This window comes from Cryptotermes secundus, unplaced genomic scaffold, assembly GCF_002891405.2.
Source record: "Cryptotermes secundus unplaced genomic scaffold, Csec_1.0 scaffold321, whole genome shotgun sequence".
NCBI classification, from domain to species: domain Eukaryota; kingdom Metazoa; phylum Arthropoda; class Insecta; order Blattodea; family Kalotermitidae; genus Cryptotermes; species Cryptotermes secundus.
In genome coordinates this window covers 1,657,821-1,729,909 of record NW_019721009.1, presented here as the reverse complement: position 1 = coordinate 1,729,909, position 72,089 = coordinate 1,657,821, and the positions used below count along the sequence as shown (strand labels likewise).

At 37.3% G+C, this 72,089-nt stretch overlaps 2 protein-coding genes and 2 long non-coding RNA genes across 9 annotated transcripts in view; 1 reads left to right on the top strand and 3 right to left on the bottom strand.

Annotated features, from left to right (window-relative positions):
* Positions 1–17,443: 17,443 nt before the first annotated feature.
* Positions 17,444–39,761, bottom strand: LOC111875066. 2 transcript variants are annotated; one of them, XR_002844665.2, is made up of 3 exons: positions 39,519–39,761; positions 22,079–22,276; positions 17,444–19,915 (listed from the first exon to the last, which is right to left on the bottom strand). It is a non-coding gene; the product is annotated as an uncharacterized LOC111875066 (long non-coding RNA). The 2 variants fall into 2 exon arrangements; XR_002844663.2 differs by lacking the exon at positions 39,519–39,761 and adding an exon at positions 28,000–29,054.
* On the bottom strand, positions 33,222–39,273 carry LOC117283156. The gene is made up of 3 exons (XR_004514172.1): positions 38,936–39,273; positions 38,353–38,399; positions 33,222–33,364 (listed from the first exon to the last, which is right to left on the bottom strand). It is a non-coding gene; the product is annotated as an uncharacterized LOC117283156 (long non-coding RNA).
* Positions 39,762–41,593: 1,832 nt separating the features above from the next.
* On the top strand, positions 41,594–66,678 carry LOC111874977 (katanin p60 ATPase-containing subunit A-like 2). Of its 5 annotated transcripts, none has more exons than XM_023870913.2 (9): positions 41,594–41,887; positions 42,607–42,677; positions 45,964–46,486; positions 46,581–46,749; positions 53,850–53,962; positions 56,893–57,089; positions 58,523–58,682; positions 62,416–62,518; positions 64,512–66,678. In XM_023870913.2, the coding sequence occupies exons 1-9, from the start codon at positions 41,804–41,806 to the stop codon at positions 64,646–64,648; spliced, it is 1,557 nt and encodes a 518-aa protein (XP_023726681.1). In that variant the 5' UTR covers positions 41,594–41,803; the 3' UTR covers positions 64,649–66,678. The 5 variants fall into 5 exon arrangements, with proteins under 5 accessions (XP_023726681.1, XP_033611601.1, XP_023726672.1 ...); XM_033755710.1 differs by having other exon boundaries at positions 58,523–58,669; positions 64,512–64,596; XM_023870904.2 differs by lacking the exon at positions 64,512–66,678 and having other exon boundaries at positions 62,416–64,185.
* Positions 66,679–70,134: 3,456 nt separating this feature from the next.
* LOC111875041 (survival motor neuron protein) overlaps positions 70,135–72,089 on the bottom strand; it is a 24,245-nt gene continuing 22,290 nt past the window's right edge. Inside the window, exon 7 of the mRNA XM_023871068.2 lies at positions 70,135–70,423. Coding sequence (XP_023726836.1) covers positions 70,341–70,423 — 83 coding nt within the window. The 3' untranslated portion in view covers positions 70,135–70,340. The remainder of the gene's footprint in view (positions 70,424–72,089) is intronic.

Genomic DNA, 72,089 nt, shown 5'->3' with positions numbered 1-72,089 from the left:
CTTATGCCTACTACAATGAATGAAATTAAAAATGTATAACATTTTGTCAAGCCAAAAGTCTTTGTCATTATGATATTTCATTCAAATTATTCAAATCTTATTTAGATTACGTGAGTATTCTGTTCAGTTATCTTTGCAATAACTGAATGGAAGTACGTCCTCATAATTGTGTTATGACATCTACAGCTTTCTATTTAACACAAAGGACTATAGAATGTCAAGATACTCTAACTGTACCATTATTATCCTAAAATTTTTGTATCGCTTTTTGCAGTACAAAATTTAACAAAGACAAGTATGCGCTGCCTCTGGGTGCTTTTCATCCAGTAGGCAGAATTAAAATTCTTCAGCTTTCCCATGGATCCAGCAGGAAAAGTTGGGATATCCTGCACTATTAAGTCTGCTACAATGTTGCCAATAAATATTTATGCAGTAGACATTCCTTGAAACGTGATTTCACGTACATCTCAACAGAGTGCAGTTCCGTGGGGCTTAGATTCTGTTTTACAGTCACTCCCATAATCTCCTGTCCCTCCGTCACATATCCCTTCCTTCAGTTATAACTCCCAAAAATGATATTCAGTGACCTACATTCCACTAGAACTTACAGTAAAACACTGGTGCACTCTGCTGTAACACCTATTCCTATTAATGCAGACAGTCCTTCCACTTCCTTTGAGATGTCTGCAGTCCAGCCATCACCAACAGCAGCCAACACCTTTGCAGTGAAAGAAACCTCTTTCCCCGTAAGTTCTGTAAATATAAATGCTTCTGATGGTGAACTCTAGCAGATTACGTGTCAGAGTTCTTCTTCCAAGCCTAGAGTAAGGCATTCTCTGCTGAAAGAAATTAATTTGTCTTCCCTTTCAGAATTGAACCCCAGAAAAAGGAAATTGTGTGAAGATGTTTGGAATAAAGAAAATGCGCTTTGTAAACTCAAAGAGAAATACAAGGGAAAGAAGATGAAAAAGCTCTGTGATGTGGGCAGTGATCTAGTCATGGAGAATTTTTCATCTTCTTTGAGTTTCAAGACTGCCAGGATTTTTAGGAACAGTTGGCAGAAGTCTAAGGGGAGTATGTAGAATTCTGAAGACACAGTGTTGGCTCTGTTTCTCCTCGAACATAGCCCCAAATCTTATATTCTTCTCCAGACACTGATTCCCCTCCCATCCAGATGATCCTTGCAGTCGATTCTGAATACTGTTCCATTTAAGACAGACATCAATGCTCATGTGTTTCATGCACTCCAGCACACTCTGCAGATAATTTCTGGCACAGACCACTATTGTTGTCTCATGTTTGGTGAAATGTCGATTAAAGAGAATACACATTTCAGTGAGAAGTTTGACTGCGTTGAAGGTTTTAAGGATTGTGGAAATCGGGGCAGGACGCATAACATTGCAAATGATGCTCTAGTTTTCATGATCTGTGGCATACATAAAAAGTGGATGCAACCAGTCACTTACAGCTTTAGTCATGGAAGCACTAAGGCAGAGGTGACTGCAGGACTTGAATGAAGTACTTGATGCCTGTCAGAATGCTGGAATGAACGCCATTGCCACTAACTGTGACATGGGTGCAATCAATATCAAGGCCTTGAAACTGCTGGGTGCTGCCAAAAGGAAACTATTCTTCAGATTTCTTAATGAGAAATTTGCACCTGGAACCTGTTCCTAAAGTTTGATGTGCAGTTTAAGTCTGAGCATATAAGCAACCAACTTCCTGTTCTTGCTAACTGGGAAAACATATTGAGACTGTATGAAGACCACTCTCACAAAATAATCATGTGGACTACGATGCATAAGAATAAGCTATAAATAGTAATCTCTGACAACTAATGAGTAATGTAATGAACATGTGCAATTGAAATGAATTCAAATGAAATGAAATGCATCAAAACAAAAACAAACTGAAGCCATGAGTATAACTACTGAAACTTGCTGACAATTCAAGCTATACATAAATTTTGGCACAGCATCTGTGTTGACAACTGAGGTATTTGGGCCATTTTGCTCAGGTCATGAACACAGCTGTTAAATGTCCCTTTGTTCATTCAGGGAAAACTGTAAGAAGAGTCTTCTCTAAATGAAATATTTAACAATCAGTTAAAAAATGAAATATGGGAAGATGTGCTTAAAAACAGATGTAAATAGAGCATACAGTTTCTTCTTAACTAAGTTTCTCAGGTATTTTGTAAATATCTTTCCCCCCCCCCCAAAAAAAAGAAAATATAAAAAAATAGAGGTAATAACTCAGGACAGAGGCTGCGGTTGTTATGTTTGTTAAAGAAGAAGTTGCCTTTTGTCAGTAAAACATTGAACTATATAAAGAAATATCAAATTACCTATAAGAAAGTGATATCGGAAGCACAGAAAAGAGAAAATAACAGGATTATTTGAAGGTCAATAAATCATACCAAGACATTAGGGCAAATAATAAAAAGGAATCAGAGAATTATCAAAAAACAATTAAAAATATTTCTTTAAAAATAGGCTCCATGATAATTACAAATCCATAGTACATATCTCATCAATTTATTGTTTTTTTTTCATAGAAAATGTGGATAGGACATTAAATCAAAATAAGAATTGTAAATTTGGTAATGATATTATTAATAATAAAATATTGAATTCAAATTCCATGTTTCCCACAATTACTGAAGATGAGGTGTTAATTGTAACCAGGAAACTGAAAGGTACATTTTAAGCAGGCTATGATGACATACCGGAAAAGCTAGTAAAAGAAAATATTCAGTTTATTCATAACCACTAACATTTGTATTTAACATTTCATTATTTTCTGGAATCTTCCAAAATTTGATGAAGACTGCAAAAGTTCAGCCTATTCACAAAGCAGGAGGAAAACAATAAATTCACAAATATAGACCAATTTCAATTTCGCCAGTCTTTTTTTTAATTCTTGAAATATTAATATATAAAACAGTAGTGACCTTCCTAAACAAACACAACATGATATCTGAGGCTCAAAGTGGCTTCAGAGAGAAGAAACACAACATAAACATTTATAGAAGATATCCAGAAAGTGTTAGATAATAAACTATTAGTTATGGGCATAGTTTTAGATTTAACTAAGGCCTTTGATGTAATAAATCATAAACTACTGCTTGCTGAATTTGAGCTGTATGATCTTAGAGAAAAAATACACACATGGATGAATTCATATCTTACTGGGAGAACTCACTTTGTATAAATACAGCAAGTAGATGAAAAGACCTGAAATATAAAGACATATACTTTGTTATGTAAAGAAATAAAAACATGGTGCACCTCAGGGTCTTGTTTTGGGGCCCCTTTCTTTCTTGCTGTTTATAAATGATTTGCCCCAAACTGTTCAAGAAGCTAAGGTGATGTTATTCGCGGATGACACAAATATATTACTCATTGAGAAAAATCTCACATCTTTAAAAGGGGAAAATTGTGAAAGTTATGATACAATTAGAATATTGGTTCTTGACAAATAATCTTTTAATAAATACAGAAAAGACCAAAGCAATACTATTTCAGGGAAGAGGATCTAATTTAATTCATAGACCCATTCTATATTTAAACAACAAAGAAATAACTTATTTATCACATTTAAAATTTTTTAGGTATTTATATCACAGAAAACTTCAGCTTGACCACTCATATATAACAATTTTGTCAAAAATTAAACAAAGCTCTTTATTTGATTAAATCCTTATGCAACTCAGTAAGTATACCTGTATTCAGAAATGTTTATTTTATGAAATTTGAATCTACATTAAGATATGGTATTATATTAGTTTCTTTGGGGGGGGGGTTAAATAACAGTAATGCAGTATTCAAAACACAGAAAAAAGATCTAAGACTTATTAAAGGAGTTAAAAATGGGGTCTCTTGTAGAAATTTGTTTGGTGATTTTAAGAGTTTAACTGTAATTTCATTATATATATTTGAGATCTTGTGCTTCATAAAAAAGAATAAGAACTATATGACTCACTATTCCAATATTCATAACACAAAAGGGAACAAGTATTTGTATGTCTGTTATGCAACATTGCTTATTGTAAAAAAAATGTAATTGACATGGGAATAAAAATACATACCTACTTACCCTTCAGATTAAAAAGAATAGAAAATATTATGGTTTTTAAAATTAAAAAATTATTTATAAAAAACTGTTTTATTCTCTACAAGAGTTCTTTTTAGTAAAAATGATGGATGGTATTTTGGTAGTTCAAGTTAGTTTCGATAAGATTTCACTAAATGTGTGACGCTTTTTTACATGGCTGACCTGTGTTTTTAGCGGTTTATATATATTTTTTGTTTTATACTGAATTCCTGGGAGTTGTCATCCATGGTTGGTAAGCCATATATAGCTAGGGAATACTGATAAAAAAATGGATTGTATTGTTTGTTTATTTTCAAATGACTCATCCAATTGTGCCTGTATAACAGTTATGGATGTTAAATAAATTATTAATTAACTACTGTAAGAAACCATATTTATTTCAAGAAAAAATTGAATAGAATTTTAAAATTATTTATTATTTATTTTCACAGCCTTATAGCATGCCTCAGCAATAAATATTGAAGGATAATCTTCATAATAAATGGCTCAGTGTAAATGTATAAAGAAACAGTGGTAACAAATACTTATAAATATATAAAATGTCTTATGACAATGTGCATAGGAAGTTATAACAACTTAGTGACTGTAACAAAGATGTGCTTCTGAAGTAAAACCCACTGATGTTTCTGTGTAACTTGTTTTCTATCATAGCAATAATAAAGTGTAAGATACAGTTCACATCCACACTGGTGTATAACAGCAATGCTCAGTCAGTCAGTCAGTCTGAAGTCTGTAACAGTGATTGATCCATATATAGGTATTGTGCTGAATATTGTGCACTGTCTAGATTATATCTGGTATACAAAATGTTTTGGAAACTGATGTAGGTCTTTCTAATGGGTTTGAATGAATGGGATCGTTTCTGCCCTTACATCTGATGATCCAAAGGGATCCAGTTTCCAAAACAGTGTGTATACACCCCAGTAAATGAACCAATTACACATCTGCTGTTCTATCAGATGGATTTGTACAGCACTGTCATGTGATAGTAGTTTCATCACAACAGTAAATTATGGAACACCATAAACTAGAGTCTTTCTTGGAAACCAATCAGTTCCTTAATCATGGATTTCCCCACATTTTGTGGTACCTGAACATTCATTGGTTCTTGACAAATAATCTTTTAATAGGTCTAACATGTTCACAAGAGTCTGCCATTGGTCCCAATCATGAGTCACATACATTCAGTCTCCAATGAAACAGCTACTAATTTTAAATCTGACCACAATAACAGTTTCTGACTTCTCTTCATGATATTAAAAATATTTTATGTCTTTACTTATTTAGTTGTTTAACTAAAGTTAACAATATGCACTTCTGACACACCATACCAAAGGAACTGAATCAAAGTCTATCCTAACCAACTTGGTGTGGCATGACAGATTTTACAATACTTTTCTCTGCCACGGTGCACACTGATAAATAATTTAGGCTGACAGGCAAACTTGTCTAAGGTCACACATCTGCAGTGCAATGTATGTTTTGACTTTCAAGATTTTTTCATTATGGCACTGGCAAACATGCTTTGGGAAAAGCACTGACTAACCAACATAAAGATCACAAGCTAACTCGTAATTCAATGTCTGTGTCACAAAGCCTCTCGTTAAAGGTAAGGAAAGAACGCAACTGAAATAATATCAAACTACTTCTGCTGATCAAAATAAAACAGTACATGTAAGTGAAACCACTTTTTAACCTGCCACTGTCATCCAGGACAAAGTTTTCCCTTACATCTGATGCAAATCCCATCCATTACAGTGCAAAACCTGTTGTACATGAGATTAGAGTCTACTGTGCCATATCCCATAAGATATTTCTGACAATTCAACCCCCTTAAATGCTCTTTGTCCAACTTTACAGCCAGCACAATGCAGTGCCTTCAAAATGAGAGAGAAATGATTGAGAGATGCAAAAATTCAGTCATTTGTGATTTTGAAATCTATGTACCACAGTCAAAGTAGAAAGAATCCTTACTTTAGTGGACATGTCCAGACAATGAAGATCTAATAGTTTCTGTTTGTCTTTAAATTATCACTTCCTCTGGCATTCAGTTATTTTTCTTGTTGCTTACTTAGGATCACTCTACCTTTATAATGACAAAAGAATGTGACAATAGAAGTCTCTCATGACATAAACCATTTATGTACCATTTTGTAATTAAAATGCAATATGATATAGTAATTCAAAGCATGATGCAGTGACCTGTACACAGAGCTTGCTCTATTACACTACAGTTGCTCTAAATAATGATTACTGATTTACCATGATACATGTACTTGTCTTTCCTAACCCAGTGTCAGTTAACATCATCTCCAAGTTGTGAGTGGCCACTCTGTCCAATTAGTCATACAACAAATTCAGGTTATTTCAAAGCTCATGCTTAGGCTACGCTAGTATGAGGGGCAGAGAGAGAGTAAGTTTGCAAGGTAAATAATCTTGCAAACAAATGAAGATGTATGTTGCAGGTATGTTGGAAGCATCTGTGATGAGAAACGTTGCACTATATCCCTTATAAACTTGCTTCTGACTGACCCTCACATTTTCTTTTTTAATCTACAGATGGCAGTCTTATGTGCTTCTGTGGTCTTCCTTTAAAAAAAATGCATTTTATCCATCAATATACAAAGCAGATACAAAAATAAGATAACATTACAAGAGCAGGGGCTTTCTACCACTGAAATGCAGCTCAAATGATGAGCTATGTGCCATTAAAGGAAATCTTCAAAGCATTAAGATGTTACAGGAATGATAAAGAAAAAGACCCTTCCTTGAAAATTACAGTTAAACTTAAAACATATGGAACTACGAACACATCTGTATATGAAATGTGCTGCTTTTAGACATAGTGTAAATAGCACAAGATTTTATTATTTCAATTTGGATGGAAGTCTGAACATGAACAGTAAACACATAAGAACCCTGTTCCATAGTTCGACATTTACATTGGTCCCATTATTGTATATTTAGGATATAATTTGCTTCTTCAAGATTACTGTTTTCTGATCTCCTTAACAAATTATAAAATTATTTAATGCATTAACCAACTACTTTCCATCATAAGACGATGAAAGCAATCTACAATAGATGAATCACAATCCACATATATAAAATGCTAAGGTCTGCTGTTTCACCATTAATTATGTTGTATGTTACAAGTCATTACAAGCATGAGCAGAAGATGGCAACAATAAATTGCAGTGGAAGGTATGAAGAGTCAGGATTACAATGTCCAATTTCACCAAAGAACTTCATTGTGTACTTGTACAGAGCAAAAAATGAAGCCTTTCTCTATCATTTAGCCAGTTTATTGCTGTTATTTACTATCACTATATATTTCTTTGAGTTTCTACTCTTTGACTCTCAAGTGCAAGTGCTAACAGTCTATGGAAATGAGATGGATCATAAGAGGCATGTTGCAGCTTTAAAAGGCTACTACACATGCAGCACCAGGCCATTTAAATGCGCACAAGAGATGAATATGTAATTTATTACTAATATTAAGCTTATGCATTTAATGGGTTCTAGAACATTTTATTCTGCAGCCTCAGGCACCGTCTTTCCATGTAACATGAATATATAGTTGAATATATATTTTTTTTAGAACCCATATTTCCTTACTCCTAATTATGATGCAAACTTATCCTGTGTTGGCTGTTGGCTTCCTTGTCATCCCCAGCATCACTTCTGTCAGCCTTGTAAATCATGTGATTCCAGTCCTCTATGATCACAGGTTGTAGAATTTTTATATTATTACAATCTGCTTTATACACTTGTTCACTCCTTTCCCATCCCCAAAGGCTACCTCTGCCAATCTCATACACCATCTGCTTTCAGACCTCTGTTAGTCATGACATGCAGGCCAAGAAGCGGCCGTTGCTTGATCGGTATAGTGCGCTTGTGGACTAAAATCACAGAGTTGTTTTATTTTTCTATAGTTGTTCACTTTGCTGATCCCATCTGCCATGTGTATTGGCCTTGTAAATGACCTGGTAGGATCCAATTATAATGTTCTTTCTGGACATAATTCTTCTTCCATTCAAATTAAGTACCCAAATCATGTCAATCATTTCTCATCAATCTTTCTATATTTTGCTTTTTCTACATAAATATTTGAGGGCACATGTAGCATAGTGGTTGAGGCACTATGCTACAAGTTGGAAGGTCGCGGGTTCAAATACCAATGAGGTCAATGGATTTTTTCAATTGACCTAATCCTTCCGGCTGCACTATGGCCCTGGGGTTCACTCAGCCTCTAACAGAAATGAGTACCAGGAATTAAATAAATTATTTTCCTGGGGAGTTAAGCGCGGCCGGCACATAAGGCTGACAACCTTACCGCCATCTTTGAGCCGATTGTCTAGATAATGTGGGACCCTCAATGTCTCACAACCCTATGGGCCTTCACGGCCTGGTACAGGGGTAGCTTTACTTTACTTTTTTTACATACATATTTTTCTCATTTAATCAATTCGTTTTCTGTTCATTCTTGATAAGTTTTCCTCTGTCTGAAATAAAACTATAATTTTGCCTGGGTGTGAAATCTAATCAAATCTAATCTCTGGCATTAAGACAAGAATATAAACTGAAAGTATTTGAGAACAGGATGCTGAGAATATTTGGAGTGAAGAGGGATGCAGTAATAGGGGGTTGAAGGAGACTACATAATGTGGAGCTTTATAACTTGTATTCTTTATCAAATATAATTAGAATGAACAAGTCAAGAGGGCTGAGATGGGCAGGGCATGTAGCACAAATGGGGGAGAAATGGAATACATATAGGATCTTTGTGGGAAAGCCAGTAGGAAAGAGACCACTAGGAAGACCTAGACATAGGTGGGAGGATATTAAGATCAACTAAGAGAAGCATGATGGCGTGATATGGAGAGAATTCATCAGCTGACAACAGGGAACAGTGGCAGGCTCTTATGAACCTGGTAATGAGACTTCAGGCTCCATAAAATGTTGAGAAATTTTCGAGTAACTGAGAGACTGGTGGATTCTCAAGAATGATTCAGCTCAATGGAGTCAGTCTGAAACAATCCATTACCATTTGGGTAACATTTTTTCCTCTTTCACAAACATAACATACAACTGCTTCTACCATAGCTCTTCAAATGTGTCATCCTCCCTTGCCGGAGACATGTTGATCGAAGAATGTAAATTTGTCCCTGTGCTTAACTTAATTAAGCACTAAGCCATGAAGACGTATGGGGGAATAAATGTATACATCCACATTTTTCTGACCTCAGCACTAGTTGGATGTGAGTGGTCAGCTTCACACCTCGGCTGCTTCACCCCCCAGGGAAAGAGTTCCCAGTAGCCATTGGATAGGAGGTTTGGTGGGCCCCAGAGCTGGTCTGGATAAGGTGCTGAAGAGAAAATTCTTGGTCCTACTGGGACTAGAATTCAGACCCCTCAGAAGTCCAGCCCATAGCCAGTGGCTATACCGACTACACTATCCCAGCTCTAACATGTCAATCCATTGTGATTTTAAACATTTTCTTGCTCTGAGTAATTCTAGCATGTGTGTGTTCATTTGATACAATTTACTAAATGTGTTTTCCCTGCTGATTTAGAGTTTCTATGGAATCTATAGGTCATTTGACATATTAAAGGATATCATTATGCCCAATATATTGGCAGACATCAGAAACATATTTTCATCACAATGAGTTAGGTAAAATCTACAGATATACCTACTCATGATACCACAGATTCAAAATATATGACTCTGGAATAAAAATTTTAGAAAATACTTGCAAAATCACATACATTATTGGAATTTCAAAATAAATACTAATACACGTAATGTAGGCAAGTTACTTAAACATTAACTGAAGTATGGATTTCTTGAAAATGGTCACTACATAGTGAATGAAATCTAACTTTCCTCCACTCATGTGACAATTACTTGCACAATTTATTGTCAGTATTTCACCAGCAAACTCATTACTGCTTCACTTTCTTCATAGCAATATGTCTCTTTCTGACCATATAAATACCATTATTTAGCGTTCTGTCTATAACATTACTGCAAAAAAAAACATATTTCTTGATTAATTTAAATCTGAAAGCTGTATCCCATAGAGACTGTAAAGCTCTTCTTTATAGCAAATATCAATTTAATATGAAACAGATGGTCATATTTTACTCCCCCCATCTGGTATGTATAAGCATCACACAAAGGAGTTACCCCACAAAATGTCAAAAAGGCTGCATCTGGCCTACCTTCCTCTTTTATACAGTCAAAACTGATTAAATTAAATATCAACTTTCCATGCTTAGGTTAAGGATGGACTGGTAATACAGGATAACCATATAAAATTACCTAGTATGATCAGTAGACAACAGTACACAAGTAAGTTACCAGGTCACAATGTTGTGATGAATGTTAAAACTTGGGAGCCAGTGTTGCAGGGTTATGATTCTAGCAAAGCTCTGTGTCTTTAAATCACAAAATCTCTGAACAAAGCCACATACAGTGTACAATTAGGTGCCCTACAAATCTCACATTAAAAGACTCAACAAATAGCTTAACACATAACAGAATTAATGATAACAGTGTAATATAAATAAGCTTTTGCTCTGTGAGATTAATATTAACACAACAGTCTTCTGGGCTGTGATGCCATTTCACAGATACCAACATTTCAGAGCAACCTCCTCTCAACCAGAGGACTGTAATAATAATCTTCTGCTCATTTACAATAAATTGTGTTTTACTACTACATACTTATTAGCTATCTTTGATGGACTTCCTTTAAAGGTAACAAAAATAGTTTCTGTATGTAAGACTGAAGTTCTCACAGCAGTGGTTATGACATTCCTCTGTAACGTTGGTCAACTATACAGCGTTATATCCAAGTAGACAGCGCTCAAATTTTTATGCATGTTTGAATTTTAAAATGCTTAGACTAAGACAAAAACCAAGCTTATTAAAACAGCTGGGATATGACCAGCTTCTAATAAACATACATTATCAATACATTGACATTGTCATATGAACTTCATGTATTTGTCCATGTCCAAAGATTTATTTTTCCTTTGGACACATCACCACGTGAATATGCACTATGGGCAAGTAACATCATAGAACCTTTAACTAGACTTAAGATGTGGCTATACTTCTTTACACAATTTAAAGCTACTAACAGTCATAACAGCCAATATGACTCTGTCAGTATAGTGATTATGTCATGTGAACCGACATTCATTTCATGGTGGGGACACAGATTTCAGTCTTCAGAACCATATCCACATGGGCTCTGGGGCCCACCCAACCCCCTGTCAAATGGATACCAGATGCTCTTTCCATAGGGGTAAGTAGTAGGGGCACGAAGATGACAACATTACTCTATTCACTGCCAAGGTTAAAAATATGTGGACCTACACATCCTCTCACCCATATATCTTCATGGCATGGTACCTAATTAAGCACAGTCACTGCTAAACAGGATATGTAAAAAAATAAAAAGAGAGAGACGTTTTTCTATCTTGAAGACTGAGGCAAAATATCCCTCCAAAACAATGGTAAACTTTTATTAGACTACATGGAATCACTCCCAGACAATAAGGTTCAAGATGTGAGGTTTTTGTTACTTTCCTCAGTGTGCACTAATGAAGCACTGAACACAATTATAAATCACTGAAGAATTTGTTTTGATGTGTATAAATTAAAAACTCATTCTGCACTTTTAAACAAACCACAAACAGGAGTTGCAAATTTGATTTCAGATGTGGTTTTCTCACTCCTTATATGAGGGTAAGTCAATAAGACAGTTACAAATGGATATAGAACTTAAGTAAGAGTACTCATTTGAAAAATGCTTTTATTTCTCAACATACTCTCCCTGTACATTGAGGCACTTGTCCCATCGTTTCACAAGCCCGTGAAAATCAGCAGCATAAAATTCTTTGGGCTGCTGTCAGAACCAGGTGTGTTCACATGGCATGGCCTACCTCGTAATGTATGACAGGTTAGGTTTTCACAAAGTCTGTGCACGATGGGTGGTGTGCATGCTGACCCCACAACACAAAATGCAAAGAATGGGTCTGGCATTACAGCATCTCAATCACTACCACAATGAAGGACACGATATGCTTGCTCGGGTTCACCATTACCAGCCCAAGACAAAGCATGCATCAATGCAGTAGAAACATCCTGCGTCGTCTTCAGGCTGGAATGCGGTGAGCAGTATGCCTTCGTGATGCCAGAAGACTGTGAGCATCACTTTCCTGGAGGATGGTGTCACCTTAAACTTTCTTTTTGGCAGGCGATGCAGGATGTTTCCACTGCACTGATGCACACTTTGTCTCGGGTTGGTAATGGTGAACTCAAGACTCATCACCTGTGACAATTCAAGCTAGCATACTGTGTCCTTCATCGAGGTAGCGACTGAGATGCTGCAATGCCAAACCCATTCTTTGCATTTTGTGTTGTGGGGTCAGCATGCACAGTGCCCATTGTGCAGAGACTTTGTGAGAACCTCACCTATCATGCAGTATGAGGTAGGCCATGCCGTATGAACATGCCTGGTTCTGACAGCAGCCCAAAGAATTTTATGCTGCTGGTTTTCAGGGGCTTGTGAAACAATGGGACAAGTGCCTCAATGTACAGGGAGATTATGTTGAGAAATAAAAGCATTTTTCATATCAGTACCCTTATTTAAGTTCTATATCCATTTGTAACTTACCTATTGACTTACCTACATATATATAGAACTTCCAAATGAGAGTAGGGCAACATTAACCACAAAATTAAATTCTGAGCTCTTCTTGGTATAGGAATGAACACTATTCTGTACATTTTAGAGACATCTACACCAGAACTGTCCATCTCTTTTATTTTTCTTACTGGCAACATATTATTTTATGTAATTAATTTATAAGTTATTGTCTGCTTTAATAACTCATCATGCGGGGGAAGAGGAACAGGAATGCAAATGTGATTTTAGTACAAAAGCCAGAAGGAAAGATACCACCATAAAGACCTATATTTAGATAAAAACTGTGCTTGAGAAAAAGGATGGGGTTGCATGGAATAGAAGAATATGGATCAGCATTGTGACCAGTGTGAAATCAGTACTAAACTTTTGGGTTTCATAAAAGTTTGGAAATTCTTGAGTGGTTGAGTAATTGGTGATGCTTCAATGACTCAGTTCCATGTAGTTATTTAGTTTAATAACCCACACATTTTGTCTAATGATTATAGACAGAAGAATCATGGACAGATGACATATGCTGTATCTGTACCTCTAGGTTTAAATAAGGTAATTTATCTGAAAGTAAAACAGCAACAGACAAAATTGAAAAAGTCTAACATTTTGGCTGCATGAGTATTGGTTCATATTACTAAAGCCAACACCATTTACCTTCAGTCAGATATTAGACTCATGGGCATGGGTGGACACTCACAGTTCAAATATTTGGAAACGATGGTCACAAAGCAAAACCTGATTCAGGAGGAAATTAAGAGCAGATTGTACTCAGGTAATGCTTGCTACCATTCGGTCCAGAACTTTTGTCTTGTTCTCTGCTGTCCAAAAACATAGAAATTAGAAAATACATGTACAAAACTATAATTTTGCTTGTGGTTCTGTATGGGTGTGAAACTTGGTCTATGACATTAAGGGAGGAACATAGACTGAGGGTGTTTGAGAACAGGGTGTTGAGGAGAATATTTGGGCTGAAGAGAGATGAAATGATGGGAGGATGGAGAAAACTGCATAATGAGGTGCTTCATAACATTACTCTTCTCCAAGCATAATGCGATTGATCAAGTCAAGGAGGATGAGGTGGGCAGGGCATGTAGCAGGAATGAGGGAGAAAAGGAATGCATATAGGATATTGGTGAGAAAGCCAGAGGGAAAGAGACCACTGGGAATACAAAGGTGTATGTGGGTGTACAATATTAAAATGGAACTCAGAAAGATAGAATAGGATGGGATGGGATGGATTGGATTTATCTGGCTCAGGATAGGGACCAGTGGAGGGCTCCTGTGAACAAGGTAATCAACCTTCACGTTCCATAAAATACTGGAAAATCCTTGAGTAGCTGCACAGTTGGCAATTTCTCAAGAAGGGCTCAGCTCCATGAGTGAGTGAGTGTAGGTAGACACCAGTGTTCCAGAGGAAAACACTGCCTCAGTTTTCAGGGTACAAATGTAAAGTGTTGTGTTACATAGGCAGGTTAGAAGGAACATGTTCCTCAGACCTAGACAGGGATGAAGCCCAGTCTGCACCAACAGATGAAGATACAGGAAAACAGCCCTTGTCAAGGCCACAATATTGTTTTTACCATGGGGGAGATGGAACTGTGAAAAACGACACCCCATTCCAGGGCCACAACATTATTTTTCATCACAGCAGGGGAAAGGAATTGTGAGTAAAGACGGCCCTTTTCAGGGACCTTGTGGACAGGAAGTGAGACATCAGAATTTTTTTCCCAGGTCACACGTGAAGGAGGATGTAAGTACACTATTCTCCTTTTTTTTTTCTTCATGGACAACCTGAAGATATAGTGTCTTCATTTCTACGCATATCCCTTAGAATAAATTACTGAGTTTGAATTTCTAATATGCTGTTAATAGAAAAATTATCAAGATACTACTCTGCTTCATTTATCCATTTTAAACATATTGTATTAAGTTTGTTCCATCTTACTACATGTGATCAATCACGTTCCATAATATGATGCATTCCAAATCATGTTAAATTACTCCTACATCACCTGATGCCTACGACTGACATAAAGTCTGTGATGTCAAATATTGCTATGAAGTACAGTTTGTGTACTGCAACATCAGGATGTGTATAATTTGCAGAATTCTGATCACACCACATTCATTGTCCTTATACAAGCAAGTATGATGACACCACGCAGTCCCTGGTATCTTTACATGTACCACAGATGACATAAAGTTCAAGGGGAACAAAGAACTATAGCAATCATATTTTGAGCCAATATGCTCCAGCATGAAGATTATATTTGGGCATATGCAATAATCAGGTTGAACTGAAAATTATTATTGAAAAAGGTTGTATGTAGCATAAGTATATATATATATATAATATTTTTTAGGATGTGCACAATACATGACACACTGCAATATGTTATTGTCATGAATCAGATGTATTACTTTGCAGTGTTAATTGATACATTATTCCAAGATATAAGTCTGAATACAAAGTTAAAATAAAATCATAACTATGTAATAATATCATAAGACTGGGAGACCAAATTTCATATACAGGTATCCTTTGATTTCCAAAGCTAATTTGTTTCATGAAAACTGAAAACTGTTCATAGGGTAAAATCCTATTTTGTACAATTGTCAACAATACAACTTTAAAAGGACATTAGGTATATGTTGTTCACTAAAAATGCATTTTAATACTATGACAGTTCAAATCAATAAAATGCCCGTAGGCCTTTACATAGTACATAAATTTATACATTAAAAGCGAATGTTCACACTCCTCAAATTGTCTTGGTTTTACATGTATTTTACTAATTTATATTCACAGCATGTTTCGGCCTCATTGGGGCATCATCAGGTGAATTCTATCCTCGAGTGAGACCACTGCACTGTATTTGTTTCCCATGCTTCTCTCCTGCACGTCGTTATTTACTTCATGCTGGCTGTTAAATTTCATTTTTATCCAGCTATTTTGCATGAAGTAAAATAACGACATGCATGAGAGAAGCATGAGAAACAAATACAGTGCAGTGGTCTCACTCGAGGACAGAATTCACCTGATGATGGCCCAATGAGGCCGAAACATGTCGTGAATATAAATTAGTAAAAATACATGTAAAACCAAGACAATTTGAGGAATGTGAACATTCACTTTTAATGTGTAAATTTATGTACTACGTAAAGGCCTACGGGCATTTTATTGATTTGAACTGTCATAGTATTAAAATGCATTAAAGTGAACAACATATTCCTAATGTCTTTTTAAAGTTGTATTGTTGACGGATATGTTAGTACAAAATAGGATGATGCCTCAATACAATGGGATGCTGAAATATAACACAGGGTAAAAATTCATAAGTACAAAATTAAATTTCCACATAATTTACATGTAAAAGTCGCCAAACTTACAAATGTAAGCTGCTTTTTGTATATCAAGTGTTCGTAAAATGAGAGATACATGTACTGATACCATGATTTACATTCACTGCTAAATGGTAACTGTGTCAACACTGGCATCCCCCAGTGTACATATATGATGTGTGAATTCCCAACAATTGAAATTTTGTCCCAGATATCAGTAAAGTTATAAATGGAGGTTGATAACCTGAAAATATGCTTAATTTCATATTAAATCACTAAAAAGAATTAGAGTAACTCAAAATCGCAAAAGTGAAGAAATACCTATAATCTTGTTTTCCTTTTTTTAATTTCTGTAATTTCGCAGACATAAGATCTCTTTTCACCTCCCATGAACAATACTTAGCCTCTGTATGGCATGTAGTGACCAGATCACTTTGGGGTGCTTGAACTATATCAAACATGTATATTTATGCTCATGAGCAGACGGTTCCATGGCAGAGTTCAGCACTTAAAGTGTAAACGTTCAAGAAGTCCTAGAAGAGGACAGCTAATCAACAGCCATAACTGTCTATTCCATAGGGATTCTGACATCACATATAACAAGTACTTTCAATATCAAAATCACTTAACTTTCATTTTCCACTATCATCATAGGCTGTACAAAATAGTATAATTGTTAAATCTAAATCCAATATACAAATTTAAAATTAAAATAGAAATACATTATGTAAAACTTACATATGAGTAATATATTTATGTGGTAGATATCAAAGAATATAGGGATATAAACGTCATAATATATGAGTGTAACAAGATGTCTTCAATAATTCATTGTGCAAATACAGTAACAGTCTTGAAAACCACCCCATTGAAAACTGGCTCTCTGTTTACATCTTTTGCATATTTGAACGAACAGTCAAATTTGAAAGTTAATGTACCCACACCTGCCATGTGCTCAGTCATGCTGACTGGCATGTTACCACTCTGAACCAGTCTACATTGATTGGCTGATACATATCCACACTAAAACTCATGCTTCTTTTGTTATTTTTAAGAACTCCAGAAAGAAGACAGAACCTCAAAGAAAATGTGCAGCATGTACAAAACACAGAAAATAAGAGAATATATTTATTGGCATAATGAATGTGAAGCAGGTTGTGTTTAAATTGGATGTTCCAAGACCTACCACACAAACCTCAACGTCTAGTCCAGTTGTTTCCATTGCTAATATACAGCACATTCATGTCATAAAGCAGGCTAATAAATCAATCTTTTCCAGTGATTCCAGTGAAAATTTAATTAGTATACCTCATAGTTCAGAAGTTATGAAAAAATAAAATATTTTAGAACAAGAATTAAATGGGCTTTTAAAAATTATTACCATGGGCCACTCACGACTACAGTATTTAAATGTTCATGCCTAAGGATTAATACAATTATTATGTGAACTATCCATATAAATGTTCATCAAGCAGATATTTGCACTAAAAGCTTCTCAGGCAATCATCCAGGTTGAGTTAAGAATGAACATTGAAAGGTCTTCCATGTCTCCAACACCAGGTTGACCCTGATCCATGAAAATGTAAAAACAAAGTTATCCATATCTTTAATTAAGCATCATTCCATGAAATTGTACTGACAAAATGGCAGTGCAACTTCATATGTTATTAGTCTCAGTATCATACGGTGGTGAATAGTCGGCTTGATGCACCAACCACTTTATTCCTGGAGAAGAAGACACTGCTCTCCACTGGACAGGATGCTCTGTGAGTCCCAAGGCCAGCCTTGAAATGGTGGCAATGAGAAAAGTCCTGCCTCTACCGGGAATCAAAGCCTGGTCATACACCCCCAACATAAAAAACATTCAACTTCAGAGTCTCACTGTAAAAAAATGTCTCTTGCTCCAAAGCTCTATAAAATATCTTGAAAGTAAACAAGGAAATAAATTTTAAAAAATTAATTTAAATTTTTGTTGAACATTTCTGACATACAGGACTATTTGTGTAAGTCCAGAATCAGTGCTGCTCAGCTAATTCAGTATATTGTAACACCATGCATGAGTTTGAATAAAAATAAACCCCTTCTGTACCAAATTTGTTGCTTCCAAAGTACCTGATTGTGACCAAATCAAATAATTAATTAGCTTAGGATCAAAATTACAGAAGGGATGAAAAAGAAATAACAGACACAGCAAACAGGAAGTGTAATGATGATTAGAACATCAAAATCAGACATCTACCATATCATGAGAGAGAAAGCCACCCATACCAGCCGTTACAAATGACTAAATTCAATAGAAATTCAGAATGAAATAGTGAAAGTGATACACATATCCCTCTATCAACATACGATGTCCTCTCAACATCAGTTACAAGGGGCATCCTCTCCACATATACGTTGCAATGAGTTTGCATGAGGCACCACTTAATAGTTTGCCAATGACCACAGGCTTTCACATCTGCATGTGCACATTGCTTGTATATAATAATAATAATAATAATAATAATAATAATAATAATAATAATATAATAACAATAACAACAACAACAGACAAAAGTAAAGTTGTCTATGTGCCCAAGGTATACCTCCCCTATTGCTAATCTTAGCACTAGATAGAAGTGATGGGTCAGCTTCATGCCCTGGCTGCTTTACCTCCAGCAAAACACCCCATGATACCCATTGGAAAGGAGGCTGGGTGGATCCCAGAGATGTTCTGGATGTGGTGGTGAAGACAAACCCTCTTGCTTCTGTCAAGAATCAAATCCCAACTGCCCACTTTTCCAGCCTGCAGCCTAGCAGCTATACCAACTGAAATATACCAGCTCCTAACAATAATAGAACAGAAGTAGAAGGTAGAAATATTACACTAAGACATGAAAAATGGACTTGTTATAAGTTTATAAAAAACTGATAACTCCAGAACAATTAGGAAAAGAATAAACGAAAGTTAGTATCTTAATACAGAGTAGAGAGTTACATGCAATGACATACATGATATGCAATCCAATAAACTACACAACCAGCACCTACATAATTAAATTTTAATTAATTTGCTTTATATGTAAATAGTATAACTCTGTTACATAAAACAGTGTTTATATGAAGACAGTAACTGATATATATCACAAGGGAATGGACATTTATTTTTAAACTCAACTGTACCAAAAATGGAACAGTCAATAGACATTGTAAATGTTATACAAATTAACCCACGTGATCGTGGTCTTGTGGTCAAATCATTGTGGCAGAGAAAATATGTGAAAATACATTGTTTGCTTATGTGATGGTATAAAATCTATATTGATAACATAAATTGGATGAAGAATATCAAATACAACTGTTACTTTAACTTAATCTGTGGTTACTCTTATATACCCCATAATTTCAAGATACAAGTATGTTAATATTACCAGCCAGGCTCACTCTTTCCATAATACCCATTCTACTTCAATTTATCAAAGAACAGCTTCAAGTTTAATACTGCAGAATTATTTCGTAGAAATTGATCAACAACATTCCGCACACAGGTGAGAGTCAATGTAATAATGCAAACATAACCATAGCAATTGATCCATAATGTGTATTATTGTCAAGAGAGTTGTTGCTTGGTGCTACTTGGTATTGCGTGACATTAAAGCAAGCAGGAAAAGAAACTGGCTTCCCACAAGAGATTCACTGCTGAAGACAGGTAGACACTGCAGCAAGACCTGCACTTCCTTCAGTGCATGATATGTAGGTGCAACCTATTGAATCAACACAAGGAGACATTATTGCAGATAATGGCCTGGCCTTTATAGTAATGCTTGGGAGTCAAAGTACACACACAAACACAGGATCTGATTCCACACTACATGTTTGCACTATATTTGAAAAAAACATTATAAATCAAATGTGTAATATAAAATCACATCGATTCTACAAAGTATAGGAAGTGGTTTAAATGATAGGCAGTCTCATGACATTTTTATGTAGGCTTTTCATAACTTTCCTGTATTTTTATTTTCATTTTATTTAATTACTCAAGATTATATAGTGTCAAATGATAGTTTTAGTCCATAATGAATTGGAAATGATGTGGAATTAGTGGTGACCTAATTAAAGCTGCTATTTCAGCACCTGCCTCAAGGAACTGAGAAAAATCATTAATACATTTATCAGGATAGCCAGTCCTTTGTCAAGGTAGCCAGCCTCTGAGCTCACATTTGAATGCATAATGAGTATATATGAGTGATAACTATTCATTTGCAACATTCAGTAGCATTCCTATAGTTTTCGAAGTTCAAGAGCAGGAGAACATCTCTCGGTGATTTATTTAATTTGATTGGGGGGGGGAGTCCAGTTGGGTCCATTCGGCACGGCGGCCACTGATTGGCCTATTATAGCCTGCTTCAGGTGACTATGATGATGGAGAATTTGGTGGAAAGAAGATTGGCAGGGGAAACCGAAGTACTCAGAGAAAACCCGCCTCAGTGCCACTTTGTCCACCACAAATCCCACTTGACCAGACCCCGGGATCGAACCCAGGCCACCATGGTGGGAACCTAGCGACTAACCGCTTGAGCTATGGCGTGGCTTATCTCTTGCTGATTAGAACAGGGGCAGCAAACAACTGCATGTGTGAATGAGGAAAACACCACGTGTGGTAACCACAATAAAATGTAATTAAGCCCCACCCCATGGAAATCCATGGGGTGTGATGGTATATCTCCAGAGACACTTAACCTTGGCACTACAAGGATGTGCACAGTAGCTTCATGCCCTAGCTGCTTTATCCTTGCAGAAAGAGCACCTGGAACCCATTGTCTGGCTGGATCCTAAAGTCACCCTGCGGATAAGAGAAAAACCTCTTGTCTCTGCCAGGATTTGAAACTAAACCTCTCAGTCATTATACTTATGGCTTATCCAGGCTGTATCATGTAGGACACTACAGACAGATATAGAGTTATCAAGGTAAAATCAAATATTAATTTGTAAAGTATCTGCACCATCTTCCGTGGGAGAAAGGTCGCGTGTCATGTATAAAGTCAAGAAGTATTAGACAGATGATGGTTGTTGCCTTATTTTTAATAATATTCATGCGACTAACACTACATTGCAAACTCTATGTATTATTACTGCACAATTATATATAACAACTTTACTGACTTAATTGATTGACAACCTTCAAGAAATGTGGTCATGAATACTTCTGTTTTTCACTACAAAAATACTTCCAAACACAGGGAATTCCAATCAATTTTGTGCTGCAGCACAGCTACTTCCATATAAAGAGTATGTTCCGACCTGGATTCATGAAACCTTTTCTAGTTTCAAACAAAGAATAGCATCCAAGATCAATTTAAAGCTCTGAAAACATCAGATGGAGGTATGTTCAGTAGTTCCATAATGCACTGCTTCTGGAGCTGCTTCAGGAGGAAGGAACATTGCATAGAATGAGCTGATAAATGCATTTAAAAAATTTAACTGCTGAAATAAAATACTGTGGTCCAGACAAGCTCTGGGGGTCAGCCAGCCTCCTATCCAATGGGTATGGGTGGGGTGGGGGGCTCTTTCACCAGGGGTAAAGTGGCCAGGGTGTTAAGCTGAGCACTCACTTCCATCTAGTGCTGAGGTTAAGGATGATGGAGCTATACCTTTACTCCTCCATATGTCTTAATGACATGGTGCTTAATTAACTGAGCACAGGGATAATTTCACCTGTTTATATTATTTGTGTCTAGTGCCAGATTTATGTATATGCTTACAAGCTTGCAATCTGAGAGGCCTCCAAAATAGGGAAAGTAAACTAAAAAAGTAACTTCTCTTTGTGACCACGTGTTAGTATTAGCTCACTGCCAGAAATTTCTAATTCCTCAGAAGGAAAAAAGCTATACTGCAAAATATCTATGTAAAAAGATTTGTCTTACCTTGCTTTCCTCATGTAAATATTACAGGACTTTCCAAAGAATCACAATTGTTATCAGCAGCAATGAAAGGACTGGAGTGGGAACAGCACCAAATGCAGTATTCATTGGTACATCTGCTAAAAAATCACCTGTGGGACTCGGTTCATCTAGGCACTCAAATTCACAGCACCTTTCTCCTGCTCGGAACCTCTTACAAAACTATAAAACATAATTACATATCTTGATAAGTAATCCAAACCAACCACACTCCAAAGTATGAAGCTATATGATACACACAATCTTGTAGGAACTAATTTTAATACACAATCTTAAAAATAAAAGGTCACATTTAATGAACATGGCTATTAATGTGATTTCAAAAATCATGACTACATCCTTTGCCCTACAAACACACATGGTGGACTGGGAATCGCTGGCAACAGACTTCATTTAGGTAAGAAGAAAGCACTGTTGATTTATTTGCATGCCTTTTATATACATAACCTTATGTAAAATAATCAAAGTGAAGTCTCTTATACAAAATTCAACAATTTTATTACAAACCTGGAATTCAACTTATAATGAAACTAAAATGTACTCAGTACAGGAGCTTAATTTCAAATTTGAGGGATATCATAACTTCAAGCATTGCATCTCAGATACTGCTGCCTACAAGGGAGCACTTCATACATGTAAAATGTGGAACATAGCAGATTTGATAAATATGTATATGGCTTAAATATCAATTTGTAATGCTTTGGTAACACTATTTGCAATTAAATTATTATGTTACTTTTGAAGTGTGTATACATTATGTACAAATTTTAATAAATTAAATTGCAATGTATGAATGTTATATTCTATAGACCTTACATTCTTTCACCAGTAAATATAATCATTATCGTCTTCTAGCATGTATCACTGTGTAGTTGGATAGATACGAGTAAATACCAACACTACAATGGAATCTATCTACCAAACTGCACAGCATCACATTACACAACACTGTAATCTTAACAGCACTCTGTACATTTGAAATTTCATTATGAATCTTTTGCACAAAGTGGATAAATGGAAGCATAATGTAGAGATTTTTTTTTCCTTGGCACTACAGCCCCAGTCAGCCTAGGCCTACCTCCATGAACTCCATTCACTTTGGTTTTTCTAGATCTTACACATAGGGTAGGACTCCTTGGGCGAGTGATCAGCTCGTCGCAAGGCCTCTACCTGTAGACAAACACAGAAAAACACACACAAACATCCATGCCCTGAGTGGGATTCGAACCCACGATCCCGGCTTCTGAGCGAGCGAAGACAGTGCATGCCTTAGACCGCTCGGCTACCGTGACCGGCGTAATGTAGAGATTATTTCCACCCATCTATCCATCTGCATGTGACATCTCTCTGATACAAACTGCTCAGTAGTTTGCAATTAAATTTTGTACTGGGGGCCTACACCAAAAATTGTTTAGCATATTCTATTTTTATGCATATTACTCAATCATAACTCTTACTTTACATGATACCTAAACTGAATGCTATCGGAATTAAAAAAAAATTAGTTTTTCACATAATATACAGATCTCATTGAAGTCTGTAAGTTTTGAACATTACTGCCTGTTGGAATGTAATGCCATGCAGTTTGTTAGACAGGTACCAATGTTTCAGAGGAACCTGCTGCTTCCTTCTTCAGTGAAGAAGGCCCTTTGCAACATTGGTAACAATCTACAGAACAAAACAGAGTCACATGCCAGGAGACAGTAATATTTACACTTGCTGCCATGAGAACCTCAAATATCACATTTGAAATATGATTATAAAACTGAATAACCAACCAACAAATACACATTTGACTTAATTTCCAACTTCAAGATGTACAGGAAGACACAGTGGCATAACTAGTGTTTCCCAAGAGTTGTAACTGTCACCTCAGTAATTAAGACTGATGGACACTCAAAAGCTATGGAGCAATTTGTACTGATGAATTCATAATCTGAGTAGGTTGCCTCACAAATTGAGCCAAATTGTACTTAGGCAGAGAAGAACGCAGTTACAGCAACTTAACAGACTGCATCACAATTAACATTCAGCCAGAAAGCCATGATGCTGTCCTTTAGATGTCAAGGCTATAAGGAAGGTGTGGGAAGTCCCTTACTTTTAGTGCAATCTGCCAACTCAAATGTGGACCACTAAGAAAGTTGGCTCCAGTGGTAATGCTTGAGATTTGTATTTGAGAGATGACAGGTTCAGATTTCAGTTGGGACACCTACTATCCTGGCAGGTGATCATACTTTTCTTTCCTTCCAGGCAAATGCTGGGATAGTATTTGCAATTAGGCTATGAATGCTTCCTACCACAATTCCTTCTGATCACCAACCATCCTAACATCTGATGGTATACAGTGGTTAAATAAAACATGAATAGACAAGAGAACCTGAATGGAATAGAAAATCGGTTTCTTTAGTGTGCCTCAGCAGATTAGTCACATGAATTCTTTAACCTGAAACTATGTCATTAACACCATATTAGTTTCCAGAACCACCCCACACCATGCATGACACTGCACATCATATTGAAAGACAATATCAATATATGATTAAAAGCTTATATGTTTCTTCTGAAGGATTAAATTTATTTTGTTTGCAATGAAAATCTCCCTAATATTATTCAGTGCTGATACTCAAAATTCCAGTTCCCCTCATAAAATTTTACTTCTAAAACATATGCTTCTTTAAGAAAAGATTCTCAAGATTTTTGGTGCTTATGCCCAACAATATTACACCAAGCAAGAGCAGTGAGATTCTTAATACTTTTAGTCAGGAGCATGGGTGCTACAGGAGAGGAGGAGGGAGCAAGGCAACCCCCTCCCAGGATTGTTGAAATCCCGTATTAAAACTAAACAAGAAATTCTGGGAAGAACTAACTGTCTACTTTCCTTTGATACAACATGGACCACAGAGAAAACGAAAAAACGGAGCAAGGGGAATATATAGATAGCAAAGTGTTCTCACAAGCCTCCTAGTATTTCTTCAAAATAAATAAAGTAGTATTAAAACGAATTAAATTTAGCAAATACTAATACCAAAATTAAAATTATTAAAAAAATAATTTTCTATCTAAAGTATTCTAGGTGAAGGCATAAAAATGATCTTTAATAGCTTAAATACAAGTTTGCAAACAAATTTTCTTGCTTCCTTCCTGGAGGAAATCATGACAGAGCCCATCATCAGGAGAGGCATGACCATATTTCAGCTATTCTACTGGCTCTCCTGACTTAAGTGAGATTTACATGTCTTGGAAATTCCAAATATTGCTACAGAATCACTAACAGAAGGGTAGGCTGTGAGAACTACAGGGACTGTAGATCACAAAGAAGGGGCAGAAAGGATGTTTAACAAGTATATTGAAGGGATAAAAGGGTGTAGATGTTTCCATTTGTATACACTAGTACAAAAATATTGGTAATTTTCTGTATGGCTAATACAGACTCGTTGTTTACATTCTCTAAAGAATGGACAATACTTTGTAAGATGTGGCACCAACTAATAATTAACATTAATATTACTACATCTACATCACGAGCCTCCAAAACAGTTTATTATATATATACAAAATATAGAATACTCCAATTTGTCCATGTGAACACAACAAAATCACAAAAACCAACAACTGACATGACGATATTATATTTAAGCATCCTGTTACACTCTACACAATATATGACACAAACTCCATCCTAAGAGCAACAATTTATTGTAGTTCTTTCGTCTTCCTTTCTTCTACGCTACGTGTTTCAGCTGTAAATTGCCATCATCAGGTGTATACTCTCACGTAGCTGCCACACTGCATGTAGTTTAAAGTTTAAAAAACACCCGTCTTCCCAATTGTTCACTTCTCTGTTGCTAACAGGTTTCGATATATCAGAATCCCCCCCGAACACAGGGAGCCTACACAGAATAATACCTGAACAGTGCTGAAAACAAGAAGTAGCCGCTGCAGCATTATAGACATAGGGCGGGTACCCTGAGAATTTCAAACTTTAAAGAAATTTTTAAATTTGAATTGAAGATTTTAAAAGTGCCAGTTTTTGAAAATCAAATTGACGTGTGTAGGTTAACAAAGATTTTGTACATATCTGACAGATATCAGCGGGGAGGATTCTGATATATCGAAACCCGTTAGCAACGGAGAAGTGAATTGGGAAGACTGGTGTATTTTAAATTTGTTAAATTTTAAACTACGTGCAGTGTGGCACCTGATGATGGTCATTTACGGCTGAAACATGTAATGTAGAATAAAGGAAGACGAAAAAACTACAATACATTTGTACTACGGAGTTTGTGTCATATATTGACTCGATGATGTAAAGCATCACTTGAAGAATTTTATTCTTCTTTTATACTATAACGTTTGTTTTATATAATCTAATTTATTTTATTTTTATGCTAAGTATTCTAATATAATTAATATTATTGTATCCAATTTTATTAGTACTGCAGTTCAGTGGTGTATATATGTTAGCCATGTAGTTGCCTGATGATGGCTTCCAAAGCAGAGCCAAACTGGGCACTGACCTTCATATAGTTGTGTTATGACAGTTTTAATAAAGAAATTGCAAAAATATAAGCTTGACCATCTCATGTTTTTTTTTGTGTGTTTGTTTCTTTCCCCATTTATTTGCACAGCATTCCCTTTGCAGTATAGGTATTTTATGCATGTGATTTGTGCAGCTCATAAGGATGTTGATGTAGTGTTATTTTCAATTTTGTTATGTATGAATCTCTGGCCACAGGTGCTTCCATGCTGCCAGAGTAGTTGTGTTGCTAACTGGTCTGTGTATGTGTATGTAAATATTTTGACAAAGAGTACAAGAATTTTAGCAAAATAGACAACACCTGATGATGGCCATATACAGCCAAAATGTATAGTGAGAAAAAAGGGTGACTAATGAATAAGTTGCATTTAAGATGGAAATATACGTGAAATAAATGATAAAACTTGGTTTCTTGCTTGTTTATACCAGTTACTTTAACTCATTTAGCATTTCCGAGAATAAATAAACTTGTAAAAAGTTTAGTACATCCAACTGAACAACAGCAGTGTATCCTTTAATCAACCAACCCTGAATCCAAAAAGTACCCTAAATTACAAATAAATTAACTATGTAATGCAGCCTATTATAAAATAATTACTGGCTTTATCAAGGTCCTATTTCAGTAACTTCATAAACCAATTTCCATTTCAACAGTATTGTGAAATGATTATGTGAAAATGTCACTGCCAATTAATAAGAAAAAGAATGACATCTCTCTACTGCGCATAAAAGTAGAATGTTTAAGAGTAAAGTGGTTGCAATACTCTTACTTCTTGAATTAATGTAATGAGACATGACCACTATTATTACAAAATTAATAAAATCTTCATGAGGAAGGACATTGTGAAGTACGTGAGTCTTCAGTCTTAATTTTCAGATATAAATCGTACAGGCTATTCAGAAATGGCATTACATGCAAATTATTTAAAATGTCTTGTTCCATAAACCATAACATCGAGTTTAGCTTTCACTTAAGCTACAATGAAATTGCATGCACACATGTAAGAGAAAAAAGCCAATAAAAGAACAATATGTTGGGTACAGTGTGAATCTGACTGGTAATATAAGCATGACAGGGGTGTGCTAGCAAAATGTTAAATACTGGGTTGCATGTCCAAATGTCAATTTCCAATTTCTTATTAACCTGCTTTTTAGGCTGGAAAAGGGGCTTATCATTTCTTTACTGTGTATGCGCAGTTGGATTGTAGCACCTGACCATGGTGAACATGTTTCTGGGCACTTTTCTTAAACTGTTTTCAATTTGCAAGTATTGGTTCAGCTAAATTGGTGCAAATCAGCTTCAGCACACCCCTGTGGAATGAGAATGATTGTGATTTGTGTCGCTCACATAGGGTGGATCACAGTAGATGGCCTTGCACCACATTGGCTCACTATGGTAACACACACACAATGAACAAACGCTGGGACCTGGGACGTAGAGGAGGCCATGGTTCACTATATTGCCTTGGAAGTCCATGCAGTCTTCTTCAACAGCATCTGTCAACAAATTACAACCACCACAACACACTACTCACCACAAGTCCCAGCCATGCAGTCCACATTCTTGAGACTCCAGTAAAATACAGAATGGCAAAAATGTACTACAGTTCTGCAAGTTGCATGAGGACAACCTTTCACTAACCCAATACAAACTAAAAACAATATGTTTTTGCTTTCATTCTTTGGTGGGAGTCTTCAGAAGCAACACATGGATTGACACAAGATGTTACGTACATACTGTAACACAATCTCAAATTCAGCTAGGCTCTACTGCAATAGAACTTGCATGAGGGAGTATGAAGGTGGGAGAAATACCACGTGGTGGGTGGAGGTATGAGTATTACAAACTATTTTTTAATAAACTTATAAAAACTGTAAATCTCTTTGTATTTTTACTGGTTGAATGAGAATTCCAGATATTTGCATACAAAATAACTGGACACATACTGTATATCAGACCAAATATAAACCAGTTACCCAGGGAACAAAATGGGTGCAGTTTGTTAAAATGAACAAATCGTTAGCATTAAAACACATTCCAGTTATGTGAGATACTGATGTAACTGGGTACTCAGAAAATTCCATAACTTTTCATGACTTTGGCCCATTTTTTTAATAATTTCCACATATGAATACACAAACTCTGTGTAAAGATATTAGTGTATGATTCTGTTGCCTTGCATGTTTACAATTGATACTAAAACCAGTTTCCATTGCATCATGACAGATGTAGATGTCTGAATCAAAATCTCTACAATATTTATACTGTCTGCCTATTTTAACCCTGAGAGTGGAAATAAATATCTTTGTTTTCTGTCAACAAAATTTAGTGACTGAAGTTGCAAAATCTAGTCATGATCAAACATCGAAATGTGGTTCCTACTGTAGTGAAGAATTAAATATTAATAAGAGGGTAGTTTGAAATGCAGAAATTTCCATCTGTCTCCTTTAATTTCATGGANAAATACACATTTGACTTAATTTCCAACTTCAAGATGTACAGGAAGACACAGTGGCATAACTAGTGTTTCCCAAGAGTTGTAACTGTCACCTCAGTAATTAAGACTGATGGACACTCAAAAGCTATGGAGCAATTTGTACTGATGAATTCATAATCTGAGTAGGTTGCCTCACAAATTGAGCCAAATTGTACTTAGGCAGAGAAGAACGCAGTTACAGCAACTTAACAGACTGCATCACAATTAACATTCAGCCAGAAAGCCATGATGCTGTCCTTTAGATGTCAAGGCTATAAGGAAGGTGTGGGAAGTCCCTTACTTTTAGTGCAATCTGCCAACTCAAATGTGGACCACTAAGAAAGTTGGCTCCAGTGGTAATGCTTGAGATTTGTATTTGAGAGATGACAGGTTCAGATTTCAGTTGGGACACCTACTATCCTGGCAGGTGATCATACTTTTCTTTCCTTCCAGGCAAATGCTGGGATAGTATTTGCAATTAGGCTATGAATGCTTCCTACCACAATTCCTTCTGATCACCAACCATCCTAACATCTGATGGTATACAGTGGTTAAATAAAACATGAATAGACAAGAGAACCTGAATGGAATAGAAAATCGGTTTCTTTAGTGTGCCTCAGCAGATTAGTCACATGAATTCTTTAACCTGAAACTATGTCATTAACACCATATTAGTTTCCAGAACCACCCCACACCATGCATGACACTGCACATCATATTGAAAGACAATATCAATATATGATTAAAAGCTTATATGTTTCTTCTGAAGGATTAAATTTATTTTGTTTGCAATGAAAATCTCCCTAATATTATTCAGTGCTGATACTCAAAATTCCAGTTCCCCTCATAAAATTTTACTTCTAAAACATATGCTTCTTTAAGAAAAGATTCTCAAGATTTTTGGTGCTTATGCCCAACAATATTACACCAAGCAAGAGCAGTGAGATTCTTAATACTTTTAGTCAGGAGCATGGGTGCTACAGGAGAGGAGGAGGGAGCAAGGCAACCCCCTCCCAGGATTGTTGAAATCCCGTATTAAAACTAAACAAGAAATTCTGGGAAGAACTAACTGTCTACTTTCCTTTGATACAACATGGACCACAGAGAAAACGAAAAAACGGAGCAAGGGGAATATATAGATAGCAAAGTGTTCTCACAAGCCTCCTAGTATTTCTTCAAAATAAATAAAGTAGTATTAAAACGAATTAAATTTAGCAAATACTAATACCAAAATTAAAATTATTAAAAAAATAATTTTCTATCTAAAGTATTCTAGGTGAAGGCATAAAAATGATCTTTAATAGCTTAAATACAAGTTTGCAAACAAATTTTCTTGCTTCCTTCCTGGAGGAAATCATGACAGAGCCCATCATCAGGAGAGGCATGACCATATTTCAGCTATTCTACTGGCTCTCCTGACTTAAGTGAGATTTACATGTCTTGGAAATTCCAAATATTGCTACAGAATCACTAACAGAAGGGTAGGCTGTGAGAACTACAGGGACTGTAGATCACAAAGAAGGGGCAGAAAGGATGTTTAACAAGTATATTGAAGGGATAAAAGGGTGTAGATGTTTCCATTTGTATACACTAGTACAAAAATATTGGTAATTTTCTGTATGGCTAATACAGACTCGTTGTTTACATTCTCTAAAGAATGGACAATACTGTGTAAGATGTGGCACCAACTAATAATTAACATTAATATTACTACATCTACATTACGAGCCTCCAAAACAGTTTATTATATATATACAAAATATAGAATACTCCAATTTGTCCATGTGAACACAACAAAATCACAAAAACCAACAACTGACATGACGATATTATATTTAAGCATCCTGTTACACTCTACACAATATATGACACAAACTCCATCCTAAGAGCAACAATTTATTGTAGTTCTTTCGTCTTCCTTTCTTCTACGCTACGTGTTTCAGCTGTAAATTGCCATCATCAGGTGTATACTCTCACGTAGCTGCCACACTGCACGTAGTTTAAAGTTTAAAAAACACCCGTCTTCCCAATTGTTCACTTCTCTGTTGCTAACAGGTTTCGATATATCAGAATCCCCCCCGAACACAGGGAGCCTACACAGAATAATACCTGAACAGTGCTGAAAACAAGAAGTAGCCGCTGCAGCATTATAGACATAGGGCGGGTACCCTGAGAATTTCAAACTTTGAAGAAATTTTTAAATTTGAATTGAAGATTTTAAAAGTGCCAGTTTTTGAAAATCAAATTGACGTGTGTAGGTTAACAAAGATTTTGTACATATCTGACAGATATCAGCGGGGAGGATTCTGATATATCGAAACCCGTTAGCAACGGAGAAGTGAATTGGGAAGACTGGTGTATTTTAAATTTGTTAAATTTTAAACTACGTGCAGTGTGGCACCTGATGATGGTCATTTACGGCTGAAACATGTAATGTAGAATAAAGGAAGACGAAAAAACTACAATACATTTGTACTACGGAGTTTGTGTCATATATTGACTCGATGATGTAAAGCATCACTTGAAGAATTTTATTCTTCTTTTATACTATAACGTTTGTTTTATATAATCTAATTTATTTTATTTTTATGCTAAGTATTCTAATATAATTAATATTATTGTATCCAATTTTATTAGTACTGCAGTTCAGTGGTGTATATATGTTAGCCATGTAGTTGCCTGATGATGGCTTCCAAAGCAGAGCCAAACTGGGCACTGACCTTCATATAGTTGTGTTATGACAGTTTTAATAAAGAAATTGCAAAAATATAAGCTTGACCATCTCATGTTTTTTTTTGTGTGTTTGTTTCTTTCCCCATTTATTTGCACAGCATTCCCTTTGCAGTATAGGTATTTTATGCATGTGATTTGTGCAGCTCATAAGGATGTTGATGTAGTGTTATTTTCAATTTTGTTATGTATGAATCTCTGGCCACAGGTGCTTCCATGCTGCCAGAGTAGTTGTGTTGCTAACTGGTCTGTGTATGTGTATGTAAATATTTTGACAAAGAGTACAAGAATTTTAGCAAAATAGACAACACCTGATGATGGCCATATACAGCCAAAATGTATAGTGAGAAAAAAGGGTGACTAATGAATAAGTTGCATTTAAGATGGAAATATACGTGAAATAAATGATAAAACTTGGTTTCTTGCTTGTTTATACCAGTTACTTTAACTCATTTAGCATTTCCGAGAATAAATAAACTTGTAAAAAGTTTAGTACATCCAACTGAACAGCAGCAGTGTATCCTTTAATCAACCAACCCTGAATCCAAAAAGTACCCTAAATTACAAATAAATTAACTATGTAATGCAGCCTATTATAAAATAATTACTGGCTTTATCAAGGTCCTATTTCAGTAACTTCATAAACCAATTTCCATTTCAACAGTATTGTGAAATGATTATGTGAAAATGTCACTGCCAATTAATAAGAAAAAGAATGACATCTCTCTACTGCGCATAAAAGTAGAATGTTTAAGAGTAAAGTGGTTGCAATACTCTTACTTCTTGAATTAATGTAATGAGACATGACCACTATTATTACAAAATTAATAAAATCTTCATGAGGAAGGACATTGTGAAGTACGTGAGTCTTCAGTCTTAATTTTCAGATATAAATCGTACAGGCTATTCAGAAATGGCATTACATGCAAATTATTTAAAATGTCTTGTTCCATAAACCATAACATCGAGTTTAGCTTTCACTTAAGCTACAATGAAATTGCATGCACACATGTAAGAGAAAAAAGCCAATAAAAGAACAATATGTTGGGTACAGTGTGAATCTGACTGGTAGTTTAAGCATGACAGGGGTGTGCTACCAGAATGTTAAATACTGGGTTGCGTGTCCAAATGTCAATTTCCAATTTCTTATTAACCTGCTTTTTAGGATGGAAAAGGGGCTTATCATTTCTTTACTGTGTATGCACAGTTGGATTGTAGCACCTGACCAAGGTGAACATGTTTCTGAGCACTTTTCTTAAACTGTTTTAATTTGCAATTATTGGTTCAGCTAAATTGGTGCAAATCAGCTTCAGCACACCCCTGTGGCATGAGAATGATTGTGATTTGTGTCGCTCACATAGGGTGGATCACAGTAGATGGCCTTGCACCACATTGGCTCACTATGGTAACACACACACAATGAACAAACGCTGGGACCTGGGACGTAGAGGAGGCCATGGTTCACTATATTGCCTTGGAAGTCCATGCAGTCTTCTTCAACAGCATCTGTCAACAAATTACAACCACCACAACACACTACTCACCACAAGTCCCAGCCATGCAGTCCACATTCTTGAGACTCCAGTAAAATACAGAATGGCAAAAATGTACTACAGTTCTGCAAGTTGCATGAGGACAACCTTTCACTAACCCAATACAAACTAAAAACAATATGTTTTTGCTTTCATTCTTTGGTGGGAGTCTTCAGAAGCAACACATGGATTGACACAAGATGTTACGTACATACTGTAACACAATCTCAAATTCAGCTAGGCTCTACTGCAATAGAACTTGCATGAGGGAGTATGAAGGTGGGAGAAATACCACGTGGTGGGTGGAGGTATGAGTATTACAAACTATTTTTTAATAAACTTATAAAAACTGTAAATCTCTTTGTATTTTTACTGGTTGAATGAGAATTCCAGATATTTGCATACAAAATAACTGGACACATACTGTATATCAGACCAAATATAAACCAGTTACCCAGGGAACAAAATGGGTGCAGTTTGTTAAAATGAACAAATCGTTAGCATTAAAACACATTCCAGTTATGTGAGATACTGATGTAACTGGGTACTCAGAAAATTCCATAACTTTTCATGACTTTGGCCCATTTTTTTAATAATTTCCACATATGAATACACAAACTCTGTGTAAAGATATTAGTGTATGATTCTGTTGCCTTGCATGTTTACAATTGATACTAAAACCAGTTTCCATTGCATCATGACAGATGTAGATGTCTGAATCAAAATCTCTACAATATTTATACTGTCTGCCTATTTTAACCCTGAGAGTGGAAATAAATATCTTTGTTTTCTGTCAACAAAATTTAGTGACTGAAGTTGCAAAATCTAGTCATGATCAAACATCGAAATGTGGTTCCTACTGTAGTGAAGAATTAAATATTAATAAGAGGGTAGTTTGAAATGCAGAAATTTCCATCTGTCTCCTTTAATTTCATGGAAACATTCCAGACATCTTTAGGTTTTCAAATATGTAGTATGGTTGATGGATGTTGACATTTCAGAGGAAACACTACCTCCATTTTCATGGTAGAAATACTCTAACCATAAAAATACCAACCAGATTTATCCAAAACACTGGTACCATTTAGCAAACTACATGGGATCACAACTGAAAACATTGGAGTCTTCATAGTCACCATTCCAAGACACTCATCTGTCACATCTTTAGATGTGTTACAGTTTTGCAAGGTCATATGTTTTTGATACTCATACAACACACTGGAAAATAGGTAAAGGTACATAAAACAGTTGTGACACTTGGCACAATTACTCTAAAAACATACATCTTATAGAAACTTAAAATGTCTGTCACAAAATAAACTTCAAGACACTATTTATCTTTATTCCTGTTACTCCCACTTGGAGCATAGGGCATCCATGAAACGCTTTGTTTCACTTCAATTTCTTCATCCTAAATTAAGGATTCCTTGGGTGGGGGATCAGCATGCTGCAAGGTCGCTAACTGCACAGGACAACACAAACCCAGAATTAACACAGATAGACATCCATGCCTTGAGTGGGATTCGGCAATTTAAAGAATATACTGGAGCTAATTAAAGTAGGCAGCAGCAATCAGTTAACCTACTATGAAAGTCACATATTACAATTCATGCACACTACAACACACCACCACTAAATACTACAAAATTACTCAGTACTACATCTAATAAGCTGATCACAGCGGCCATGCAGTCTAAGGCCACTTGAACACTGGGGTCCAAATCCCACTCGAGGCATGGACGTTTGTCTATATTTATTCTGTGCTTGTGTTTTCCTGTGTGGGTAGCAGCCTTGGGACGAGCTGATTCCCCATCCAAGGAACCTTACAAACTGTCTAAAGATTAAGAAACTGAAGTGAAATGAAGCATTTCATGGATGCCCTATGCTGCAGACAGAGCAACAGAAATATGAATGAATGAATGAATGAATGAATGAATGAATGAATGAATGAATGAATGAATGACATCTAATATACAAGCATAGCTCAGAATACATTACTTTCCACTACAACCATGCAAAAAGTATGATGGGGCCAGGTGTGTAAATTGAGAGTGTTAGTTCCACAACTAAATAGAACTACATAAAAATATACAAGGTCTGAGAATTAGACAACTGGAATAAAGATGAGATGTGTTGGACAATGTAACCAACTGATTTACCAGTTTTGAGTCCGTCATTTGGATTCTCTTTACTTGTAGGTCCTGTAAGTGTTTCATTTCACAGGCTTTCATGTGTTTGTAAAATTAAAAGTAAATATATTGTTAGGTCAGAGAAAAATTACATTTTTTAGTAAAACTGGAGAAAAGTGGCAGTGACATTTATGAAATGTTGCAGACAGTTCTGGAGAATGAACACTGATTAGAACGTAGGTCTTCATGCAGGCTAAGTAACTTCAAGACACAAAGATATTAGAGCCTATGAATGATCCTACCATATGAGGACTTAAAGAACTTGCTCAGAACATAGAAAAGGTTACCAAAATTAAATTAACTGTTAGAGCGAGAGAGAAGAAATGATCATGAAGAGAGAAATTTGAGACTGGTTTTGACACAAGAATAAGAAAACCATCGCCAAAATGGTCCACAAATGATCAGCAGTAAGCAGAAATGAGAAAATAAATTTGCTGAGACCAGTTGGGAAGAATATGATTGCTGGAAAAAAAAAAATGAATGGTAATAGCATGGGTCGTCCACTGTCATCCAAATATGAAATATTGAAATCTTTAATAGAAAAATCGTACATAAAAAGAATATGAATGAGAAGATCAAAAGTGAAAACCATGCTAAACTGTTTTCCTTTAAGCGGAAAGCATTATCCATTGTAAGTTTGTTCTGCCAAAACAGCAGCAATGCATACAAGTTTCATGTTTTGGAACAATTATGGCAACAGATTCATTGCAAGAGCTACAAACTTTTTTGAGACAAGTCCATTCTGGGCTCTGACAATTCACATTATTATACAGCATCTTCAGTGATTTATTACAAATAAAAACAAAATGCCAGTTTTTAATATTTGCTATACTGATTCAGGTTTGGCGCTACATACATAAACTCTTCCACGTTCTGTAAACTGAAAAACTCTTTGAGAGCATTTCATTCTGAAAGACATTCAGACCAATGTGATGATGGTACTGACAGGTAAAGGTGAAGCTGTCCCTCTGCTTAAATAATTAAGCATTATGACATGATGCTATACGGAAGGGAATGTATAGCTACACTATTCTTTACATGGCACTAGATGGAGGTAAGTGGTCAGCTGAACACCCAGGCAGCTTTACCGCCCTGGGGAAAGAGTACCCGGTACTCATTGGATAGGAGGCTGGTTGAGCCCCACATTCAGTCTAGATGCTGTGAAGAACAGCTTGGTATTGACAGGGTTTCTGAAAAATGTTTTCCAATGTTTCCAGGCATGGCAGACACATTCAAATCAGAAAGTGAATATTTGCAAGGTGATCACACTAACTATAGGTTAGTGACNCGGGGGGAGCAGTGTGACATGTTGAGCTATGGATGACGCCCCTCCCCCCCGCCAGCCGTGATGAGCCGAGCGGAGCCGAAGTTAGCCGAGTCCCCGCAACCTGGTAGCTATGCAACGCGAGTCAACAGCGATGACGTCACCACGGGTACCGCGGGTTGCTAGGCAGCGCGCGTAAACAGTTGTTGCGAGAGACGACGGTAGTAACAGCGGTACACAGCGTTGCTGGCACGATGGCACCAGACATAGTGGTGCCTATTACGTGGCCGTTTTCTGTATTGTCCGATCGAGGCTACATAAGGAGCAGCGAAGGCTATTCACGACCAGTCCTCGAGCTACCTCCGAGTTAGTTCCGAGTTAGCCAGCAACCAGTCAGTTGTATTGTGGCATTTGGAGTGTAGTATTTGTGATACTGCAGATAGCAGTAACTGTGAATCTGTAATTTGGGTGATTGTAAGTGCGAATGTGAAATAAAATTCTCTATACCAAATACGGCGTGAAATTATTTGTCGCGTTATACACCCAACATGTGACAATATATAATGTGAGGTTTGAGGCTCTAACAGTGTTGATTATGAAGAGCACCAAGTCTGGTAGCAGTTCATGAATGTTTCAGATGAACAGACTGCCTCCATCTTCAGGATTGAAGGTTAAGCTGAGTAAACAACAATGTTGCTTCTTGTTTACTCAGCTTACACTCTGACCCTAATAATCCTCTTAAACATCAGTAAACTTCTACCAGACAAGAATATTCTTCAGTTTGAACATGTCTCTATTAGGAATACGGGTTTATAACAGGTAAATTTACACCTCCAAAATGTAATTCATAAGTATTAATATGGACTACAAAAGGTTTTATATTAGCATACTCCTGAATTTGCAAAAACAGCTTTCTCTTTTATACATGAATGACATAAAAAGCAAGTTCCTGTACTTTAATTATTTTTAAACAGCACTTTCTTCACTTTCTCCACTCTAGTTTTGAGACTAAAAGGTATTACAAAATTTTGAATAATTATAATTCCTAACATCTATGTCCAAAGTGCATTTCATACCATTAATCTTGGAAATCCTAGGAGGATGAGATGGATATGGCAAGCAGCACACATGGAGAGAAGACAAATGCATGTAGGATTCTGGTTGGAAAGCCAGAAGGAAAGACAGCACTAGGAATATATAGGCAGAAGTTGAAGGCTAATATTAATATGGATCTTACAGAAATAGAATGTGGTGGTATGGATTGGGTTGATCTTGCTCAGGATAGGGACTAGTGGACATCTCTTGTGAATATGATAAAGAACCTTCTGGTTCCATAAAATTTAGTGCTATAGTTATAATAAATTGTTTCTTATATATATATATGTTCCTATCGTTTATAGCACTATAATTGACCCACTGACTGATGTGTCGATGGCCCAAGTACCAGTGACAAATCTTACGAAAAACTTAAGTAGCTAAGTTACTGGCCATTTCTTAAGAATGACTCACCTCTATGGAGTTAGTCAATCTTGGAAATCAGTAGTCTGGCAACTGTACTGCAATAATTTTAACTACTGATAATAAAATGTGATAAACATAAAAAAACCTGTAGCCCAAATATGATTCAAATATGATATACCAAAAGAAAATTACAATGCCAAAATCACCAGATACAATTTCAACATATGAAATGCGAGTCACAATTGAAACTGACATGATAGTTACGAACATTAAAAATAGAGAATGAAATAATTGTTTCAAAATCTGAGATTCAAAATTTAACAGAATTCTGAAAACAGAACCTTAAAAAAATATCATGAGCATTTGATTTACATTACAATTGTAGTTCACAAATTACTAACATCAGTGAGAATTCATCACGCAACATGGTATTACATTCCTAGTATTCGAACTACGTTAGTTTTAAAAGCACTTTAAATATGGCAAAAATAGCTGTACTTACAATTAAAATCTGAACAATCTACAACAATACTACTCTTCTAGGTTTAAATTACCGGTTTTTAACAAAAATCACCAACAATTATTTAAGAATAGGAATGAAGTCTTGCAAAATCCTACTAGAATATCTCACCCATCATAAATAAAACGGTCTCCTACTTTCTGCAACTTAAATTTCTGCATTGTCAGAGTGTGTCAGATCGATTTATAAGTCTCACAGTAAAACTAGTAGCACCAAATTCAATAAAAAAATACAATGGTTAATAGGAAATGCCTTCATATTTCCGTTCCCCCAGCCTACAAACACAAGTGTCTTTTACACTAGCTTAACATTATAGTAACATATGACTCCTTGACTTCTTTGGAATTTTCTCCGACCTCTTACTGCAACCCAATTACATTCGTGGCAACATGTTTACATCTTAGCAATCATGTGTGCCAGTACGGTGAGAGCATGCCATATGCCCCCCCCCTTTTTGGAAAAATCAAAACTGAGGGGGAAAACTAAAATATACCAAATATTTAAATTACTTTTAAATATGACGCCATCTATTTCTGGTACAGACACATTCAACGCTTCGGTGGTCCATAAATACATACTTTAACCTACGGCTGTAAGCAAATTTTTCTGGTTGCACCAACTTGGAAAAAATCCTGGCGGGACCAACATTGACAGCTCACGCTATTAAATGCTTCATTTGCACAACTGTACTCACCTAAAACGCAAAATAAAACTGAAATATTAAGTAAAAAGAATATTAAACTGGTCATATTTGCGACTGAATCACAGATTAATTTCTACATTGAGGTCCTAGCTTGATGACATCCGACATTCGGACACGATCAATATAACTCCATGCAGCCTATGCTCCAACCCCTCCAAACGTTCCTACGGCTCAGACCGGCTCAGACTGACCGCAGACCGCCGCAGACTGACAGTCTGCCGGTCACTGGGTCACTGAAGCGCGTATATTACATTTTCAACGCAACAGCTGCGCCATTACGACGTTTTGAGAGCGAAGTGATTAACTCTCCCGAAATCTGGAAATAAAAGTAAAATAAATTTTGATGAACTCACGTAGGTACTTAGAACCATTACACTCATTACGGTGTTACCTCAATGACTCGTTCATTGAATCAATTCATTTAATCACATCAGTGCATATGCTACACTATTCTTGAGGTGTCATTTCAAATCTATCACGTTGTAATTTTATTATTTTTTTATTATTATTGGTACTATTATTTCACAGCTTGCCGATCACAGTGGCCGCGCGGTCTAAGACATGAACTGTTATTGCCTGCTCAAACACTGGGGGTCGTAGGTTCGAATCTCACTCGAGGCATGGATGTCTGTGTGCGTTTATTCTGCGTTTGCATTCTGTGTGCATGTAGAGGCCTTGCGACGGGCTGATCCACCGTCCAAGGAGTCCTACTGACTGCGTATAGATTAAGAAACTGAAAAAGTGGCCACAGCCCAACGAAGGGCTGTAGAGCCCTGGTAGACTTTTACAGATCAGTAAATTTATGAGAAACGAATAATATGTACGTAAAACACATACATAATGTTTCTTCTGACACATATCTCTGTTTTTTAACAAGTCTGTTGTTTTGGTCAATTCAAATTTTAAATCTTAAATAAATCATGTAAATATGTATAGTGCATCGTGCGTGACGAGGAAAAAAATTGGAATGTTCAATTCTCATAAAGCAAATTTATATAACAATGAATGGAACATAATCCCAAAATAATAGAAACTGAACGAAGACTGAAAAGAGCAAGTGGAACCTGTTCTGCTGCACTCTGACAATGATTATAATCAATATGAATAGTAACCCAAGTGTGGTTAACTAGATTGTTCAGCGGACGAAAACTGGCAACTAAAAGAGGTATAATTCAATATGAGTACCGTTCGGAATTTCTGGGAAACGTCTGGCATTTTAACTGTGTCTGCATGTCGGTAGAACTGCACCCGAAAGAAAAGCAGATTTTCCATTTCCCCATTTTGTACTGGAGAAGCAATTCAACGCAAAAATTTATATACAATCATGTATGTTTAAAAAAAACATCATTTATCATCCAGACGCTTGAAAGTTGAACAGACGTTCGATATTCGCAATCAAAATCAAAATATATCGTCCAGCTGGTAACATGTTCCTAGCAGCGAATAACTTCTGAATATACAGCGGTGTTGTTATTCTTTTTATTTGAAAAAAAAAATCATGTATATACAAAAATGCCGGTCACGGTAGCCGAGCCGTCTAAGGCATGTACTGTCTTCGCTCGCTCGGAAGCCAGGATCGTGGGTTCGAATCCCACTCAGGGCATGGATGTTTGTGTGCGTTTTTCTGTGTTTGTGTACAGGTAGAGGCCTTGCGACGAGCTGATCACCCGCCCAAGGAGTCCTACCGTATGTGTAAGATCGAGAAAAACCGAAGTGAACGGAGAAGTTCATGGAGGTAGGCCTAGGCCCACTGGGCTGTAGTGCGAAGGAAAAAAAAATATATATACAAAAATGGCTTAGGCAATGCCCATCCGGCCCTCTGTAGCACATTTCTATTATTTATAGTTAATTTAAGGGAGATGTTAAAAAATCGCGGGATCACTTCCTTCATATTTGAACATCTCTCTTAAAATGGTTATTGGTTCACGTAAGCGAATGTGCATCATCTTTAGCGAATAATTAGAATGATTTATCCATACTTCGTTCAATTATGCGCCCTCCCCGCTGTCAGATGTCGTCCCTGCATGTTTCTCCCTCCCCTATCGCAGTTACATCCTGTGCTGGTGAAGGGGTAGGTGACTGGGGTGGTACTGACCGGTACTGACCCGTTTAGTAATCCGCGGTACCGACAGTGAGATGCATTTTAGCAGTCCATCAATACTTCCTCCAATTGTGCGCGTAATTGTTGCCAGGGAGAAGTGTTGTAACAAGCCGTTGTTTAGTAATGGCCGCTCCTTGGCGGTTGTCTGACTCCACTATTTTGGCCCTTAGTCGTCATGTCGCAGTATAATCTAAGGAAATTAACGATGTCAGATATTAGTTATTCTAGTTTAAAAATTTCTCATCAAGTAAGGGAAAGCGTAAGTAAACTTTTTTAATATATGTAGTTTCGGTGTACGGTGGGAAAATTGTAAGAGTCCTAAGCTATAAGGTAAAAAGAAAGTAAATGTAAAGAGTCCTTGTGCTTAATTAATTAAGCAGCACGCCAAGATAACGTATGGGCGAATGGAGGTTGGAGGTACAGCTGCACCGTCCTTGACCTTGGCACTAACCTATCCCCCTCCCCCCCAAAAAAAACATGGGATTCAAGGAGAAACTTTGTCAATGACAGGAAAACTGTTTGGAAATACAGATTTCAGTTTGTATACTTTCATTTAATTACTTTTTATGGGCTATTATAAATAACATGAATTAAACATAATAAAATATTTTAAATGTGATATTATAATCTCTTCTCTTTTTATTTTTGTGACTTTCTGTGATAAGTGTTTGCCATAAAGCTGATGCATTCAGCAATAAATTTGATGTGAAAAAATAAAGAAAAATCATAGAACAACCCATTGAATTCTATGACGTTTATAGTCCCTCTAATATGTCAAGATAATTTGCCAAATAGTAACTGTCTAATATTAATGACCTGACCTTCACCAAGTGAAACCTATTTTCACAAATCAGGTTCATTGTGGTATAAACAGTACAGCTAGTTAGGAGATAAATTCATTACCAGAAGTGAGAAGTTTAGTCCTTTCAACAAACTAATAATGCTTCTCAGTATTTATTTTTATATATTTATTTTCAGGAGGAAAAGAAAGCTTTAGAAAAGAAACGGCAGCTACTGTATCTTGTTCTACATTACCTCAAGGATGAAGGGTAACTGAATTATATGCTGAACACAAGGCTGTATTAAGAAACTCACCATATATAGAAATGTTTCAGGGCCCAGTTATAGCATGTTCAGTTCATTCTCAGTGGAATGTGTGGTGGATCTGGTCAAGTCCACAGACTGAGATAATCACTGCAGGGTGTGCATGTGCCTTAGTACCAGTGCCTCAAGGTCTCTTTCTCCCTCACATAATGCAAATGCAAGTATGTCTCACCATACTACTTTTCGCCTACAATGAAGAGGCCAGGACTAAAAATTTGCCTATAATAAGAAAATGATCTCATGTTATGTACATTTCCAATTATATAAATTTGATTTGTTTCATTCTGGTCCATTACACTAACAATATCGTGAAAAGTTAAACAGTTCCATCTAGTGTGATGGGTGAAGATTTTTCTTATTTCAATTTTTTATGCCCTTACATGTTTCGGTCTTCAGAGACCATCATCAGAGGGACACCTTTACATCAGTACAGTTTGGAGCTACTATTAAAATATATGTTCTGAAAGTTAAAATGTACACATATAATATTATTATTATATACAATTGGGATTAAAATCTAAAGTCTTTACAACTACAGCGGCTGTTCCAATACATTAAAATATTTATAATTTGTTTGTTAAGACTCTATTGGAATTCAGAAACCAAGCAGGTTCATGTCATCCCTCTTATTATTTCTCTTGATGGGGGCTGAACTTGTTCCACCGTGTCATGCCACAAACACAGACAGGACAACATCAAAGAACCCTCTTCTCGAGAATGACACAGCGGCTCATGTTCGGTCCCCGTCGAGAGAAATAATAAGAGGGACGACACAAACCTGCTTGGTTTACGAATTCCAATAGAGTCTTAACAAACCAATTATAAATACTTTAATGTATTGGAACAGCCGCTGTAGTTGTAAAGACTTTAGATTTTATTCCCAATTGTATATTATTAATATTATATGTGTACATTTTAACTTTCAGAACATATATTGTAATAGTAGCTCCCAACTGTACTGAGGTAAAGGTGTCCCTCTGATGATGGTCTCTGAAGACCGAAATATGTAAGGGCATAAATAATTAAAATAAGAAANAATGACACAGCGGCTCATGTTCGGTCCCCGTCAAGAGAAATAATAACAGGGACGACACAAACCTGCTTGGTTTACAAATTCCAATAGAGTCTTAACAAACCAATTATAAATACTTTAATGTATTGGAACAGCCGCTGTAGTTGTAAAGACTTTAGATTTTATTCCCAATTGTATATTATTAATATTATATGTGTACATTTTAACTTTCAGAACATATATTGTAATAGTAGCTCCCAACTGTACTGAGGTAAAGGTGTCCCTCTGATGATGGTCTCTGAAGACCGAAATATGTAAGGGCATAAATAATTAAAATAAGAAAGATCTTCACCAGTCACACTAGACGGAACTGTTTAAATTTTCATGATATATTTATAAAGCTTGAAATATTATATTTTAGCATCTTATTGTGTGAAATTCCTTTATTTTATTTTGCCACTGCAATAGGGATTGTGGACACACCATATGTTCATCTGTTGCAACATGTTTCAGCTCATTTCTCTGGGGTACTTCCTGGTCTGGAATGTGAACACATTTTTATGGGAACATATATGTGTTTTTATATGCTGGTGGAGGGGTATGCTTATAAAAAACTGATAACATTTTATTTAAGCATGAAGAATGCCTATGGATAGATTAGGCACACATTCATAATGCTCATTTTTCTAGCAAATAGTTAAATTAGAACAGGATGTTATTTGAAGTTGCTTTTACTAAATCACCAATGATGGGAATACACAAATATATACACCATTAATGATGCTACTACCCCCACCACCACCACCATGAAACCATAAATAAGAAAAACCTCTATCATTTCTGTTCATTCATATTGTTATCTCAGTGGGCTGAATACTGCAGAATTCAGCAGTTATTGAGCAAAAGTTTTAAAAAAGAAGTTTATTAATTGCATACTCTTTCAATTCAAGAGTCTGTTTGAGATATGCATGAAAAAACAGTGCTGAAAGTTGAATAGTTGATTCCTGAAATCTGGTGACCTCTTAGTGTTTTGTATCATTCATGATAGGAGCAGGTGGCCACACTTGATAATCACTACATACATTATTCTGCATATTACTTCATTTGGCTATAAATCAGTATTTGTAACTTTCAAATTTACTGCATACAAATGTCATATATTAATAATCAACACAATATGACAGCTGCTATCCTGTTCTCACAGTCAGTTGGTTTTTAGGGCTACAACAGCAACAGCATAATGAAGATATTCATAAATTGTACCCAGTATAATTAGAATGCTCAAGTCAAGGAGGATGAAATTGGCATGTACTGTAGCACAAATGGGGGATAAGAGGATTGCATATAGGATTTTGGTAGGAAAGTCAGAAGAAAGACATAGATGGGTGGATAATATTAAAATTGATCTTAGAGAGATAGGATGTGGTGGTATGGACTGGACTGATCTCGCCCAGGTTATGAACCAGTGAAGGGCTCTTGTGAACACTGAAATGAACCTTCGAATTCCATGAAATGTTGGGAAATTCTTGTGTAACTGCATAACCGGTGGCTTCTCATCAAGGGCTCATCTCCGTGGAGTTAGTTAGGTAGTCCTTCACGTAGTATTAAAACCCTTCTTTAAATAACATACCAAGGATGTCTTAGTCACTCCACCATTATCTTGATTACCCCAAGTTGCATTGTCCCCTCGGTTGGTAAATGATTGGCAGATGTGATTGACAGTATTTTTCCATTATATCCCAATCTTTACATATAATATGTTTTAACAAGATATTCTCTTGAAGCTGTTCCTCGCTGTACCTTTCATCATTACACCTAATTGCTGGGCTCTGCGTCTTCCAGAGGTCTCCTTCCTCACTTTTAAGTCCATTATCTCTTTATTATTTTATAACATTCTATTCTACTGTACGTCATAAGAGACTCAATTTAACTCTTGACTCCTATAGGAAAACCCTGCAACATGAAGTTAGTTAACAGAACTAATACATCACTGTTTATGTATAAAATTCATTTGTCTTCTGGATTATGACACCATTTAAACTAAGTCATTGTTACCAGTGTTTGGGGAGAAACATACTTTTGCCCTCAAGATGTAGGCAGTATGCTCCTTTCAAACATCCGTAACAAACTACCAGGCTAAACAGTGTCATTATCTGCAATACAGCATGAATTATCGCTGCTGTGAAAACCTAAAAAATTCATTGAATGTCTCTGACCAGGTTCTTTGACACTGCCGAGTGCTTGAGTAATGAAGCACACCTTACAAATCAGTATCAGATTTGTGACAACATTGATTTGGGAATCATTGTTCAGGACTTTGAAACTTATTATTATGTACGCTTTCAAAAGTATCCCAAAATATGTAAGAAAATATGTGTGGAAGAAAACAGGAAGAATATGCAAAAAAAGACACCCTATCCAGAGAATGAAATTCAAGACACTACAAAACCTCGCACAACCAGTGTGCAAAATGAGATCCAAAAAGAAAGTAAATTACATGTTACAAAGTCTTTTGGAAAAACCTCAAGTATTGGTATACAGAAAACTATCAAGAGAAACACTCCTCTATCAGACTTGAATCTGACAGTGTTACCTATAACGCATGAAGGATTCACAAACATGGAAACTGACAGGACACAAAGTAATGTGCAGGATAGTAGCTCTGAAAAGCTGTTAAAGCCTCAATCAGGATATTCCAACTACAATGCTGAATGGAAAGAATTTGCTGAAATTATATCAAAGGTAAAGGTTACACAACTACTCATTTGACAGGTTGCAGTCATTATACTTTGAATAAAGGTCTTACAGTAGAAAATAATGGATGTATTAATTGTAGGAAATTTGTGTAATGAATCACAATGTGCATTGGAATGATATCATGGGATTGGAAGAGGCTAAACGTCTGCTGAGAGAAGCCGTAGTATATCCAACAAAATATCCAGAGTTATTCTCTGGAGTTCTAGCACCCTGGAAAGGTGTCCTTCTGTATGGACCACCTGGTACTGGTAAGTATGTTCTTCTGTCAGTTACTACTACTTTATTATATGAGAGACATACTACTACGGTTTCAAATAGAAGAGTATGCAACATGGACATACAAGCACCACATAAAAAACTATGAAAGAACTAAGCTTATGTGAGGTGTGATCATAAGATCTAGATTGGATGAAAAGTAATACTACTGTAGTTTGCAATTTGAATATAATATGCTGAACCATTTTCCGTTATTTTCACAACTACAGGGTGTGTCATTAACTAATCAAGTGATTATGACGTCCATAGACGTCATGCAATGCATACTCATATGTTGTGCTTGCAAGCTGTTCTAGCTACTTCAGAGTGTGACAGGAAGTTGTTGATTGCTTGATAGCTGTCCTGGGTTCGGGTTCTTCCGACTAAACGTTATGGCATGTCCTAGCAAGATGACTGGTGTGAGTGATGACGTGGTTTTTATGATATGTTGCAAGAGAATGAATGCGGTGATATTTCAGAAAGTGAATATAGTAGTGATAGTGAAATAAATGTGAAAATTTCGTCAGGTGATGAACAAAGTGCAGCTCTGATGAAGCAAAAACTTTCACTGACAACAGCAGCATGCACCCTGATGTATGGGCAAATTTAGGTGCTGAGCGACCATGTTTTACAGTTACTGGCAAGCCTGGCATAAATGTTGATTTAGAAGATTTAGAAGTATCTGAGGTCTACCCAATCTCCTACACAATGGGTACTGGGGGCTCTGTCCCTGGGGGTAAAATGGCAGGGGCATGAAGCTAACAACTCACCTCCACCTATTGAAGAGGCCAAGAATTGTGATACTACAGTATGCAACAAATATACAGTACTGAAATGAAAAGACAAACAATATTACCTTGTTGTCATCTATGAGTTTATTTCTCCTTAAAGAAACTAACATACACACTATTAGCGTGTTGATTTACCACGGTATGTGTAATGTAAGTTTGCGAAGTGTGCACCGCCTTGCTGCAGACAGTGTTCATACCATTCATGCAGATTCTCAATCATATCCCGGAACAAAGATTGCTGCAGACTCCTGCAAAAGGAGACGATTTGTTCGCATAATGCAGGCACAGTTCTTGGTAGCTCTTCACAGTTGAACACACTCTCCTTTACCATTCCCCACAAGTAGGCATCAGGTGGTATGATCGGGGGAATGGGACGGGTATGGGAAGTCAGTACTACATGAAATGATTTGTCCTGGAAAGTTTTCCTGCAGCATGGCTAGAGATTCTTGAGCGGTATGGCTGCTCGCCCTGTCCTGCTGATAGCACTGTCTATTCATGTGAAGGCCCCTTACACAACAGACTTCATCGGGGCAAATGCAGCACCTGCTGAAGAACACATGTGGTTCTATTTTGTCGAAACAGTTACTGGTCGACCAGACGTCCCCTTCCGTTGACACAGTACACTACCAAAACGGCGAAATTTCATAACAATAGACAGCATAACTGTGTTACTTGGTGCCGTCTTATTAAATCTCTCTTGGAATTGTTCTGTCACCTTTTTCAAACTCGGTCCTCCTTCATGACCACTTCCATATGAGCGGAAATAATACTCAATTATGAATACTTTTTCCTCTGTTGAGAGACCCATTTCCAACAACAACTGCACAACACAACTTCCTTTTCACTACTGGGAACATGTGCGGCTGGAGCTATGCCCCGTCAACATACGCACATGTGTGTTTGAGATGCATGAGTTTCAGTACTGAAATTTTTGGCACATACTGTATATCTTCACTCCCTTATGCCTTCATGGTGTGGTGCTTAATTAATTAAGCATGTGGACAACTTTACATTATACAATTATTACTATATTACTGAATATACAGAATGTAAATAAATACACGTATATGTTACAGTGCTCTGTAGCAGATAGATGGGTTCAATGTGATCATATTTTGTTAACACACCAATGCCTGGAAATACTTTGTTTACACGCTAGGTCCTTTGAAATGTAGAGGAGGACCTTCACCAAGGATGGCATTTTCAACTCCAGAAACAGCCATGTATGGGCTCAAGAAAATCCTAACATGAAGCATATCCAAAGCCACCAACACTGCTTCGCTGTCAATGTGTGGGCAGGGATTATCAATGACCACCTAATAGGCCTTTATCTCTTACCTCTGTGGCTTACTGGTGACATTTACCTAACATTTCTCCAAGAGACTTTACTGGAGCTGCTGGAAGTGGTGCCTCTGGAAGTCTGTCATGAAATGTGGTTCCAGCATGATGGCACCCCAGTCCACTGCACTAATGTCACCCATGAGTATTTGGATGAAACTTTTGGCAACAGATGGATTAGATATGGAGGCCCAATAATCTGGCCCCCTCGCTCCTCTGACTTGACTCCACTGGATTTCCTTCTATGTGGGTACATGCAAAGCCTGGTGTACGAGACTCCAGTGGAGACACATGATCTTATGGCAAGAATTGCAGTAGCAGCTGGAACCATCTGGGAAATGCTGGGAATCTTTCAAAGAGTTCAACATAAGATAGCCAGGGGGTGCAGATCATGCAATGAAGTCGGCAGCCGCCATTTTGAGCAACTTCTATAATGTAACACAACAATAACATTCCCTAAAACTTATGCTTCAGCTCAGAAACTTTTATGACGCTTAGTGCCAAAAGGAAGTGTTTCTGGACATTGGTGTATTAACAAAATACGAACAGATTGAACCCATCCATCTACCAGAGCATTGTAACATATGTTTGTTTACACCTTGTATATTAATACAGATTAATTCGTGCCCCACCCCCATGTGGAGGTGGGTTAGAATACATCCACTATAATCCTGCAAGTCGCAGAAGGTGACAAAAAGGGAACCTAGTGCCTGGGGGTATAATTGGGCCACCCTGTCACTGGGGGACATAAATATAGAGAACTGGTCCTCCAGGTTGGGGTGTGGTTGCCAGGTTGACTACCTTGCTCGATAAAAAATGACTGCTGCTAAATCCAAAAAAGTGAAAACAGGACAGTCTAATCTTCCAAGGAAGGCTATGGCTCAAAATGGGCTGTTTTGCCAATGATGATGATATACTAATTTGCATATTATGAGGTTAGTGGTAACCTTAATATGAGTTACTAGTAATATATTTTATTTAAACAGTAAAAGAACATGATACTAATTACAAAATTTTAGTACCAGTAATAATATGTAATAGTAATTTTTGCAAGAATGGCTATTCAGGAAAATTTATCTTGCAAGTAAACTTTTTCAACTTCCCTGGTGAAGTACAAGGCCAAAGAATCTCATACAGTTGTTGTGGTTGGAAGAGAACGCCTTCACACTCAGGCAATCTCCAACACCATGGTCTTTTCCTGAACAAAATACAGGATTTGTCCAATGTTCTCAATGACTGCTGTCTCCTGGATTGGGCCTAACCTAACCAGTGCCAAAGGGACATAAGAATTGTCTTTTCCCATTAACAAATATTAAACACATTCAGTCTCAGGTACACTAAGCTCATGCAAGCATTACTTCTGATCGTATTACATATAATATATAAAATGCGGAGAATAATTATGAAGGAAATGTGGCATGGTTTAATTATATTTTCAATGTACGAGGAGTGTTCTGTATATAATGCCTCCTATTTTTTTTAATGAAAACTACAACAGATACAGAAACCATAATAACACAGTTAAATAGAGCAAGATTTCAGCTACTTACAGAAATATTTTCACATAATCACCACTATTCATTATGCACTTTTGCCAACGATGAACAAGAGCCTGTATGCTGCTCTTGTAAAAGTCTGCACCAGCAGAGGCAAGCCACTTTCTTACAGCTGCAATGACAGCACTGTTGTCTGGAAAATATTGCCCACATAGTCCATTCATAGGGCCAAGGAGATGGAAGTCTGAAGGTGCTAAACTGGGGCTATAAGGTGGATGTGGTAGGACAGCCAGCCAAACTTTGCAATGTGCGCGGTGGTTGCAAACTGGTATGGGGTCTAGCGTTGTGTTGCAAGCAAAAGGTTGTCTCCTTCTCTGGCCTGACTTGGGAAATGCGGGCTACCAGCTTAGTCAGCATCATCTTGTAGCATTCAGAATTGACAGTCTCACCAGGCTCCAGGAAATCTAACAAAATCACACCTCGCCTATCCCAAAAGACTGTGCACACCACTTTCCCTGCCGATGGCTGTCTTGAACTTCTTCTTTCTTGGGGAATCCGGATGTCGACACTCCATGGACTGTCTTTTGGATTCTGGCTCGTAGTGGTGACACCAGGTCTCATCGCCGGTGACATTGCTGTCCAGAAACTTGTCACCTTCAGTCTCCGACTGGTGCAACAGGTCCTGACAGACTTCCATTCGATGAGTCTTGTGGTCCTGTGTAAGCATCCTCAGGACCCACCTGGAACAAACTTTGCGATAATCCAGCTTCCCCAACATTGTTTCTAATGCGTTACAGCCGATACTAAGCTGTGTACACAGTTCCCTGGTCGTTATCCGCCGATCTGTATAGATGAGCTGATCGAGGTGCTGTTCATTGTTAGGAGTGGCAGCTGAGCAGGGATGCCAGGGCGTGGCTTGTTGTGCACTTCACTTTTGCCACTGTTGAAACGCACTACCCACTGCCTCACTGTGCTGACAGCCATTGTATCTTCTCTGTACACCTTTAGCAAGAGTCGATGGATGTCAGTGGGTGTAATTTGTTCGGCAGTGAGAAATTCAATAGCACATTTCTGTTTCGTACGCACTTCTATGTCAGACGCCATTTTGGTAGACTGCTCTGCTGTTGCTACATGTCGCACGACAACCAAACAAACAGTACATTGGCGGGAAGGTTCAACCTTTACTACAACACCACCAACGTCCAGCTCAGACGTTACAGATTAACACAAAAAAATAGAAGGCATTATATATGGAGCGCCCTTCGTACTATCGATCCTTCAGATATGCAGACATTCTGCAGGCATGTACATGAGCATCAACACATGAAATCCTAGAAATAATGATTTTGAATGCTATAAAAACAATTTTATTTAAGAATAAACAAATTGTAAAACATGTGTTTTATAAGAATTTTGAACATAATAATATACTGAAAAACCCATACCTTAAATTACTCACAAAGGATTTTGACTACAAAATTGCAGATTTCTGGAATTAAACTTGAAATGGATGGCCTGGATCTTCTGAACAAGTACACCAAACTGCGTAGGGAGTCACCTGTGGTTAAATATCTCAATGCAAGACCTAGCATATCACTTACAGGTGATATTGAAAAGAACTGTTTTTCAAAGAAAGTACTGAAGGCACTACATTTAGCATGCCTTCAACATCTGTTAGTATCCCACATATAAAACAAAAAAGAAACAAACAAACAAATCTGAGGTTTCAGTCCGCAAGTGAACTATACTGACCAACGACCACAACTTGTTGGCGAAGTTAGTGCCAACTTTAGCAGATAGAGGGTGTCGCGTGGTCAGCACAATGAATCCCCATGGCTGTTAATTTCGGTTTACTAGACCGGAGCCGCTATTTCCTTGAAATAGCTCCTCAATTATCCTCACAAAACTGAGTGGACCCCGTTCCAGACCCACTTCTTCTCACAAAATCTGGTAGTGCGGGAATCGAACCTGGGACCTCTGCAGCTATAACTAAGAACTCTGACCACTAGACCATAGAGGCGGTCCATCTTAAAATTACTTTTGTCTTCAATGCGTAATTCTTCTAGAATAGAATTATACACTCCATATGATTTTCTTTCATTTAAAGAATTCTGCACCCACCATCTTGCCTTATTTTTGATCATTATGAAAGAAAAGTCTTAAGCAAATGAAGAGAGAACAAAGTATGTATTGCTGTTGTCTTTTCACCAGAATGCATAGACAGTTATAACATAAAGACAGCCATTAAATCCTTTGAAAATGTGGCACAGTTCAAATACTGGGGAGTGACAGCAACAAATCAAAATTCAAATTCAGGAGGCAATTAAGAGGAGACTGAATCTGGGTAATGCTTGCTATCATTTACTTCTGAAACTTCTGTCCTCTTGTAAGATTTGAGGTTTTCACGGCAGTGACTATGAAGAAAGCAGTCTTCTGGGATTTACACGGTGGCAAATCCCAGAAGACTGCTTTCTTCTGTCTTCTTGTCTGCTGTGTGAAAACCTGAATATGCAAAACTATAATTTTGTCTGCGGTTTTGTATAAGTGTGAAACTTGGTCACTGACATTAAAGAAGCAACATATACTGTGGGTGTTTGAGAAGAGTGTGCTGAGGACAATATTTTGATCAAACAGGTACAAATTTATAGGAGGTTGTAGAAAACTGCATCATGAGGAGCTCCAAAACTTGTACTCTTTGCCAAGTATAATCAGAATGATCGAGCCAAGGGGGATGAGATGAGCAGGACATATAGCATGCATGGAGGAGTTGAGGAATGCATATAAGGTTTTGATGTAAAAGCCAGAAGAAAAGAGACCACTAGGAAGACCAAGATGTAGGTGGCAGGATAATATTAAGATGTACCTCAGACAGATAGGATGGTGTGGTATTGACTGGATTGATCTGGTTCGGGACAAGGACCCGTGAAGGGCTCTTGTGAACACTGTAATGAACCTTCAGATTCCGTAAAATGTTGGGAAATTCTAGAGTAGTCATGCAACTGGTGGCTTCTCAAGAGGGGCCCAGCTCATCATCAAGAACATAATTTTTTTTTTAATTGTTATAAAGAGCACCATCATAGAAAGTAAAGCTGTCCCTGTACTTAACTAATTAAGCACTACGCCATGAAGGTGTATGGGGGTGGGGGGGGATGTATAGACCCACTTTTTCTTGACCTCAACACTAGTTGGAGGTGGCACTATCATAGATAATTTTAATAATGTTATAAAGCATCAATTTTATATTCACAGGCATGTTATATATTCTTCTTAACATAACTGAAGAAGTGTTATAACTACATATATTGAGATATATACTTTCTTTGCTATATATGTGTATTTTGTTTCCTGTATAACATCTGATGCCATTTATCATATAAAGAAACATGTAACTGTAACAATATATAAAAGCTGTTGTTTAATGAAAGTGAATATAGATTATCTGTAATAAAAAACACAATGGTATTTCAGGTAAAACCCTACTGGCTAAAGCTGTTGCTACTGAATGCAAGACAACATTTTTCAACATCTCGGCAAGTTCTATTGTAAGCAAGTGGAGGGGAGAGTCTGAGAAACTAGTGAGAGTAAGAACAGAATAAATTCTTCATTACAAGCACATCATTACTGGCCAGAGATATTCCATATTATGGCCCTGCGTTTGACTCAGTCTCTTAACAGAAATGGGTACCAGGAATCTTCCTAGGGGTAAAGGGCAGCCGGTGCATAAGTCTGACAACCTCACCACCATCTATGAGCCGAATGTCTAACAAAGTTGGGAGCCTTGACATCTCACAACCTTATGGGCCTCCATGGCCTGTGAGGGATAGATTTACTTTTGTTTACATTACCTAAAGGAATTCCATACTTTTCATGTAAACAACACAGGAAGAACTATATTACAATTCACATTACTTAAGTTCTTCCCTAATATTATAAAGAGTTAGGATAGCTCAGTCAATGTAGTGACTATGAGTCCAATGATTAGGATTAAATTCCCAGTAAAGGCATGGATCTTTTTTTTTTTTTACCATCATGTCCAGACTGGCTTTGGGGCCCATCTAGCCTCCTATACAGTGGGTACTGTGGACCCTCTCCCTGAGGATATAGCAACCATGGTGTGAAGCTGACCACTCACTCCATGTAATGCTCAGGTTGAGAATGCATGGAAATATACCTCCCTTCCTTTTATCTTCATGTTACTTGATTAAGCACAGAGGTAATTTTACCTTCATTTAACTTAATATCACAATATCTGTAGTATAGATCATAAGGTTGTGTTCAGTTCTAATCCCTCCTACAAAATGTTGTGATTGGGTGGCTAGCACCCTTGTTTTGTATTAGAGATGTCCCAGTTTAAAATCTGAGCTCAAAGACTGGCTATCTTGACTTGAGATTTTCTATTCATTCATACACTATACGTCCATCCAAAATGCAACTTGTTTATTATCTATGGTAATACTCAGTTGTTCCTAGGAAAATCTAGGATAATACTTGAAATTATGCCAAAACTGTTTCTTTTCACACCATTTCCAGTTCATTATTCAACAATGATCATATTTTTGAGACTATTCATTCATACACTATACGTCCATCCAAAATGCAACTTGTTTATTATCTATGGTAATACTCAGTTGTTCCTAGGAAAATCTAGGATAATACTTGAAATTATGCCAAAACTGTTTCTTTTCACACCATTTCCAGTTCATTATTCAACAATGATCATATTTTTTAGACTATTCATTCATACACTATACGTCCATCCAAAATGCAACTTATTTATTATCTATGGTAATCCTCAGTTGTTCCTAGGAAAATACTTGAAATTATGCCAAAACTGTTTCTTTTCACACCATTTCCAGTTCATTATTCAACAGTGATCATATTTTTGAGACTATAAATATGTAGAAAGCAGTCTTCTGGGATGTTGTTAACCGACGTTTTGGAGGAACGTATCGCCTCCATCTTCATAGTCCCCGCCGTGAAAACCTCAAATCTTACATATAAATATGTAGTTTGAGCTACTGACAGTGTTGCTGAATAAATAAGTACAGTCCCTGCTGTCCTATATGTCCCTTATGGTATATACTACTAATAAAACAAAATAACAGGAATAAACTATCCCTTTCTGCAGGAAACTTGAAGTGAAAATGTGACAGGCTTCACTTAGGCAAGGCTGATGTATGTTTCATTCTGACATCCAAGTTTAATTAAACCTGCATCTGCCATTTATCCCCTACTCTAAATAGATGGTAAATCACTGGCATTGTATACAAATTTCAATTTTGCATTAAAATCTTCTTGGGCAGTCATCAAAGTCCAGTTAAAAAGTAGCATTTCAGAGTACTTCATTGCCTTCATTGTCTGGGTCCATGTAGATCTGGTCAGCCCTTATGATGAAAACAGAGCAGGATTCTAGAACGTTAGTTTTAACCTAACTTTTACAAGGATGATTGCCAATGATTCTTCTTACACCAGCCTCTTTTCATGAATGCTCTCCACTGGTCCTGATCCTGTGACTTCTGTCCCCTATTTCTAATGCCCATTGTCTTCAAATCTTCAACTGAATCGAGCCACCAGATAGGTCTTCCTACTTGTTGAGTACCCTCTAGCCTCAGTAACAGTATCTGATCTACTGTTGATTTGCATTCTGGGAAGCCAAATTATTAATTTCCTACTATTATCTCCACACACCCGTTTGTAGCTGTTCATATACACCGTACAATTATTTTCCAGTATGCTTGCCCATAGCCATCTAACTTCTTGTATTGCTAAAAGATAAATGCTACATTCTTGATTTACTTCCATTAAATTCCTCAGTGCCCCACTTCTATAAAAAAGACAGCACATTCTAGGTTCAAGTGCTTAATTTCCTAGGTTATCTTATGTGTTCCCATCCAGCTGTAATCATTAAAACATCAACAATTTAAGCTTTTTATGGAGTGGAGTTGTCAACCCCATGTCCAACTCTCAACCAGGAGGACCAGGGTATCCCTTTTTGTCTGGATCATCATCTTTGATCTTTCCAGCATGGTATACCCTACCAGAAGCTATGCTCCACTGGCATAACTGTCAGGATCATATGACCATGCAGGCCCCACCACTGCACCTAAGCGGGGACTTGTGCACGGGGATTGCCCCATGATTACAGTGCATTTATTTGCTGTGAAAGCATCAGAATAAAAAAAAAATTGGTTTCGTTTTCTAACTCAAAGCAATTACGAAATACTTCTCCTTCAGCCTCATCCTTTTATAGAGAACAGAGAAAGAGAAAACAGCCTTAAATCATGAAAGAGCAGAAAAAGTCTTTAATTTTAAAATTAGAGAAATGGAAAAAATATTTTAACAGTTATTCAGAATAAATACTGCTGCAAACAATGATAATCATAGACCATCAGGTTAAACTGCAAACACTGTGCTGATTAATCTAGTAAATACAGAGGTCTGAAGATGAAGAAGAATTACATTCAGAATTTTTCAACTTTAATGTAAGTAAGAGTGTTTAAATGTGATCCAGGTGATGTTTGAACTGGCCAGATATCATGCTCCATCCACAATATTTCTGGATGAGCTGGATGCGCTTGCATCTCACCGAGATGCTTCACGTGAACATGAGGGGTCAAGACGTCTCAAGGCTGAGCTTCTGATTCAGCTTGACGGACTAGCACATAGCGAGGACAAGATCTTCTTTCTAGCTACATCCAATCTTCCATGGCAAGTGATAGTTTTATTGTTTGAGACTGTTGCTATTACTCATATAGAGTACTTCTAATGACAGTTCTCCAATCTTTCATCTTCTCAGCAGACAAGATTTTTATGTAATAAAAATGACAAAAAAAAGAAGTTCTGAGAAGAAGTAATCACTTACGTTCCCTGATGCAACACACACTCCACAGAAAATGATGTGTTCAACAATTCTTATATTGTTACATAAATTCATTGTTGCGGTAATGTTTTTACTGAGCTGTTACTTAGCAACAACAGAGAGATACACATACAGACACGGAGACTGATGAGAGGGATTTATGAAGTATGCCACTGAGATGCGCTTGGGTGCCGTGATGTACATATCAAGTTTAATAAAGACTGGTTCAGCCATTCAAATTTTGATTGGGGGTGTGAGGGAACATACCGGCAGCATGAAGAATACATAAGCCTACTTTATTTTCCCAAAATAAAGAAAGCCTTAAAAATTGTAAAATTTTGCTCTCAAAATGCATGAATTTGCTATTAAATGACACATGTACTTACATAATTGACATACTGTGTTCATGATGATATGCGCCTAAGTTCCCATTTGTACAGTTTCTTCTGGTTATAATTGGCTTTTAAGTATGTCACAGTGTTTATTTCTATACTTTCTGCAGTAAGTTTGTGGTGCTTCCCTGTCAGGATAAGTATGTATGTGCAGAAGAACAGGGGTATTCAATCATTTTCTTACTGCAACATGCCAACTTGTATTTGAACGTTATCTCAGGTGATATGTTTTCTCACTCGAAATTTGTTTCCTGCATGCTTCACAAAATATAATTCATCATTTGTTTTGTAATGTCCATCACATCCAATGCAACTATAACATCAAATGTATGTACTCTCATATCTGCCCACGCTGTTCTTAATTGAGAATTCTTTATACCATACCACATTACTGGGACAACGTTAATGAAAGACATTAAATGAAATCAGGCACACAAGTAATCATTTCTGTTGCCTGAATGACCCAGTACAATATGTGCAACTGTTGCATATCATGAACCAAAGTTTCAAGTTCCACCTCCCTCTCCCTTGTAATGCAACACAGCATTTACATTGTAAGATTTGAGGCTTTCACGGCGGTGACTATGAAGAAAGCAGTCTTCTGGGATTTGGCACCATGTATATGTGGTGTTAACCGACGTTTTGGAGGAATGTATTGCCTCCATCTTCAGGGTAGAAGGAAAAATATAAGAAATCCGCAAGCGAAGAGACTGTGAGAACCGGTAAAAGCAGAGTAAAAGCAGATGGAGGTGATACGTTCCTCCAAAACGTTGGTTAACACCACATATACACGGTGCCAAATCCCAGAAGACTGCTTTCTTCAGCATTTACATTTATTATACTTTACTACACAATGTGTACGGTAATCTGCCATTTCCATTGTTTCACAGGGAACTGGATGCAGCTATCTTACGACGCTTGGAGAAGAGAATTCTAGTGGATTTACCAAATGCAGAAGCTCGCCAATCAATGATTCAACACTACCTGCCATATGTAGTAATAGAAAGGCCTGCATTGCTGTGTCAAATGGACTATGGGTTGGTGGCGCATGTATGTTTCAATACAGTTATTATTGAAATTGAGACCCAAGACAAGACGGTACAATTACATGGTGTAAATAATGAATCAGAGCAGTCTGTGGAACACTGGACCTGAAAGTTGAAAGTAACCTATGAACACTTCAAAACAGACTACTCCAAAATGTAAATCTAAAGTCTATCTAATAGTAGAACAGTGATGTATCATCAGTTGAGGTATGCCAATTTTTACAGGCCTATAAATTCCACACACAGAGCTCTTTTTCCTAATAACGTCAATATAATAGGTGCTTCATTTCTTTCTTATAAGCTCCAGATGACATGTGATTTCTTGATGTCCTCCTGGGAATGAAATTTTATGATACCATCATTACTGGCAACAACCAACTGCAAAACCTCTTTTCAGTTACCACAAGTTACAGGCTATGAATATGTTACATACATGTAGAGGTAAATGTAAAGTTGTCTCTGTTCTTAATTGGTTAAGCACTATGCCATGAAGAAATATGGGAGAGTGGAGGTATAGCTCCATCATTCTTGACCTTGGCACTAGATGGAGGTGAGTGTTCAGCTTCATGTCCCTTTCACTTTACCCCTGAGAAAACAGCCCCTTGTACCCATTGGTTAGGAGGCTTTGTAGGCCCCATATATGCTCTGGATGCTGTAGAGAAAACAAATATCTGGTATTGCCAGGAATTGAACCTGGGCCATCCAGCAGTCACCATACCACTATACTAACTGAACAATCCTGGCCCCCTATTACACATAGAACAACTTTAAATATGTGATTCATGATAGTTTTCAAATGCTCACAAAAAAAACACACACACACACATAACCACACAGAATCAAGCAGGAGCTGCAAATTTTCAGTCTACAGCCATATCTCTTCACTACCTGACTTTAAAGCACCAATTTTTGAAACCAAGACTCACTGGACAATACTGGACAGTACCTCCACCCACTGTGAGGCCACAGCAGGAAACTTCGCTGTTGCAACCAAAGCAATGGGAAAAGGAAAGCATGGTCAAGAGAAACTGGCAGAAATAAACATACATACTCTTCCTAATTCCACATTAACTTATTACAGTTTCTTGACTGTAAAGCAGTGGATAACAACATTACTTACAGATACAAATATGTTAAAGATTTTGTAAATGTTGGTATTACACTGTGCATCCTGTAATAAATTGTTCTAGCATCACACTATGAGACCTTGAATGCCCAGGACTATTTTTCTGTTAAGTTGCCTATATAAGGTAAAATACATCCCTTTCAAATAATATATGGAGAATAACATTAACCTAATAAACCAAAAATTACTCCATTTGATTTTCATGGTAACATAATTTAACAAAGAGAGTCATCAATTTACAGTTGAGGAATATACATATATATTTGAAGCAAAAAGGAAACAGACCACTAAGAAGATCAAAACACAGGTGGGTGAATAATACCAGTTTTAAATTGAACCTTAAGAGAGATGGGATGGGGTTGTATGGACTGGATTGACCTGGCTCATGATCATGATAGGGACCAGTGGAGGGCTCTTGTGAACATGGTAACAAACCTTGGGGTTCCATAAAATATAGGAAAATTCTTAAGTAGTTGCACAACTGGAGGCTTCTCAAGAAGGGCTGATCTCTGTTGCGTTAGTTGTATATTTTAAGTTAAAAAGTAGGAAACTGTTGTGAAGCCATGGTATTTGAACTCATGGACTGACATGCTCATTTATTGCATCCTGTGCAATAGGTCGGAAATATGCAGTATTTTAAACATCTTTGATAAAAATTATACACTGAATACTGCAGCATAGTGATTAGCAGTTCATCTTCATATTTGAGAAGTCTTAGGTTCAAATCACAGGCCAGTGACCAACTATGCTGACTTTATTTTACTGTTCCCTGCCATTTCTGTAGACAACTTCTGGGACAGCATCTTACAGCAGTCCACAGCTGTTACCTTGACACCTTTCAAATTTATCATTTACAGTCATTGTACTGAAGATAATTCTTGTTGAAAGTGATGTCGTGTAGTTTGGTATATAGGTATAACCATTTTAGACTTGGTATGTCTACCAAACTACACAAGTATTGAGCTACCTGCTGGTCGATACGCTTAAACTGGAAGGGAAACTGAAAGAAATCCAAATTCAAGGATCACTGATGAATAAGGAGATAGGCAGGGCCAGCCAACTCTGGATATGTATGTAAAATGAACAGGGGAGAGTGGAACCTGTCATGGAATGTAATCAGTCAATCCAAAATTTTATGGGCTATAGGTACTTTTAAAATCATTTAAATCAGCAGGAGCAAATGAGGCTTCACCTGCACTTCTGCAACAAAGGAAGGAGTGTGTAGTATATACAGAGTCTGGCATGCGGACATATTGCTGAAGCCTGAAGACAGATAAAAGTGACATTTATATAAAATCCCAGGAAACCTGACGATTCTGAGGTTAAGGTAGTCAGTAAAGCACCTGACAATTATAGATTCATCTATGAACTGGTCTCACACTGGCATCAGTCCCTCATGAAACTGATTATACAGAGTTCAACTGGCATGTGTGCTGGGTAACTGGGAAAATGAAGGAAATGAAAAATGTTCATCAGGTGGAAAAAAAATGGATTTCAATAACCATTTGTGGTACCTGGTAGCAGCATGTGACGTCTCAGTAGGAATTGCCATGAAGGCTGTGACGGACAGGTTGGACAGAGACCATAGGAAACATCGGGTGTCTGTAACAGGACAAGAACATACAAATGGCTTCCTTCAAGGACCTTGTGCAAATAGAACTGTGGAACAATTTGAACAAAATGGCAACTGAGGTTGGTGACAGAACTACTTACAGGACACTGTCAAGCGGCCTCCATAGTCTAGGGGTAACGTTCCCACGTCATGACTCAAGGTATGCGGGTTCAAACCCAGCAGAGGTCCCTCCAGGAGGGACTTTAAGCTGTGTCCCCCGTGTTGTAGATTTATGGCACGTAAAATTTCCTCATGTCTCTAGGAGACCTCTGAGCAAAATTAGGCAAGTTTCCCACCCAAGTTCCAATTCCTCTGGTAGATGGGGAAGTATTGGGGACCACTACTGGAGATGGTTATCCTCCAATACATTTACATCATCAGAACACACCAACAGCTGATGTGTCTCATTGAATTTCAGTCCTGCCTCGTTTTCTTGGAAGTTCCTAATGTCATATTCTAAAGCAAAGTTGAAAAGAAATGGCAATAAAGCATCTCCTTGTTTTAGAACATTCTGAATAGGAAATGTATCAGACAAATGTTTACCTATATTAATTTTACTACAGGTTTCATTCTGAATAGTGTAAGATGTGAAGCTAGCAGACATTTCAGGAACAAAAAGAGAGAATATGTTGAGGACAAAATTAATCAGCTTGCACCACACAGTAACAACCAGAAAATTAGAGGCTTTAAGAATTTAAGAAGGGTTACCAGTCTAGAATTAACTTAGTAAAGGATTAAGAACTGTGATCTGCTTGCAGATTCCCACATGTATATCTCTGTGTATCTTGAGACACACATTCAAGATAAACTGATGATAGAATATCTTAAATAATGTTATGAAAGGGATAGTTAACACAACCCCTAAAAAAGTACAAAGAGACATACAACATACATACATATGGATGCACTAGAATTCCCTTTTGGATAATCTGTCAGTTTATTTTTGTACACATCTAGTTTTAAGTCCAGTGGTTTGAGCTCACTGTGTTTGTTGTACAGGCATCAGCTGGCTATTCAGGTTCAGACATCAGATTGGTGTGCAAGGAAGCAGCCATGAATGCACTGCGGGAGGCTTTCTCTGTTCTTGAAACATGTCAAAATGGTAAGTACTCGCACCTTCCTTCAGAGTTTTTGAACTTGCAAATATTACAGCCTTCTGGGATGACACAATGTAGTTTAGTAGATAGATGCCAATGTTTCAGAAGAACCTGCTGCCTCCTCTCCCTGCAGATGGAGGCACCTTCTGTGTCTTTAATGCTGTGACATGAAGCCTGAAAGATGGAATAGTGGAGTGGGAGAAGTGCTATGGATGCATCCATTGCTAGGCAATGGCTCGGTGATCATATTCCCTTAGCAACGAATAAGCACACAACAATAGAGGAACTGTTTGACAGTGTTTTCTGTTTGGTCTGTCCTGAAATTATATAGGGAGGGCCAACAGAAGCAAGACCACTTTGGAACCAAAAATCACTGTGCTTGCAAAGGGCAGCAGAAATTTAGCAGTCAAGGCCACTGTGCCATTACTGTAGAAGAGGGGGAGTGACCAGTAGCTGTCAGACCTCTCTTCTCATCAAAGAGGAAGACCCATTTCAAAACACATACAAATCTGAACAAAAAGAAATATATATGGTCATGAGACCCAATGGGACCTGAAACCAAGATTGATTGTGCTGGCAATGTCCAGCAGCAATTTACCCAACCTGAACCAACCCAAGACTGTTGTGAGCTCTCCCCCAGTGGAGGAATCATGACCAGTAGTAGTCAAACCCCTACTCTTGCCAAAGAGGAGATCCCATTTCAAACATGCAGAAGTCTGGAAAGAACAAAAATATGGCTATTTGTCCTGAAACAAAGATTGAATGTGCTGGAAAAGTGCAGCAGTAATTTACTCAACTGACCAATGGGACCACTGTTAGCAATCAGTCACCAAGACCGCAGGCTGTCGAGCATGGAAACAGCAGAGCATCCCTGTTGTTGGAAGCCACTACCAAGCAATGGGAATCTGAAAACTTATGGAAAGACTTGGATAGTGCTGCAGTTATTCAGAAATTGTGTAGAATAGTGCAAGTGTTGTGATTATCTGTAGCTGAGAGAAATAGCAGTGAATAAGTTCAATAATAAATCCAAATTCTGTGCCTAGTCACATAACAGTATTCACTGCTGTGAGAACCTCAGATCTGAAACCGATATGTGAACTTGGAAGATCATACTTAAATGGACATAAATATTCAGTGTTAATCCTTTGCATACTACATACCACTACCTGAGCCCATGGCACCTGCATTAAAACCACCGCAGTCAAAGAAATCAGCTCACTCTTAATCATTTCTGTCAACATATGGCATCCAGTGTGACATAAATATTTAGATGAAAGAATGGACTTCCTCGATATTTCTGTGCTTATTTCACACAAAAGCAAGGTATTGTGGGTTTCCTCTGCAATGACATTTACTCGCAAGCAGCCTAATGGTCTTTAGCAAGCATTCCTATGGCAGAGCTTGGCAGGTGAAGGATTAAGTCAGTCCCATGTCATCACAGTATATTTAAGGACCATATTCAGGAACATCTGGAATATGAAAACAGGAAATTCTGGGAAGAACTAATCACCTGATTTCTTTAATATGCTACAGACCTCACAAGAAAAAAAAATGAAACATCCACTGACAACTCTCCTACTGTTGTGTATTTGCTGTTGCATTAATGTTCTGACCAAGCCATTGCCTAGCAACAATACAGGATTTTTATAGAGCCACTGCCTAGCAACAATAGGGGGATATACACATAGACACACAGACTGATGGTTGGGAGTTACAAAGTATGCCATTGAGATGGGCTCAGGTGCCATGATATAAATACGAAGTTCCTTAAATATTGGTTCAGCCATTCAAAACTTAATACAGACACACAGGGACAGCATGCTGATTGATCACATACTTTCATTTTCACAAAATAAGGAAAGTAGGTCAAAAATGTGTTCAAGCCGATTTTGAAGGAATGATAATAGTGTAAATTATATAAATTAGCAAATGGCATAGGAATTCTCTTATATAAAATAATGTTTGTGTTATATTCATAATTTATTCTAATTTTCACAGATGAAAGTATGCCAAATTTGAAGCTGAAAAATATAACAACTGAGGATCTGCAAAGTGCTCTGAAAATCACAAAACCTTCAGCTGTGCACCTTGCACCACGTTACCGGAAGTGGAAATGTGCATTTGGCTCCACTTAAAAGGATCTCATTCAACTGAGAATTTCTTCCAAAAAAAAGTCTGCACCTGTACTGATGTAGGTCAATATTATTCACTAGAATTACGAAGAGATGACAAACGACTTACAGAATTCATTCTAGGTTGTTACTAGGAAAGTGTATGTGACGAGTTATTACCCTTACTGTACCAAATATCTGTAAATACACTTCTATATATTTATGTATGACTGTCTGAATATATGAGAAAGTGAACCATAATACATGTCTTCATATCTCTCTGCCAGTTCTTCAATCTTTAGTTTATCATATGAATTTTTCGACAAGGAGGCTATTTTTTTCCCACAGATATTTTTGGCTTATTTTCTGTCAGTAACTATGCAGCACCGAATGGCAGAAAGACTAGTGAACAATGAATTGGAGAGGATTTGGAAGGAGGTAGTCATAGGCTAATCAAGTATTATCCTAGCATTTACATGGAGAGATTGATGAAAACCACGAAAAACCTGGGTCATGACCACCACTGTCTCTGCTGAGATTTGAACCAAACAACTCCAAAATTTGGGTCTAGAGTGTTGCTGCTATATCACACTGCTTGGTCCATATTTATTAACAGGAATAGAAAAATGGACCTATTATTTTGTCAAAAGAGTATCATTTTAATTTCTTACAAATGGCCATCCAAAGAACTGTCAATTAGGTCTCTCCATGGAATTGTTTCCAAGTTACAGCAACTTCTGTTGTGTCCAATACACCAAACAACTGAAAGTTTTAAGAACTTTAGACTGTCTCTACAAAAGTATCTGCTCTAAGAATCTTATAACATAATTTATTTCTTCTATTGTTTCAATAGTTTCATTGAGTTTAAAAAACTGGTAAGGGTTAAGAAAATACTGTGCTTTCGTACTGTCTCGTTTGGAACACCATGTCTGAAACATTCAAATACTGTCACCTTTCTTATAAGATATCCATATACCACTATTCAAACTATTTTAAAAATGTCCACAAATACACTGTGTCCCAACAAATTGTAACCCACTGTCATACTTGTCATATTAAAGTCACAAATGATCCAAAGCACACCGACACATTTAAAACAGCACTGAAAGGAACAGCATGCTTCTTATATTGGTGCTGGTGGAATAGTAGCACAGGCAGTTTCAATTTTGTGACTCAGGTCCCGGAGTACTCTTGGTTCTGTAGCATAGTGTTCTTTGCGGTACCCCAAAGGCAAAGGCTACAGGTGTTAAGTTAGGAAATTGAGGTGCATACTCAACACTTCCTTCTTGTACCACCCACCTTTGGGGAAATGAACACTCGATATCACCTTCTAGCAGGGTGTACCAGTATTTTGTGCCATGCTCTTCTTTCAAATTTCAAACCTTATATTAATTCAAAACACTATCACTGTGTCCCTTTTGTTGTAACTGACATCACATAACCTAGGTAGCCGACCAAGGCTCAGTGGTAGAGCAGACCATGTCATCCTCACCTGTGTTATTAACACCCATATTGTGCACGCATTTTAATATGTCACTTCAAATGCAATCATTGTAAGAATTCATTATAGCAACAAATAAATAAAATAACACCTACAATTCGCATTCTATTATAGCACTTTTGGGATCTGCTCCTCTTTCATTTTTCCTAGATATTCGTACCAATTTTCCCAATATTCCTTAATTACAGATAGCAATGAGTTCATCTGAAGATCTTGTCCTATGAAGGGTTCTATCTTCTAGAATATAATGCTGTATAGTTCATTGGAAGTCAACAGACACTTTAGAGGAACATGTTGCATCCATCTTCAGGGATGAAGCCAGACACCCAGCAAGAATCCAATGTAACAGGCAACAAGCAAAGCAAGTGATTAGCAGAAGTTTAGGGTAATATAGAAACAGAAGGATCATAGAAACCAATCCATCAGTTCCTTCTGCCTCTTTCAGAGAACAAGGGTGAATCAAGAGTAGACAAGACAAGAGTAAGTAGGTATTGGTCACGCCATAGCTCAAGCGGTTAGTCGCATGCTTCCCACCACGACGGCCCAGGTTCGATCCCAGGTCTGGTCAAGTGGGATTTGTGGTGGACAAAGTGGCACTGGGGCAGGTTTTCTCCGTGTACTTCAGTTTCCCCTGCCAATCTTCAAACTTCATTCCACCAATTGATCCACAATCACCCTCACCTATCATTAGGGGCTGGTACAATAGGCCAGAAGTGGCCGCAGTACAAGGGACTTGGTCCCACCCCACTAGCAATTAAAATGAAAACTAGGTATTGCCTAGAAAGGGCACCTATGGAAGCCCAGGGGAAATCGTAGGTGGGTAGGTAGGTAGGTAGGTAGGTAAGGGTGCATGTGTGTGGCAGGGAGGCTGAGAACTGAGGAAGGCCGGTAGAGGAACGAAAGGCTTAGGGTTGATGGGTATGTGGAGGGAGGGTAGCATTGGTACCCTGATAAGGGCAGTGTTCATGGACCTACATGGCCCAGTGGAGAACCTACACAGAGAACCTGCAACGGCAGCTTCCTAGGTTGTTCTCAGGATGAGACAAGAAGTTTCCATGACTTGCTGAGGCAGACACCATCCCCCTGTTCAGATTATTGGCATGGAGCTCAACTGCCTCCTTGATGATACAATCCGTACATCTGGATTTGGTGAAAAAAGATTCTGATGTTACAGAGCTGGATGCTTCACCCCCAGCTGATGTGCTGTTCTGAGACTTCAGCTTTGGCATGCTCTAGTGCAGATCTTCACTGCCCTTACCTGAGAACTAACCCTGCCCTCTCTGTGCACCCAATAACCTGAAGCTTTTTCTTCCTTTCGTGGTCTTCCTCCACTGTCTTTGTTCTTCTCCTCCCTAACTGCATACATCTACAAAACACATATTCTCTCCAACCCTCCTCAGTTCTCTCCCCACACTTCTATATGTGCCCACCAGTCCCTTCAAAGGCCAAACTTAGTCACTCTTCTCCTGTCTCCTACTGGTTCGGCCTGATTCTTTGAATGAGCCAATAGGAACTGAGAGGCTGGTTTCCAAAGTCCCTTCTATTTCTATATAATCCCATGCTTCTGCAAGTCACTTAATCTGCTTGCTGCCTGCTTCATAATGGTTTCTTGCTTGGCTTGCTGTTCAATCCTGAACAAATTCCTCCATGAGGTCAGTTGACTGTCAACAGACTACATGGCATTATATTCCAGAAGACAGAACTCTTCACAATCACAGCTGCAACCTCAGATCCTATAATCAAAACTTGTCTTTGATATGTTTCTTATCTCATAATCTGTATCCTGCATGTATCTGCTACTTCATTTCGTTTTCTTTGCTGTAGACTCAAAGTTCTGTTCTTCATATGATACAGCAGAGCAGAAAGTGCAAGGACGATCTTTGATACTATTCTTGTAACATCAAACAGTAACTTTAAAGGTAAACTGAGAAACATTATCATGATACGATTATTAATGGAACAATACTGAGGATGTGAACAGAAGCCATACACATAAATTCAATGGAAACTGAACAGGGAATTTAAAGAATTCTCAGTGTGATCAATAAAACATAGACTAGCCATCATGAAATCCTTCAGTGTATTATGTTTGGACCCTGCTTTTAAGTAAATACAAAATCTTTTTTTTTTCTCTCATACTAAATCCGTATGTTTGGTTTTATATTTTAAGTAACTTGACTGAACTTAAACTTTCAAACAGTCTGTATTAGTATCTACAAATATGTATTGTAATGGATTTGATCAACGCACTGTCAGGCAACAGCTCTGTAACCACTGTTCAAAATACAACAATATAGGAACTTGTGCTTTCTGCAGATCTCACCGACCCGCCAATAGACTGGCCGGATACCGATCACATGATATGTGTTTATTGTAGGTACATGTCCCTTCCATGGCTATATAAGAGTGACAGAATTCATTAAGGGCAGTTATAAGTCAGTCATAAGCTGGAGGAGTGAGTCCAGAAGAATTTTTAGTTCCAAGGTTCCAGATTGACTGAATATGAAATAGCAAGAAGATTTCATAGTGATTTGAAGCATTAGTTTCTGTATTGAGATTCGTTGCCAGGAGATGACAAGTGAAGATGGACAATCCTAGTGTGCGTGTGCAACGGTGAACTAGAGTGTGTAAATCAGCAATAACGCTGTATTTAAGCATGATTAAAAGAACTTGTAACCAAGGTGCTAATAAATCCAATCATCCAAACCAGAGCCCGTATTTTGTCATGCATACCAGTATTTTATATTTAATACTACTGCAGAATTCATTCAGAGGAGCACTGGCATTAAGCGTGCAGAAATTAAATGGAACCATATGGGTGGCAGTGCTAGGGATGTAGAGAGCACAGCCATGTTCATGTTTCCCTCAAGTTCATTAAATCTGCTTTCTGTTGCATGCTGTCAATGAGTTCAGAAGGTAATTCAGTTTTCAAGGTTTTCTCAAGTCCCTTGTGGCAAATATCCCGATATTAGTACCTCAAATTAGGCAATAACTGCTTCTTTCTTAGAGGTGGGATAGCTCAGTAAGTATAGTCATGGGCAACATGCTGGATGGCCAAGGAATTGGGGTTCAACTCCTGGCAGGGGCAAGAGATTCTTTCCCTTCTCCATATCATCCAGACTGGCTCTGAGGTTCTCCCAGTCTCCTATCCAATGTGTACCAGGGTCTTTCTCCCTGGGTGTAAAGCAGTCGGAGTGTGAAGCTAACCACATACCTCCAACTAGTGCTAAGGTGAAGACTGTGGAGCTATACCTCTACTCCCCCATAAGACTTCATGCCACAGTGCTCAACTAATTAAGTGCTGGAACACCTTTACATTACCTGTTTCTTTCTTTCGAATCCTTTTAAATTCATTATTCATTACGTACCCTATCATTTAATGCTCTAAAATCTAGTAAGATCTAAAATTTTGTGGCAATGGTATATTAATACAATTACTGACTTTTTGGACATTATCAACTGTCCTTTCTTTAATTAAAAAAATGACATTTTGGAAACTGGACTCTGTCTCCATCCTCAGGCCTACTCAGTTGGGTCCAACTGAGAGAGCTAGTCCCAGGTCTGGAGATAAGGACTAGCTTTATCGACCGTGCCCAACTGTGTAGGTTTCTTACCTGAGGATGGAGATATAGTCCAGTGTCTGAAATGTCACTTTAAATAAAAGAAGAAGTTCTGGAAGAACTAATTGCCTACTTAGCTTTGTTTTCTCTGCGGGAAGCTCCAAGGTTATATAAACAGAAAACAACACAAACAGAGAGTTAAGGTGATCTCATAAGCCTCCTTTTATTTTTTGAAATAAGGAAAGCAGACTAAAACCTGGACAATGGATAATGTCCCAAAAAGACAATAATTTATGAAATGTGATGTACAAAAATTGTCATTAAAAAAACTAAGAATATGCAGGAACAAGACATAACTTACCAAGACACTGCCTCCTCACACAAGACGTAACATATTTGAACACCACCATTAGACAGTATACCAATTTTGCTGTGTAAAATGACTTACACCATCTTCACAAAATTCTGTACTGCAACATCTTTCATGTGTATTGTACAAGTTCCATTTTCCAAAAATATTATTCTACATAACAGAATCCAGCACTTATAAAGTCATAACCGATAATTTCTTGAAAAAAGCATTATTCTTTCTTTCTTGTACTGAAGCACAAAACCTGCCATGAAAACCTCAAACCTTACAAGAATATTTATGATTTCACTTTTTTCTGGAAGAATTACTGCTGAAATTACCGCCAGTTGGAGAGAAGTTCTTTGCTTGCTTCAAACCTTGATAGTAACCTACAAAAAAGCATACAATATCTGCAGTGGTTACAAGTTTTAAGAAACACGGTTGTCAGCTGGGATAGCACAGTCAGTATATAGTGACTGGCTTCTGGCTGGGTGACCAAGGGGTCAGAATTTGAGTCCTGGTGGGGGCAAGACTTTTCATTTCTCCATGTTGTCCAGACTGGCACTGGGGCCTTCACAGCCTCCTATCCAATGAGTACCTAGGGCTCTTTCCATTGGGGGGGGGAAGCTGCTGGGACGTCAAGCTGACCACTGACCTCTGTCTAGTGCTGAGGTCAAGAAAACGTGAATCCATACATCAACTCTCCCATGTCTTCTGACATAGCGCTTAATTAATTAAGCACAGGGATGCCTTTTTAAGTTGTCAATTAAAAGCTGAGTGAAAGATCAAATGTGAAAACTGACAGAAACCAAAATATGATGTACTCTTATAATTTACTGTTCAAAGTATGGTAAAGAAAAATATCTTTATACATTAATATTCTTCTCTTACTTTATAGGAAGCAGTATATGGCGAAAATGATTTGTTACATGAATACATAAGTACCACAGAATAAAAAAGAAGTTCTTTGATGTGTCAGTATAGACAATAATCTACAAGTAAATACAGATAAAATCTGATTATGAGCATGTCAGAAGCCAAATCTCTCACCAAGCCCTAATAAAGTTATAAACATACCCTCGTGAAAACTGTAAAGAGTGAATATTCCAAGGGGAAGCATCCTTCTAGGCAATGCCGTGTTCCACAGTTCATAAAAAAGGAGTATGACTGTCTACATTTGCAAGTTCTGTGTAATGCCACTTCACAAAGGGGAATGTTGCCAGAAATATCACACTCTCAAGCACTTCTAGGTGCATTGGTAAGTGTTCTCCAAAAATTTTAGTTCATAAAATTAATAAAGAGATTTTATATTAATTTTTAAAGTGAACAGTGCACAAGTTAGGGTAATAGGTTTAAAAATGCCGGTCCCCAGGGGGATTTAAATATTTAAATTGCAGGTCCACAAAGTGTTAAATACCTATTACTATATGTGTCTGGTTTCATATTTAGATGTGTTGAGACAGGAACAATTTAAGTGTTTATTGAATAACAAAACAGGATGCATTGCTTGAAGATCTGTTCACCATATCTGCAAATACATAAATGATCCTATACACACCAAAGTAGCTACTCAACAAACTACAGGTATATGATCCTACATCCTATGGTGGATCAAGTTCTACACATGAACAATATCTGTACACAAGCCTGGAAATAAAATGTTAAAAAATTAATCTTGCTAAATATGTTAATGTAACATGAGGTATATCCATCTTGAAAAACTATTAGGTGGTTCAAATATGAACAGGACTGATTTTTTTGTAAACAAGCTGCACTGCGCAGCAGCTGTGCGACCTTGAGAGATTGTAGCCACAACCTCCACTCTCCCTCCTGTTAGGGTTAGAACCTGTTCAGTGCTGTCTGGGAGTTGCTAGAGGGATGAGCGTACAGAAGGTACCGCGGAGCGTGGAACAACGCATTGTGATCAAATTCATCGGTGGAGAAAATGTCCCGTCCGCTGAAATTCACCAGACTCCAACAACAGTATGGGGAAGAGTGTCTCTCACGGACCTGTATGTTTGAGTGGTGTAAGTGCTTCAGAGAGGGCAGAGAGCA

Bases quoted from the DNA above. Each gene is read 5' to 3' on its own strand.
- LOC111874977 (XM_023870904.2), top strand. From the start codon at position 41,804: ATGTCGCAGTATAATCTAAGGAAATTAACGATGTCAGATATTAGTTAT. The intron at 46,750-53,849 runs GTAAGTATGTTC...ATGGTATTTCAG, and splicing joins GTATGGACCACCTGGTACTG to GTAAAACCCTACTGGCTAAA. The intron at 57,090-58,522 runs GCAAGTGATAGT...ATTGTTTCACAG, and splicing joins GCTACATCCAATCTTCCATG to GGAACTGGATGCAGCTATCT.